Below are 70,312 nucleotides of genomic sequence, written 5' to 3'. Positions count from 1 at the left end.
TGATTGTCTCCTGGGAATATTCAACATTCTTCGTTTCTTAGAATCAAGGATTACCTTCAGTTCCTTCTTTGTTTGTTTTGTGTGGGTTTTTTGTTTGTTTGTTTGTTTTGGTTTGGTTGGTTGGTTTTTCTGGACGGGGGTTTCTCTGTGTATCCCTGGCTGTCCTGGAACTCAGACTGTAGACCAGGCTGTTCTGGAACTCAGAGATCTGCCTGCCTCTGCCTCCCAAGTGCTAAGATTAAAGTCGTGTGCTATCATTGCCACTGGGCTAAATTAATAGCTTTTAAAGGGGTTTTATTTATTATTATGAGCTGTTAGCCCAGGTTCAGAATAGGGCAATGAATGAATGTTTCAGAAAGCTAAGTCTAGCCCAAAATAAAGTAATTAGCCTCGAAACCTATAAAATTCCAATCTCTCTGCCGAACTGAAATTCTGAGCCTGCCATTCGGCTCTGGAGCCACAGAAACTCCTCTAGGGGTTTTTGTTTATAGCCAGACGCAGCTTCCTTTCGTAAATATTTGTTCACACAGGTCAGGCAGTTCACAACTACGTATAACTCCAGTTCTAGGGGATCTGATGCACACTGGCTCCCGTGAGCACAGGCACACCAGTGCACAGATATGTACATAATTAAACATAAAGATTTTAAAAAAAACAAATCTAAGTATTCTTTTAAAACAAAACAAAACAGGATTTATTGGGTCAGTGTGGTGAGCCTTCAATCCCAGCACTCAGGAGGAAGAAGCAAGTGGATCTTTGTGAGTTCGAGGCCAGCCTCATCTACAGAGCAAGTTCCAGGACAGCCAGAACTGTCACATGGAGAAACCAAAAAAAAATGTATTTCTCTTCTTTTTATTTTATGTGTTTGAGTGTTCTATCTGGATGTATGTCTGTGCACCAGGTGAACCTGGTCCCTGAAGAGGACATAAGAAGTGTGCTGGACCCCCTGGAACTAGAAATTAGGGATGGGATGGTTGTGAGCCTCCATGTGGGTGCTGGGAACTGAGCCAGGGTCCCACACAAGAGCACCAAGTCCTCCTTTTTAAGTATAAGAGTCAGTGCTGGTGCAGAGGATTAAATTAGACTGGGAGCAGGGATGAGGGGTCCCTTCTGGGACCACAGGCATTCTCCCACCAGACCACACCTCTTTTACATTGTTTCCATGTTAATGCCAGGCTTCATGAAGCTTCTCACAGGCAGGCTGCCACAGGCAGGTGGAGGAAACTGAGCAAGCCTTCAGCCTCTTTGTGCTCTTTCCTTCAACACAGCTTCAGAAAACAGTTTCTGATAACATGTGGTTCCTTCTAACATCCCTCTTCCTTGTACACACTACAGGAATAAAACCATGAGAAACTCCCTGGAAAAACCAAGGGGGGGGGGGAAAGCTACCATCTGAACTGCACCATAAGCTCTAGGCTGTTGACTTATGGAGTAAAATCCTGTCTCCAAAAAAACTTTTTTTTTTTTTTTTTTTTTTTTGGTTTTTTGAGACAGGGTTTCTCTGTGTAGCCCTGGCTGGCCTCGAACTCAGAAATCCACCTGCCTCTGCCTCCTAAGTGCTGGGATTAAAGGCGTGCACCACCACTGCCCAGCAAAAAACAATTTTTTAATGAATATTTACAATATACTACAACATCCTTGGCAACATTTTACTTTTGGAGGCCTGGGGAAACTTGACCCAGCAATGACTTGCATTTAAGATGAAACCCCCAACCCCCGAAAACAGCTCTGTAGACCAGGTTGGTCTTGAACTCAGAGATCTGCCTGCCTCTGTCTCCCAAGTGCTGGGATTAAAGGCGTGCACCACTACACAAAGCTTTATTTTTAAGATGAACATTTTTTAAAAATTTATCTATCTATTTATTTAATGTGTGTGAGTATACTGTAGCATCTTCAGACTTACCAGAAGGCCTCTGATCCCATTACAGATGGTTGTGAGCCACCATGTGGTTGCTGGGAATTGAACTCAGGACCTCTGAAAGAGAAGCCAGTGCTCTTAACCACTGAGCCATCTCTCCAGCCCCCAAAACATTTTTAATAATAGAATACATTTTAAAATGAACATTTTAGTTGTCCACTTAACTATGTGGCACGAGAGCCTGGGAGATGGCTCAGAGTAAAAGTAGTTTTTATTCTCCTGTAGAGAATTGTTGTCTCTGGGGCTTACTGCCTCAATCTGCTAACCCAGGCCTAGTCCTGGAAGCTTCTAGACTCCATACAATATTATCTAGGCCTTGACTGTTTTCAGCCTCTGAGATTTACTGCTAAATAAGCTCACCCCTTTTTTGTTCTTTCTGAGCTCTGGTTGGCTGGTTCAATTCAGCTCTTCTGGCTCAAACTCCTCTCCAAGCTGGCTGATTCAATCTGCCCTCTCTGTTTCGGCTTCATACTAACTTTTGGCAATCTGTTCTAATCTTCTGGCTCCTTCTCATTCTCTGGCTTGCTCTATCTTCACCTGTGTCTAGCTTGTTCTCCCTCTGCAACCAGCCTCTGTACAATTGTCCTGGTAAAACTGCCTCCTCTCCTTGCTCTGACTACCCCTTAAGTAGCTTCCCTTTCCTCTCTCTTCTGTGAGTGTTAGCCATCACTTTGATACATGGATTCCTTCTACACACTAACTTTATCTTCATTGTTTGGGATTAAAGGTGTGTAATAAGGGCATATTTGTATTCCAGCTAGAGGAATTAAAGGTGTGTCCTAAGGTCTGAGCCATACTACAAGTAGAAACAGTTTTTTTTTTTTTTCAGTAAATAACACAATCTCAGAGTTCACAGGGTGATCCATTATCCTACAACAGTTCGGTGGATAACATGTTTGTTGTCATCCATGTAAAAGCCAGGCACCATATTGTGTATCTGTAAATCCAGTTTTATATGTGTGTGTGTGGGGGGGGGGGTGTTAAGCAGATCTCTGGAACTCTCAGTGGCTTGAATTGGTGAGCTCTAGATTCAGTGGAGAGACCCAGTTTCCCCCAAAAAATAATTTGGAGAGAAATAGCTGAAGAGTGTCAACTTTGACTCCTCTGGCTTGCATGCAAACAAACACAGGTGCACCAGCACACACATGACCACACATGCACACATAAACACACAGTGTACCTGAAGCTGAGCAAGGTAGGTCCCCTTAGCTGTCTAGATTTGACTTGGGCTTGGCTAGTGGGAAGTCCTGGCAGGAGAATGGACAAAAGGAAGACAACAAAGTCAGGATCTGTCCTTTTGGTTGGTGCTTTGTGAAGTCTATGCAGGCTGGCCTTGTCAACTGACAGGAAGTTAGTACCCTCCGTAAGGCAAATGAATTGCACCTGCAGGCGGAGGGTGGCAACAGCTTGGCTGCTGCCAGCTTTAGCTTCCTGTACAGTCTCTTGTTATGGAGAGACCCCTCACCCTGACCACATAGTCAAGTTAGTCTCTTTGTGTATACAACCAGTACAAACTGTATTAATTGGACCAAGCCATTTGTTTTCTCTAGAAATCTCACTGGCAAAGGAGGTGGCTATAGACTTTTTAAAAATTCTTCAGGGTCCTGAAAGCAAAAGAAAATGTGAAGATCGCTTATTCAGACTATGGCAACCTTCCTTCATCTATCTAGTCACCCAATAAACATCAGCTACATCCTTCCTTGCTCAATGCTCTGTCCAGGTTGTTGGGTCTTACTCTATAGCCAGGCTGGCCTGTGAATTACAAACAGACCAGGCTGGCCTCCACCTCACAACAATCTTCTTGCACCAGCCTCTCAAGCAAGTGGGATCACAGGCATGGGCCACTATGCCTACTTTTAGATGCGGTCTCTCTTAAGTCATGTCAATCTAGTAAGATAGCCCAACAACCAGTAAATCTAGTAAGACAGAGAGTAAACAGAGAGTAAACAGTAAAACCAAGGGGAGTGGCCGAGAACACAATGCAGGTCAATAGAGACTTGGACCAGCTGTGCAAACACTATGGAAAGAACAACCAACCAAGTCTCCCTGAAAGCAGAGAGACACCTTCACAGAGAAGGTTTCCTCTTGTTTATGCCATTAAAGATAAATAGACACTTGTCTGGAAACAAAATAAAGAGGGACGCTGGGCATTTGAGACAAACAGGAAATGCAGACAAATATCATGAGAATGAATGGTCATTAGGGGATGACTAGTAACGGTGTTCAAAAAAACAAGCCAGACAGTGGTGGCGCACACTTTTAATCCCAGCACTCAGGAGGCAGAGGCAGGTGTGTTTCTACGAATTCAAGGCCAGCCTGGTCTACAGAGCTAGTTCCAGGACAGCCAAGGCTATACAGAGAAACCTTGTTTCAAAAACAAAACAATAAAACAACAACCACCACCACAACAAAAACCCTACAAAGAAAACAAATACAATGGAAAAAATACAAATGTAACTAATTTAAACTTTAAAGCCGACAAAAGAAGCTAGGCGTGTAGCTGCCGGGCAGAACACTTGCCCTGCATTTGCAAAGTCCTGAGTCAGATCTCTAGGACTGCAAAAAAAATAAATAAATAAATAAATAAATAAAATCAATACAGAGCTAATGAAATGACTCTGCAGGTAAATGCACTTGACAACAAGCCTAATGATCTGCTCTTCGTCCCCAGAACCCATGTGGTGGGAGGAGGGAGATGACTTCTGTAATGGTTTATATATGCTTGGCCCAGGGGGTGGCACTATTAGGAGGTAAAGCCTTGTTGGAGGATGTGTGTCACTGTGGGCGTGGGCTTTAAGACCCTCTTCCTAGCTGCCTGGAATCCAGTCTTCTCTAGGAGCCTTCAGATGAAGATGGAGAACTCTCAGCTCCTCCTGCACCATGTCTGTCTGGATGCTGCCATGCTCCCTCCTTGATGATCATGGACTGAACCTCTGAACCTGTAAGACAGCCCCAATTAACTGTTGTCCTTCTAAGAGTTGCCTTGGTCATGGTGTCTGCTCACAGCAGTAACACCCTAAGACACCTTCTAATAGTAGTTCTCTAGTCCGTGTATTTACCCATACATTCGGGGGGCACATACTGACACACACACAGTAAATAAATAAATCACCACAGTAAAACCAAAAAGTAAACACCTGACACACAGCACAGGACAGGAATAAACTGAAATTCAAAATGGCCAACTAAGAGAAGATAGTCGTGACTAATATGTAAATAACACCTCAAGTGCAGTAGGAATCAAAGGCAAGCAGATGAGTTTCCACACAGGCTAGAGACTACACAGGCAATGCCTATGAGAGGCTTGCCTTACAGCAAATATTACAAAATAGTCAACAGTGATCAAGGAAATAAGAATGAAAGAGATTAGATACTGCTTCCAATGACCGGTGCGTGGAAAGAGGAACATAGTAACTTTACAGTGCAGATGTGAGCTATCTCCATGTTAACAGATGAGCAAAGTAATACTGACCATGCTAAGGCATCAGGTGGCCTGTGACATGGTGTGATGAGAAAAGACACTGTATTTCTGTGGCCTTCTTTCTGATCTATAACTCATGTGGAGGAAAATGTCAGGGAAAAAATAAATTCAAGATGAATTCTAGAAAATACCTAACTAGTACTTTTAAAATTTTGGTGTGTGTGTGTGTTATTCAGGCTCTGCGGGGGTGGGGGGTGGGGTAGAGACCTCAGGTGACAAGTGAGCACAGGTGAGAACAGACTCTAGGTAGACAGGCTTCAGCGAGAAAGCTCATTTTAATAGGGGAACCTTAGTGGGATGAGTAGGGCCTATTGAGGTGAGTATACATCCTTGGCCAGGACCACGGTGCTGCGGATGCCTCATTTGCATAAGAAGACCAGGTGCTGCTAGGCATGACCTTATGAGGGGAGAGGAAGGGGCTACCAGCTATGTGACTTCCTCTGATGGGGCCAAGGATAGGGACATAGGACAACCTGCGCTGGGACAGGCTGCCCCAGGGCAGTGGAGCATTGATCTACTCTTGCTGATCTCAGAATGAAATTTCTGGGGTTTGGACACACCTCAACCCAGCTCTTGCTCCAGGCCTGCTGCCCTGCCCCCCTCCAAAGGGCTCCTCGGCCCCACATGGGTGTGTATATGGCACATATGCCATAGCCACAAGTGAAATTCAGAAGACAATATTCTGGTGACCCTGTCTTTTTATTATGTGGATTGTAGGGATCAAATTTAGATCATCAGGCTTGGTGGCAAGAGTGTTTCCCCACTGAGCCATCTTGCAGGTCCCTAACTTGTACTCTTGAAGACTGTTAATCATAGAAACTAGACAAGTCTGAGAAATAGAAACAGACCAGAGGGAACTAAGGAGACAGGAGAACGAAGTGTAAGGCAATGTCCTGATTGGAACAGAAATAGGGACCAGAGAATCCGAATACATTCCAGAGTTTCATTATTAATAATACGCTGCTGCCTTAGCTGCAGTCATTGCAAGCCTGCACTACTCTTCCAGGGGACCCGAATTTGATTCCCAGCACCCAGGCAAGGCTACTCATAATTACTTGTAACTCCATCTTCCTACCTTCCTCTCAAATGCTGGGATTACATGCATGAGCCACCATATCACATTTACTTTAAAAAAAAAGTAAGAAAATTATATCATCCAGGCAGTGGTGGCACATGCCTTTAATCCCAGCATCCGGGAGGTAGAGGCAGGTGGATCTCTGAGTTCGAGGACAGCCTGGTCTACAGAGCAATTTCCAGGATGGCCAGGTCTACATAGAGAAACCCTGTCTTGAAAAAGGAAAAAAAAAGTGTGTGTATACGTGTGTATCTGTGTGTAGGTGTGTGCATTAGAGTGTGAGAGCAGGTACCCTTGGAGTCTGAGAAAACACATTGACTCTTCTAGAGCTAGAACTACAGACAGTTGTGAGCAAACAGATACCGGTGCTGGGAATCAAACTGGGGTCCTACACAAGAGCAGCATTCACTCTTAATCACATAGCCACCCCTCCAGCCCTCTGTGTCCCTCCTTGATCTGCTTTGTGATATAGTGTATTACTATATGTTAACTAGGCTGGCTTCGAGCCAATGAAAATTCTTCTGCCTCAGATTCCTTTTAGTTTTTACAAGTATCCTACAAGGCTGATAATATGACTATGATGTTATCCACTTGATTGATACACACGCGCGCGCACACACACACACACACACACACACACGGAGACAGAGCAACATGACCTACCCAAGATGCACAGTGGTCGAGTGGATCTTTTGCTAGCACCATGCATTGTTATATAAGGCAATGCCACAGCTAGGAATTCCATAAAACTCAGTACTTTTAGGGAAAGGATTCAGTGAGTGGTTCAGGTAGCAGATGTGACCTGTTCTGGAAGAGATACACATAGAACCCACATGTCTATAGACATTTCTTCTGAGTCAAGAGCGATGCTATGATAACAAGTGAGTTTTTTTTTTTTTTTTTTAATATAGCAGTTTATATTATTGTGGTGCTAGGACTGAACCAAGAGTCTTGTGTAAGCCAGGTAGTCCTGCTGGGCAGTACATTCTAATGGATAATCTTTTTTTTTCTCTTTTCTCTTTTCTCTCTCTCTCTCTCTCTCTCTCTCTCTCTCTCTCTCTCTCTCTTTCTTTCCATTTTGAGACAAGGTTTCTCTGTGTAGACTTAGCTGTCATGGAACCAGGCTGGTTGGCGTTGAATTCAGAACTCAGAAATCCACCTGTCTCTGTCTTCCGAGTGCTGGAATTAAAGACACCAGCCACCACCACCCAGCTTAATGGATGATTTTTTAACAAGATGATGCTTATTTAGAAGGATTAGATTCAAAGCATGAGGCTGCTGTGGTGGAGCCAATCCGTGCAGTGCTCTTCTTCCTAGCCTGCCCAGCATCTCTGTGGCTGTGTGTGCAAATTCATAGGGCCCTTGCATCAAGGCTTCCCCTGCAATACGAACACTCAGAAGGCTGAGGCAGGAGGATCATGAGTTTGATATTAACTGGGTTACTTTAAAGAAATCCTAGCTCAAAAAAAAAAAAAAAAAAAAAAACCAACAAAAAAACCCCCCCAAAACCAAAAAAACAATTCAAAGTCAAACATGGTAGTGCATACATGTGAGCCCCGAATTTTGGGTTGTATGTGTGTGCATGCGGGTGCGTATGTGTATCGTGTGCGAGTGTGTACAATTACAATTTCAAGGTCATCTTCAGTTATTTAGTTTGAAAGCTTACATGCTGTCTCAGGATTATTTCCTGATACTGTTAAGTTTTTATAACCTTCGTCATGTTGTCGGGGATCTTGACCAGGGGTGGTATTTCCTGGTTCTCCCCAGATCTGTTCTCTCTTGAGCTGGCACCAAAGACTTACTGAAGGCTGAAGAGAGACAGGGTCGGAGAGCACCAGTGACTGTGGTTGCTTGGACTGGAAAGAACTGGCAAGTTTTAGGTTCTGGCCTCAAGGCATGGGAGTAAAGTGCCTTTGCTAGCTCCACCCTTCCTCTCAGTTCTTACTAATCCACACAGAGTCTGCGGTGTAGATTAAAGCCTGGCTTTAAATGTTAGCACTGCTTCCTCATAGCTACGTGATCTTAGGCAAACAGCTTCAAGAATCCAAGCCTTGGTGCTTTTATCTGTGTAGTGAGAATGGGAATAATCACTGCTGCAGACCAATTCTTTGTTATATGGCACCACATTGATCTTTGATTAACACGGGCAATTGGTTTTCAATTCTCAATGACTGCCCAAGGCATTGTTGAGTCTGATTCTCTGGATTTTTAGTACTAGGAATGGAATGCAGAGCAGTTTATATGCTAGACAAGCACTCCACCGCTGAGCTATGTCCCCATCATCAATATATTGTTACTACTACTACTGTTACTATTATAGAATTATTTATTTATTTTATGTATATGAGTTGCTGTCTTCAGACACACCAGAAGAGGTCATCAGATTCCATTACAGATGGTTGTGAGCCACCATAAGGTTGATGGGAATTGAACTCAGGACCTTTGGAAGAGCAGCCAGTGCCCTGAACTGCTAAGCCATCCCTCCAGTCCCCCATTATCTTTTATATCATTTTATTTTGAGACAAGCTCTCCAAAGTTGGTCAGGCTAGTCTTGAGCTCACTCTATAGGCCCAAGTCGGCCCTGAACTCATTCTGCAGGCCCAGGCCAGCCTTGAACTCACTCTGTAGACCTGGCAGGGTTTGAACTTTTCATCCACTTGACTCAATCTCCTGAGATGTGGAGACTTTAGACGTGAGCCAACACCAGATGGCAAGCCTGGCTTGTTCTGATCCTTGATCTAAAGGTTGTTCTTCTTTGTTTACCTCCATTGGAGCTAATGTTTGCCTTTCCTATTCTCAGTGTTGTCTTAAAGTGTTGGGGATTGAGCTCAGGGTGTTGCTCATACTACAGCTCCTCCATGATACTCCTTGAACCACATAACACTCCCCTCATGTGTGTGTGGGTATGGTATATGCATACATGTGGTGTGTTCATATGTGTGGGTATGGTATATGCATACATGTGGTATGTACAAGTGCATCAGTCTTGCACAGGCCGACGCCAAACTAGGACTCATGTTTCCTGTGACATCACTTTACCTCAGTCCCTCCGGATGGAGTCTCTCATGGAACCTGGAGCCAGGCTGGTGACCAGAAAGCCCCAGCAATCTTTTTTGTCTCCATTCTCTAAGGTACTAGGGTTAAAGGTGTGTGGGTGTACTTGGCTTTCTTTTTCTTTTAACTGTGAGAGCTGGGGATTTATCTGAATGCTGGTCCTTAGTCACTAAGGCATCTTTCCAGGTATGTTTCTGAATTTTCTTTTTCTTCTTTTTTTTTTTTTTTTGGGGGGGGTGTGTTTCACCTCCCAGTGTCTGAACCTATTCCTGGAAAATGTGAGGTTCAGAAAAGGCAGTGATGACTTACACTTAGTTGTCATATCACACTCTTGTTATTTGAAAACATCTTTTTCTGGAAGAATCTCATACTGGATGGAAAGTGCACAAACTCTGAAAGCATGGTGAATGCCCACAACAGAACTGCTTCTGGGCTCTGGGTAACGGGGTACGGACGGCACAGTGAAGGAACAGGACACTTCCAGAGCTCTGAAGCTCACTTTGAGCTCTTGAGCTGACCACTAACCACCATCCAAGGTCCCACACCATGTCCCATGCCAATGTTGCCAGTCCAGCACAAATCCTTGTCAAGAGGTACAGGAAAGACTTGTCAAACAAAAACAAACCTGTCTAACATCCCCTTGAGCAAGTCACCTTGGATTTCTTGGCTTTAATTAACCTTTCTATAAAACAGGATGGCATTTCAAATGATTTAAAAAAAAAATTCAGTCTGGGCTCAGTGGTGGTGCGTTTACCTATCGTACACGTGGTTCTGTGTTCAGATCCTACGGCTGAGGATAAAAAGATTTCCCATGATTGCACCATGAAGACACAAATTCTCAAGCTTTCTGAATTCCAGGCATTACCATTCATTCAAATTTCAGCTCCAGCTGTGTGTGGTGGTGCATACCAGTAGTCCCACTTGAGAGGGAGGGGTAGGAAGATTGCCAAAAATTAGAAGCCAGGCTGGGCTACATTGTAAGACCTTTTCTCACAAAACGGAACATGCCCTTTTTGGTAGCTGTGTTCTGCCTGCAGACAATAAAAATCCTTCTTTTCTCTTTAAATCAACCAACCAGACAGATAGACGGGCAAAAAAACAATGCCCAGCCTCTTACTTTTTGGTTGTTTCACTACTGTCATGAGTTAAATGTGCCCTTTCAGAAGTTGAAGTCTTACCCCTGCCCTGATCCTCGGTGCCTAAAAATGTGGCTTTATTTAGATGAGGGCTTTTTTTTTTTTAAATCTCTTTGAGACAAGGTCTGCCTACTGACCTCAGTCTGGTCTGGTACTCACTTTGTTATACAAGCTGACCTTGAGTTAAAAATTCTTCTTTCCCAAGTACTGGCATTACAGGTTCTCACTGCTCATGGCTTGGATTGGGCTTTTTAAGTTGATCAAGCTAAGGTAAAGTCATTAGGGCTGATTCCTAATTCAATTTGACTGGAGTCCTTTTAAAAGGGGAAATTTGGATCTAGAGATGGACACAGGGAGGTTGGGGTTATGCTGCCACAGTCAAGGGAAGCCAATACATTGCCAGCAAAGCACCTGCGGGTGGGATGCAGGAACGGATTTCGGCTCACATAGTCCTCAGCACAAGCTCATGCTTGGGAACATCTAGAGTTCAGATTTCTAGCCCATATTATTCATTCATTCATTCATTCATTCATTTAACTTTATTTTGTGGCGCTGGGCACAGAAACCAATGGTAGACATGCATTCTACTTCTGAACCACAGTCCCATCCCTTTCAATTTAAACATTTCACATAGATCACTTCATTTAGCTGTTATCCGTTCCATCTCCACCTTACAGTTGAGAAAGCTATGAAACAGGCTAAATAACTTACTTAAAGTCACATGCAAACAGGAGAACGCTTTATAGATAGTACAGTATGTCACTCGTGTTAGACAGTACTTTTTTTTTTTCTTCCCAATTTGGGTCTGGCCTCCTCTTCTTACGTGACACTTCCTCCCCTGAGCGACAGGGGCCGCTGCACCGCGCGGGCGCTGACAGGTCTCTCTAGCCTGCCGCGCCGGCTACTCGTTGGTGCCTATAAATGGCTGCGCTGTGCTCAGAGAGGCATCAGTCCGCTACCGCGGGACTCGGGGCTGTGTCAGTGCTGGAAGTGGAGCTGGAGCTGACCGAAGGAGCTGCCGCTGGGCCGGGGTGGAATACAGCTCTGCACCGGGGTCTCAAGGAGGGGTGTGTTGCTGCTGGCTCACTGCGAGCCGCCTCCAGCCTGTGCCGAGGCGCCTTCCCGCCAGGCCGTCTGCCTCTGTCTTCCGCCTCCCTCCATTTCCCCGGAATTTCAGCCCGGCGCGGCTGGACCCTGGCTCTCCTGTGGGTGGGAGAGCCCCAGCCTTTTTCCTGCTTTACTCCTTTCCCTCAGGCTGGCCTTCCAGCCTTCTCTCGCCTTTTCCTACGGAGTGGGTCTCACCCTTTTCGGTCTTTAGCACAGGCTCCTTACCCCTCCCCTTTAGCCGAGTTCCAGCACCCTGGTGATTTTCCTTAGCCAAAAGTCCTATCCTTCCTCCTTTCCTTTGCCTGTGGCCCAGCCTACCCTGGCCCTTCCCCTTTCTTCAGGGCGCAGTTTCCCCGATTTCCTTATCTCAGCCTGAAGTTCTAGGTTTTTTGGGTTTCTTCCTTAGTCCCTCCAAGGTACTTACCTCTTTTGCAGTTTGAACTTTTCAGATTGTGAATCTCTAGAAAACGAAAATACCTCTCTAAAACATGAACTTTTCCTAGAGACTGCCCCAGTCTCACCCCATCTGCAGACTCCTTGCTACCTATGTCCCAGGTCTTACACACACTTCGCTAAGGGGTGAGACCTCCTAGGCTGGGGGATCAGTATGATGCTTCGGTGGTCTGGCATCCGGGGACTTTACCCACCTCGGATCTTCCCCTCCTTGCTGGTGGTGATTGCCTTGGTGGGGCTGCTACCTGTTCTCAGGAGCCACGGCCTCCAGCACAGCCCTACTGCCAGCACCATCAGAGGTTCTGAACCACCCCGGGAACGCTCAATTGGGGATGTCACCACGGCTCCATCAGAGCCTCTCCACCACCCAGACGACCGCAATTTGACCAACTTAATCATTGAACATGGCGGTAAGCCATTTCGAAAAGCCTTTCCAGTCCTGGACATTGACTACTTACATGTGCGCACACCCTTCGAGATCTCCCTCTGGATCCTCCTGGCCTGCCTCATGAAGATAGGTAAGTTCATGATGGTGCTGTTGCTGACACCACAAGATAGGTGAGCTTCTTGCCCCACTTCTTACCAGATTCTGCTGCTCAGGATCTGAATGAACCACTTCTGCAACATGGGCCTCCTCTCCCTCCTTTTTGTTGGTCCTTAAACTCTAGCTCTGGCCTATGAGCTGGCATTATGTAGCATGAGGGAAGGATCAGGAGTGTGCACAGGATTTGAAGATGAGATGCTTCTGATACTAGGTAGTTTCAGTAAAGCTTCCAAGGCTTGGCAGGCCTCCTACAGCTTGGATCCGACCTAGAGAGGAGTCAGGTGCTTAGCTATGTGTAAGACAGGAATATCTTTTAGCAAGTGGCACTTTCTGTCCTGTCAACAGCAATCAGTGGAATTTATTACCTTCTTTGTGAAAGGGTGTTTTAGGACTTGGCCTGTCTAAGGATTTTGTGAGGAGTAAGGAACTGGATATAAGACACTTAGGAGTGCGGTAGAGCACAGGAATCACCTGAGTCTTTACTTTACTTTTCATCCCCAGAGGTACCTCTCAGCTTTGCCTGCCAAGGCCAGTCAGAAGAAGCCCCTGAGTCAGGTTCCAGTCCAGAAATGCCAACCGTTAATCCAGTTCATAGGAATGGCTGCAGCCATTTGGGGTGGCAAGAAAGTGGAGGAGGCTGAGGTTTGGTTCAGGTTTGTACCCGACTGACTAGAGACGGGGGCCACTCGTCAAAGGTGAAGAGATAAAGAAGAGCTGGGTCTAAAGAGATTTCAAACTATTCTTTTTGGAAAATGCTGTTCCTTCTCCAAGGGTCGAGGTTCCTGCCCAGCCTGAGCACCCTGTTCCTCTGGGGGATTGGTGGAGTTCTCCCGAGGCTGCATAACCCAGAAGTTCCTGGAGCTAGTGTCCAGGGGGCTTTTCGAGCTACCTTAAGTTTTTCAATCCATTTTCAGCTAACTGTGGAAGGCACTGGGACTCTGCTCCCCTCTTTCCTTGGGATTTGGGTTCTGAGGAGTTAGAGATTCCGGGCAGGAAGTCTTGCAGCTTCTTTCCCAAGGACACCATTGGCAAACTGGAGTGAGGCTGGCCCTGAGGCATGCTGCAGGAACTAACCAGTACCTCTGTTTTGATAGATCCAGGAGCTGGCTTCCTGGTACAGGGCTTTGGTGCTGAGGTGGTTACAGTGACAGAGTTGGGCCATCAGCACCTACACCCTGGTGGCAGCCAGCTTCCTGGAAAAAATCAAGGTCTGAGCAAGGGGAACCGTGTGTACGGATGGATTCTCACATAAATGAATGACCTTGAACAGCTGAGTGTTTTCCTGAAGGTCTTTCTTGTGAAGAATCCGAATTGCTATTTGACTATATTGATTGACTCGTGAAACCTTGTGTTTATATCTGTTGTAAGAACCTGAAGTGACCATAATATGTCATTTGTTTGTAGGAGACAAGGAAGAGACTTCATAAGTGCTGCCTGTAAATTAACACCTCCCCTCAGCCCCGTGGTGTCCCAGTCCTGAGAGCTGGCACACACACTGCCACACACTGCAGATCTGTGTCTGCTGGTAGTACACTAGCATGACCAAAAAGACCCCACTCTGGGAAGTCTGAACTTTTTTTCTGTAGACCTGATAGCTCTTGTCCTAATGGGTGCAGGCTGGGCCTGACCTGCTTTGTCATAGAGTGTGGTGCCTGGAGCCTGGGCTGGGTACCAGAGACAGGGTGCTGACAAGAATATCAGTCAGGAAACTGAGTCCTCCTCTCTCCCCCACCCTCCCCTTCCCCACCCTCTATGACCTTGACCAATCATGTCTCCTTAGCCAGCTGATCTTTGTGATCCTTTCCAGGTCTGGCATTTCTGTTGTTGCTCTGATTCTGGAAACCCTGGATAAGCTTCTGGAGCTTGGGCCTCAGTTTTCCTCCCGTAAAATGGGGAGGCTGGGTCTGATCCCCTGTGCAGTCCCAAAGGCCTGTGTATCTGGCTTGAAAAGGCATTTTTCTGCTTCTGAAAGCAGGGGCCTTGTCACCTGACTGTTCTGGCGCTAAAGGGTAGAGGGAATGCGGACGAAGGAGGTATGGGGTCAGGGTTGGATGTGAGGTTCTGTGTAGAATGCACCCACCACCCGCTGGTTCACATTCTCTGAGCCTCAGATTCTTTATCAGAAAATGAGAAGCTGGAGTGTAGTTCAGAGGTAGAGGACATATGAAAAGTCTGAGGTTCAAAAAGTGTGTGTGCAGAAGGGACTAGTGGCTAGCTAAGTGCTAGAACTGTGATGCAAATAGTGCATAAAGTTGGCTTGCTGCATATAGGAGGGAGAGCATGGTGAGGAGCCCCCATTATCATTAGTGTTTTAGCCACCTATGGCAGAAGCATTCCTACCTCCTATATCCTCTGAGATTGGAGCACTGCAGTATGCACTATCCCTTAGCCCTGACCACCATCTGGTCCTTCCCTAAGGTTTCCGATTTGTTCATCTAAGTTTATATTCTCTGTCTCTGTCTGTCTCTGTCTCTGTCTCTGTCTCTGTCTCTGTCTCTCTCTCTGTCTCTCTCTCTGTCTCTCTCTCTCTCTCTGTGTGTGTGTGTGTGTGTGTGTGTGTGTGTGTGTGTGTGGTGTTTCTCTGTGTGGTGCTGGCTAGCCTATTCTTTCTCTTGAGCTGCCTCCTTTTGGTGGTTGTGGGAAGATTTGGGGTGGTATCTTGATAACAGGCTAGAGGCCAGGGCAGTGATCTCTGCAATGTCTGCTATCGGAGAGCAGGGTCTTGACTGTTTTCTCGTTGTCTTAGAGAAGGAAGGGAGTTTGGTGGAGTCCCCATCCTGTCTGCTGTGGCAGCTTCTTGCCATGCAAGGTACTCCTCATCTGAGAACAGAGAGTGCAGCGTTCAGTCTTCTTTCCTACCCTAGTTGTGTGCCAGGATCCAAAGGAGAACCTTGTGGAGACTGACATGGGAGAGACAAAGCAAGAGTTAATGCTCTAGAGTAATTGCTGCCTCTGGAACTGGGGAGGTGACCTTCGCCAAATCACCTCCCTTCTCCAGACACTGTTTCTCTCTTTTTAGTCAAGGATTCTTTCTTTTTCTTGGTGGGAGGAGAATTAGTAGTTTAAGAGGAATTTAAATTATTGGGAACCAGAGCTGGGTATGTAGCTTAGTTGTTAGAGTGTTTGCCTACCATGTATGAGGCCCTGGGTTTGACTCCATACACCGCATAAAACAAGTGTGGTTGACGTCAGTAATCTCAGGACTTGGGAGGTAGAGGCAGGAAGATCAGAAGCTCAAGGCCAGCTGTCCTCAGTTCCAGAGTGAGTTTGAGGCCAGCCTGAGATACATGAGGCCTTGTCTCAAATAGTAAATAATAAATAAATGTATGAATAGATGAATAATTGAGAGCTGTCCTGAAGCCTTTGGGATTGGGCCGTTCTCCTCCTCCCTCATGCACTGTGGCTTGGCCCTCGCATGAATTCTGCTTTGTCCCCGTTCACCTGACTCCCAGGCAGTGCTTGTTCCCAGGGAGAGCTTCTGTAACCCAGCTCACCACTGGCAGCACCCCTGTTGTTTGTCCATATTCCTGACCTGGAATGCCTGGCAGAGGCCCAGAAGCCTATAAAGCAGGTATTCATCTTGTCTCCTGATTAGGAACAAAAAGGCTTCTTTTGTCCCTTTACATCTTATGACATTTGATTTTGGTATATGCTGCTATGTTCTCCCTAGAACAAGTTTATAGAGGGATAGGTTTTTATTGTTGTTGGTGGGGTTTGTTGTTGTTGGTTGGGTGGTGTGGTGTTTGTTTTGTTTTTTTTTTTTTTTTTTGGGGGTAGGGTTTCCCTGCATAGCTTTGGCTATACTAGCTCTGTAGACCAGGCTGGCCTGGAACTCAGAGATCCACCTGTCTCTGCCTCCCAAGTGCATTGCACACGTCAGGTAAGCAGATGTGAGCCTGCCTGGTGTTCTGTTAAAGAGACCCAGTCCTACCTTTTCTACTTCTCAAAAGGAAAGAAACAGCTTAAAGGTTACCTTGAAGCTGTCTTTATTCCAGATGCCACTCCAAAAAGAAGAGGATGATCTTCTTCTCCTGGGAAAAACAGCTGCCTGACTGGTGGGGTGGTATGGGGAAGTCAGCCAGCATGTGGGGAAAAGGCCTTAGGTAGGGTGTTTCCAGTTGTGCCCTGGCACTTGGAGGGCTCGGGCTGGTCATATGGCCTGCACTTGATCCAGCTCCTCACCTGAGGTTCACCTTTCCTCTCACCCCTGGCCAGCCCAGCCCAGCCCGACAGACACATGCAGCTCTGCTATAAGAAAAGCCCTAGTAGACACCTTGGTCTCTGCCCTTGATGCTTCCGTTTGGTACATTTCCCTGGACTTGCCTTATTAGTGAAGTGAGGACACTATCTCCACCTTCTGAATTTGAGGTAGAGATTGGTGTGTGTGTGTGTGTGTGTGTGTGTGTGTGTGTGTGTGTGTGTGCGTGCGCGTGTGTGTGCGCGCGCGCGTGCTCACACATCTGTCTGGCTCACTGTGGTGGCTTTTAGAATTTATTAGATTCCCCCACTCTGTTACTCATCTTTGCTACTATACCAGAAATATCACATACAATCACTGTATGAGGAGAAATATCACATATAATCACTGTATGAGGAGAAATATCACATACAATCACTGTATGAGGAGAAATATCACATATAATCACTGTATGAGGAGAAATATCATATAATCACTGTATGAGGAGAAATATCACATACAATCACTGTATGAGGAGAAATATCACATACAATCACTGTATGAGGAGAAATATCACATACAATCACTGAGGAGAAATATCACATACAATCACTGTATGAGGAGAAATATCACATACAGTCACTGAGGAGAAATATCACATACAATCACTGTATGAGGAGAAATATCACATACAATCACTGTATGAGGAGAAATGCTTATTTTGGTTCACAGTTTTAGGGGCTCTGGGCCATGATTACATGGTCTGTTGTTTGCCTACAGATGAGGTGACACCTGATGGCAGAAGTGTGTAGTGGAATAGAAGGTGAGGTACTGTCCTTCCTTCAAGGACATGCCATCAGACCTATCTATTAGGCCTCTTAAATTCCCACAACTTCCCAATAGTGCCACTCTGGACCGTTAGGGAATATTCCAGATCTAGGGTCGTTTTCTTAGCCCATTTCAGTCTGCAGCAGCTGCTCTCTCCTCTCCTGACCCTTCTCCCCATACTGTTTCTCCACAGCTTGGACATTCCACCTAGCCTGCCCTGTGCCATCGCTTCTGTTATTGCGGTGTGTGTTCTAATAATAATTACCATTTATCAAGTATCTACAGAGCAGTGTCAGGGGCTTATAAAAGTAATCTTATTTAATCCCCACCAAAGTCTTATGAGATAAAGGTTCCCTCTGTTCTGTAGATGAGGAAACAGCTCAGGGGTTCTCTTCAGAGATGCTGAATTGCTGTTTATCTTCTGTTGGTGGCTTGGCATAGCCTCCTGGAGGGGTGCAGCTGCATTGACTACCTCTCTCATTGCCCTGCTTGGAGTGGTGCCCAGCTCCCCTGTGTCTGCAGTCCACTAGGACTCCATCCGAGGGGCACGTCTACCTGAGAGAGCTATAGGTGCTTTGGGCCTGGCTGTGGGTCTGTCCTTAATAGTCTCAGCCTGTGTGAAAGCCCCCAGATCCTGTGGTAGACTGAGCTTGTTCCTTGTTCTCAGGTAGTTTCCCACCTGGCACCTCTCTTAGCAATCTGACACAGCTTTCTTCTCTCCTGTTGGTTAAGAGCATGACAGTTGAAAGGGGATTTTCTTTAGCCAGAGGGGGGTGGCTAGCTTTGTGACTGTGACCTCCTGCCCTTGAGGAAGAATATACCAGCTTGCTCTTGGTCCTCAGGGCCCTGTGGCACCCTCTGAGAGTCATTCTCGGCGATGGGAGCAGGTGGCACAGTTTTCTTTAGCTCTAGAAACAGCAGTAGTAGTTCTTATTAGTGCTGTGGTTTGTTTCCAAAGCACTTGCACATACAATACTTAACTGTATTTTCTTTTATAGCTTAAGGAAACTGACTAGGGTTGTGATCTGCCTGAGGTAGGGGGAAAGGACACAATATCTGGACTGCTAGCCAAGGTCCTGTCTGTCCTCCTTCCTGCCTGGCCAGCAAACTAGCATTTTTTTTTTCCTTTTAATTAGCAGGGGGTTTCACCATGTAGCCCTGGCTGGCCCCAGAGAGGTCTGTGACCTCTGCCTCCTGAGTACTGGGGCTAAAGTTGTATACCTCCACACCCAGCCGTACTGAATGTTAAGTGAAGTTCCAGCTGGGAGTGGTGGTGCAGGCCTTTAACTCCAGCACTCAGGAGGGAGGCAGAGAGGCCCGCCTACAGAGTGAGTTCCAGTACAGCCAGACCTTGTCTCAAAAAAGATTCAAAGTGGCGCTTTAAAAGTGAAAATGACTGGATGCATCCACGCCAGTAACCTGTATGGTTGTTAAGAGGGACAGTGTCTCTCCAGTGGGAAGGGAAGGCTGTAGGAGCTGGGCGTCCAGAGCTCTGGTCACTCTGCAGCAAGGTTTTCAGCATCCTCCCTTGCACCTGTGTTGCTGTGAAGTGTGACTCTGAAGTCAGAGGGAGGCTTGCCACCCCCACCTCCTAGTGTGTGGAGCAGCAAACCTTAGAAATGAAGTAGGGGTGTTCTTTTTGTCAGCGTGTGGGAGACTCTCCTCCACCTCCACCTGAGAGAGGAGAAGAAGAGAAGTGAATGTCAATGGGAGACTCAGAAGAAGGGGTGGTGGTTGGGGGAAGAGTGCAGGAGGTCTGACCTCAGAGCTCAGTTTTTCTTTTGTTGTGGGGATTGAACTTGGGCCTTGCCCACATCCCACCCCCAGCTCTGGCCTTTGCTGACCCTGTGACTGTAGGTGGGCAGACCTCTGGGAGCCCATTCCCTGGTGTGTGATATGTTAATTACATTAGCGGTTGCATTCCCTGGTGTGTGATATGTTAATTACATTAGCGGTTGCTTTTATTTTGATGTTTTAGTTGTTTGTTATTAAACTCCTAGTTGAGAGGTTGCTGGGTGCTTGCACAGTGGTAAAGAAGCCTAACTCAGGCCAGCTTTGGGGCTGGTGATTTTCTAGTGCGTGTCTTAAGTTCAAGGCCCTTTCAATTCAGAACTTCCATTTCCCATCATCATCCTGAACTGGAGCCCCGAGAGCCTTGACTACTCTTCTGTCTTGCTTAGTTTTTAAAAAGGGTTTAGGGAATACTGACCAAGTCCAAGGTCCACAGTGAAGAAATAGCCAATCCAAGAGGTCGTAGCATTTATACACACCCAGGAATGACTGGAACCTAGGGCTAAGGGGCCCCAGATGCCCTCCAGGGAGAGCCTGTACACAACCTGCAGTCGGGCTCCTCCCTCCTGTCAGCCCCCCACCTGCTTTTCTTCTGATCCAGGCAGAGAAGTCTCGCTCAGCACAGGCAGGGCCTGGGTTATTCCTGAGTCATCCATCGCCCTCCCGCCCGCCTGCCCGCCCATGTGGGCTCCTCCTGCTGCTCTAGCTCCCTCTGCAAATGTCTGAGTCAGACGAGTCTCCCCAAGGTTGTCTGCACACACCGCACTGGGCCAAACCGTCTCTTTAGATGCCAATAAACATCAACTGATACTTTAGTCAGCCTGTGATTATATGTGGGTATTTTTAATCTTATGGGCTAATCTAATTTTAACTGAACTAAGTTTTAGGTTGGCCTGGATCAGTGGGCTGCCCCTTTTCTCTGGAATCATGCTGATTTCACTTCCTTTCCCCAAAAGCTCATTCAACATGTAGAACTGGTTTTGGTGTATATGGGGCTAGACTGAGCTCTGAATTCTAATACTGCTTGCCAGTGATCAGGAGTTCCCTGGATTATCCCAGCAAGTTCTTATAAATCCATGTCCTGTGGTGCTCCGACTGAGGGCTAGGATGGGGAGTTCTGTTCCTTCCCAGGCCTGTGGGGGCCACTTACCTCTCAAACCAGAGTGGAGGAGAGGAGTCTGTCTGAGATCAGCTCACTGAAGGAGGGATGACATCATAGCTTTGTGTGCCACAGAACCCAGAAGTCGACCCCAAGCAGTTACTAGCCAGCTCCACCTGGATAGCCCTTGCTGCATGCAGGGTAAAGCTTGAGAAGGCTGTGTCTTTTGTGCTTGCTAGCCTGAAGAAAGAGGCAAAATGAGACACAGCAGTGGTAGTCCGTCTGCCAGCTTTTAGCTTGTGCTTCTCCAGGCACTAGGAACTAGGAAAAGTAAAACTGGGCCCTACTCAGTAGGCGCTTGCAGTCTGCTCAGGACTGGACGAGATGAGACAAGACATAACAGGTGTAGATGTCTGAGGGCTGGGCAAGTTGAGAGGGAGTAGGCAATCCCTGTGGTAGCGGACGCTTTGCAAAGAGATGAGGTGGGACCTGAGTGGAGTCCTGGAGGGAATGAACTCGGAGCTCTACTAGAACTTGATCCCATGGGGGCTAGCGTGGGAGCCCCTGGAAGACAGGACCTGTGTGCTAGTCTTCCTTCTCCCACGCCTTCCACCCCTCCCCTCTCTTTCTACCTCCCTTCTTTGGTCTCTCTATTCTCCCTCTTCTTTCCCTCCCTTCCTCCCTCCCTCCCTTCTTTCTTTCTTTCTTTCTTTCTTTCTTTCTTTCTTTCTTTCTTTCTTTCTTTCTTTCTGGATATGGTGCCAGTAAAAGCCAGGAACCCTGCTGGACAGATTTTAAATAAGCTGTAAAACTGTGTATTTCCTTTCTTATCTGTTTGCTTCTGGCACAAGGAAAGGCCTCTGTAAATATTGGGGAATGAATGAAGGAAAGAGCACATGGCTGACTTCCATATGGAAATAGGGTCCATACAGAGATTGGGGTGGACCAGAAACTAGGCTGTCCAAAGAGGAGGGGGAAAGGGAATCCCCGGCTCTGTCGTGGCCGGCTAAATGGTCAGCTAGACTTTAATGGAAAGTGACACTCATGGCCTGATGCTTTAGTGTCCGTCAGCATCTGAATGACACTGTGGGCACAGCCTTCTCTGTGTGGCCATGATGCTGGTCTGCAAGGGCATCTGCTCTGGGCTGGGTGGGGTGTCTCTGGGACGATCTGTGTCTGTTTGGTCTGCCCTCTGTGTGTGTGAGTAAAAGTGAGATACCATAACTTCCACAGGGAGCTGAGAGCTCTAATTGAATTAGGCTTTTCCTGAGAAGATTCCTCAAGCCATAAACTGCACTGTGACTGAATTAATGAGACTAGTGGCCATAAACCACATAAGACAGCATCTTGTTAATTTATAGTCACACCTGAGCAGGCTTAGTTATGGCTTCTCTTTGTTTATATGTGGACATCTTGTTAATTTATAGTCATACCTGAACACGCTTAGTTATGGCTTCTCTTTGTTTATATGTGGATTGGGTGTGGACTGGGACCAGATTCTTCCTTCTGTGACAGATTTATTTTTATATAAATAAATAAAATAAGAACAGCACAATAAAATCCAGCAACAGTCTAGGAGGGAGTTAAAGTAAACAATAAAGTCCCCCTGCGTAGCTTCTGGCCACTCTCAATCAATCCCCCGACATTACTGATGTTGACTGTATTGAGCATCTTTTCTGGAAATTTGGAGTGCTATGTGGGTTTGTGTGTAATTGAGGGCAAATTTAGTTTCCACGAAGCTACTCTGTGGCTCTAGGCTGTGAACTGGGACTTGATTTCTAGTACCAGCTCTGCCTCTTTTCTACCTAAGTCATTTTGCTTTCTTGGGTCTTCACTTTCAGTTTCACTGTAAAAGGTTCTGTTGGGGCGTTCCAATTGGAAAGGACCCCTGCTCAGTTGAGGCCTTGGCAGACTGAAACACTTGGTGGGTAATGTCTACAAGGTTCATCCTTTGTGGGTGGTCAGGGTTCCCATGGATCTCAGGCTTCAGAGCACACAATTCTCATGTAAGGGAGGAGATACAGCAGGGGATTGTGTGGTGTTGGTTGATGCTTGAACCCAAGCAGAGATGAGAGAAAGAAGGGAACACACTCAAACTATGGGTTGAGAACCTGAATATGTTCATAAAACTTGATACATTTGATAACAGTAGGTTTATAAACATAACACCAAAAAGTACCTCAAAAGTGAGTGTGTAATGAGCGCAGGGTGTTCTCCAGAGCTCTCAGTGTTACACTGTGCGTCCCCCACAGAGAACCCTGGTCTGGTTCTGCATGTGCCTGCCACAGAGCTCATTACACTGCTTGAAACATCTGGGCTCCAATGCTAGGCTACTGTGCCATCAACTGTAGTGCTGGTGGCTTTCTCATTGTTTTGAGACGGGATCAATGACCTTGAACTCCTAATCCTCCCATCTCTCCCGCCCATAAGTGAAGGGTTATAGGCATGTGCTGCCACAGCTAGTGTCTGAGAAGATGACACCCAGGGCTTTCCTGCAAGGCAGATGTGTCTGTCAGTTACTTCCTATTGCTGTGATAAAACACCATGGTCAAAAATGACATCTAGAGGAGGCTGGAGTCCAATTCTCAGCACCCACGTGGTGGCTCACTACCATTTATAACTGTATCCCGTGTGGTCCAATGCCCTCTTCATATACATAAAAGCACACAAGTAAATAAATCGTTAAAAAATGACTTATAGGGAGCTGGAGAGATGGCTCAGCGGTTAAGAGCACTGACTGCTCTTCCAGAGGTCCTGAGTTCAATTCCCAGCAACCACATGGTAGCTCACAACCATCTGTAATAGGATCTGATGCCCTCTTCTGGTGTGTCTGAAAACAGTGACAGTGTACTCACATACATAAAATAAATAAGTAAATCTTAAAAAAAAAAAAATGACTTAGAGAAGAAAGTTTATTTTGGCTTCTTGTTCCAAAGGTAAGAATGGCAGCAGGCAGGCAGCTGAAAGATCACATGCTCAACCACACACAGGGAGGCAGGGAAAGCAAACTGGTAGTGGGGTGAGGCTATGAACTCTTTGTTTTGCTTGGCTTTGAGGCAGGGCTTCTCTGTGTAGCCCTGGCTGTCCTGCAACTCGTTCTGTAGACCAGGCTGGCCTCGAACTTCACAGAGGTCCATCTGCCTGTTTCTGCCTCCAGAGTTCTGAGATTAAAGATGTGAATTTTTTTAAAAAAATTTATTTATTTTATGTATATGAGTACGCTGTTGCTCTCTTCAGAGACACCAGAAGAGGGCATCAGATCCCATTACAGATGGTTGTGAGCCACCATGTGATTGCTGGGAATTGAACTCAGGACCTCTGGAAGAGCAGTCAGTGTTCTTAACAGCTGAGCCATCTCTCCAGCCCAAGTCTACAAACTCTTAAAGCCTTCCTCAAATGACATATTTTTTGTCCAAGGCTCGATGTCCTAATGGTTCTAAAAGCTTCCCTAACTTAGTGTCTGCTGGGAGCTAGTGTGCAGATTTGTGATCTTGTGGGAACATTTCTCATTCACACTTTTGGATCAAGCAAGCACTTTTTCAACTGAGCTGTGTCCTGTCTCCCTCACTTATTTTAAAAGGAAAAATTTATTTTTATGTTGTTATTTATGTGTTTGTGTATGTATGAGTCTTTGCCACATATATGTGGGTGGGTGGGTGTCTGCAGAGGCCAGAAATGGGGTCAAGTCCCTTGGTCCTGGAGTTCTAGGCCGTTGTGAGTTTCTAATGTGGGTGCTGAGCGCCAAATTCTGGTTCTTTGAAAGAACAATTCTAACCTCTAAGCCAATTCTCTGGCTCCATTCCCTGCTGTGTGTGTGTGTGTGTGTGTGTGTGTGTGTGTGTATGTATGTATGTATGCATTTATGTATGCATTGAATATTGTCTGGCTGTATATTCCTGGATGACCTGACACTTACCCTGTGGTCCAGGCTAGCTTTGGATTGATAGCAATCTCCCTGCCTCAGCCTCCTTAGTGTTGAGATTACAGGCATACACCATACTCAGCTAATTGCAGCGTTTCTACTATATAAAAACGTTTCTGTTCTTATAGAAACATAATAGTTTAATCATAGAAAACAAAGACTTAATATTTCCCTACTGTCATTCCACAGCATATAAAGTTAGTACAAGTTAGTACATCCTTGGATCATATTGTGGTAAACTATTTGAGTTTGAAATTGCTGTTTGAGTTGTTGATTTGAATTTCATTTAAAAAAAAAATAGGCATTTGGGAGGCAGAGGCAGGCGGATTTTTGAGTTTGAGGCCAGCTTGGTCTACAGAGTGAGTTCCAGGACAGCCAGGGCTATACAGAGAAACCCTGTCTCAAAAAACAAAAACAAAACAAAACAACAACCAAAAAAAAAAAAAAAAAAAAAAAAAAAAATTACTGTAATGATTTTTAGCCAGGGATTAGGACAGAATTTACAACAGTTTCTGAAATGGCCCTGAACAACAGGTTATTCTGCCATTTCATACTACAGTTAAACTTATTTATTTAAAAAAACAATTTAAAAATCATATTTATTTATCTGTGTGTGTGTATGCACGCGCATGTGCACGCGCATTTACGGTTGCACATACGGAGGTCAAAGGGCAACTCACAAGAATCTGCTTTCTTCATCTGTCATGTGGCTCCCAGGGATTGAACTCTGTTATGATGTGTGGAGGCAGGTGCTTTCTTGTTTACCCCAAGATATACCGAAAGCTGGACTTGAACTCATGCCTCTGCCTCTTGAGCATAGTCTGCTGGCATGTGCCACCACAGCTTGTTGTATCTATTTGTGCATAGCAACATTCTTAGCATTGATGACTATAAAGTTAAAGTAGTAATCAACTCAGAAAACACTGAAGATGCTCTCTGTTCTGCCGGATCAAATACTCAGTGAGAATTTAATTCTTTATGTACAGATAAGCAAGTGCTAGGTATCTTGATAATTTGTACAGTTTGCTTTTATCTTTATTTATTTATTTATTTATTTGGTTTTTTGAGACAGGGTTTCTCTGTATAGCCCTGGCTGTCCTGGAACTCACTCTGTAGACCAGGCTGGCCTCGAACTCAGAAATCGCCTGCCTCTGCCTCCCAAGTGCTGGGATTAAAGGTGTGCACCACCACCGCCCGGCAACTGTCCATATTGTTGAGGCCTTTCTCATTACGAAGGTAAGATTATTAGAACTGCAGTCTTGCTGCTGAGAGCATCATTTCCAGATCAGAAGTAGAGAAAACCTTTTCTATACTGGGCATCAGAGTGATACAACAGGGTTCCCTTGCACTGTGCCTCTTGGGTCGGCCAGGTTGCCATGGAGAGCCCAGCTCACACCTGAGGTGCGACTCAGTCCTTTCATTCTCTTCCCTGAAATGCCAGGGACCCAAGCACAGCTCTCAGAAGCAGGCAGAGGCAGTAGCCACCATGGAGATGGCAGATAGAAGGGATAGCCTCAGAAGGTGGGCAGTCTGGAGGTTACATGCTGTTTCTTACACCAGGACTCCTGCTCCCTGTTCTCATCTCACTCTCGGAAGGCAGAAAGAATCTTCTCATAGTCTGTTGCTCTCAGCCCCAAAGGGGAAGGAGACATTTTGATGTAGTCCCTTCATCATCCACTTGAGGCCAGGGAGGACTGGCCTTGGAGCACGTGTGAATGGATTAAGGCAGAGACAAGGCTCCTTCCTACTCTTAGCTAACACAGGGCTCTCTAGACAGTGCATCAGAAGAAATAACTGTGGTTTATACCTGGATGCAATAAACATTGTCAAACTTATTTTTCCAGTGGGATATGTCACGCCTAAGGAAAGGCAGTGAGTTGCTGTGGTGGTCATTGTCAGGGACCAGGAAACTTGGGTATTGGCCACACTGGTCCTTACAGTAGGACTTTTCTGTGTTGACCCAAGGCCTTTGTCCCATTTCGTCCTTTAGATCTTGTAGTCACTCTCAAGCCAGTGTTGTGAGCTAACAGATTCTGGGTTTGAGGCCAGCCTGGGTTACACCAGAGAGTACAGAACAGGTTGTTCTGTCCAGCCCTCTACCTTTTTACAGCACCTTTACCAACAAACAAGATCCTATCTCCTGGGCTCTGGGTCAGGCCCAGAAGAATCCAGATGTTGTACTAGGTAGGCAGGGTGCCCACATGGGGTAAGAGCCAGGTTATATATCCAAGCAAATCCAAGACGGAGCTTACAGCTAGAGGTGGAAAGGGAAAAGGAGCAGGTGTCCATCCGCCCTTCCTGAGCCTGCCCACCTGGCTATACAGAGTTGCAGAACCACGTCGAGGGTCAAGAGACTTTGTGAGCAATGGAGGATAGCTAGGGTGGTTGTGCGTGCTTGTCAGGCTTACTGGGTGTCACTGGAAGCATCTACCTGAGGCAGAACCTTGAGGTTGATGAAGCAGTTCCCCGTGCTTGTGGCACTCTTCCACCACAAATACACTTGTGGTGATGAGGAACACAGGCTGTGCCACCCAGCCTCACATCTCAGCTCTACTGGATAGCTGTGCCACGGCCTTGAATGAGTGAGTCTCCCTCTCTGAGTCTCAGTAATCATCTGTAACAGTGTGACATTTAACTGCCAGGGGTATCGGAGGATACTGGGAAAGGACCTGGTTGTACAGTTTGACACATTTAGAAGAGAGTAAACAGTGACTTCTAGATTAGGAGAAAGGAATGCTGGCTGATATATCCCTTGTCCCTGAGCAGCCACAGCAAGAGTCTTGGTGTCCTGCTGTGTGTCAAGTGAGCCAAGCACTTGGATGGAGACACAGGTCCTTTCGATGAATGCACATATTCCTAAGGCATACACTTGCCACAGAGCAGGAAGCCTTATGTGTGAGTGTGTGTGTATGTTGGGGATTGAACCCAGAGCTTCTTCTAAAATAATCATGAGTTCTTCTACCCAGTGGAAGTTAACAAGAAGTGTTTCCCAAGACATTTAATGAAGAAAACTTGATGTTAGCTGGCAAATGAATCTGTAGCTATAAAAACACTCAATTTTATAGAGCAGTTATTTTTGTTTGTGTGTTTTGTTTTTCTCAGACAGGATTTTGCTCTGTATTTCTTGCTAGTCTGGAACTCACTGTGCTTCCCAGGCTAGCCTGGGACTTGTTATCCTCGCAAGTGCTGAAATTAGAGGTCTGAATCACCATATTCAGTTCAGATAATGTGTGTCTATGCTGTGTGTGTGCATGTGTGTGTGTGTGTGTGTGTGTGTGTGTGTGTGTGTGAAGGTAAGGGACCAATGTTCAGTGTCTTCTTCAGTTGCTCTGTACCTTATTTTTTGAGGCAAGATCCTTCCAGAGTTGGTATTACAGACATGGACCATTATGCCTGCTTTTTACATGGGTGTTGGGGACTCAAAGTCAGGTCTTTAGGATTATCCAGCAAGCATGGCTTACTGACTAAGCCATCCTTCCTACACATTCCCCTTCTTCTATTTCCCTTCCCTCCCCTCTCTTCCCTTCCTCTCCCCTCCCTTCCCCTTCCTCTCCCCTCCCTTCCTCTCCCCTCCCCTTCCTCTCCCCTCCCTTCCCCTTCCTCTCCCCTCCCTTCCCCTTCCTCTCCCCTCCCTTCCCCTTCCCTCCTCTCCCCTCCCTTCCCCTTCCCTTCCCTCCCCTTCCTCTTCCCTCCCCTTCCCCTCCTCTCCCCTCCCCTCTTCTTTCCTTCCCTTCTTTCCCTGTGAGTTCTAGGCCAGATTGGGCTACATAGTGAATTGCAAGACAGCATCAAACACTCTATGGTCAAGAAAGACCTCCAGTTGCCTCCCTCTCCTGCCTCCACCTCCTAGGTTCTGAGATTATAGGTACGCCCCACCACACCTAGTTTTTATGGTGCTAGAGACTGAACCTAGGGCCATATACTTATCAGGCAAGCATTCTGTCAACTGAGTTATATCCTTAGCCCATGAGGTAATAGTTTTGAACAGCCCACCTATGAGTGTAAGGTATGTGGTGCCAGTGTTAAGGGCTGAAAGTTTTGCCTCTTTTCAGCATAATCGCCACACCTAAACTTTAGCTTCCTAGGCTAAATAGGGTGGTGTCTGTAAGGCCCTGAGCATACTGGGCATACTGGGAGCTGCTACTAGTCCTGTCACATTAAGTGCCATTAGGTATATGACCTTAGAGCATTGGGGCAGGCCTGAGTGGGATCACTTCTCAGGGTAGACTTGCAAATGAGAAATGAACTGAATTTGGTTTTGAGTTAGGAGTGGGGAGATGGCAAGAGTTGATCTCTGCTGAGAACTGCTTACTGAAGATGGAAAGTTGAGTAAGTATCCCTTCCAGGGAGAAGCAGAATGTAACAGGCTGGTGAGATCTGCTGTGAGTGCTGCTGTGGCAGGGCCCATAGGGGCTTGAGGTGGGGTGTGTGTGTGAGTGTGTATGTGTGTAAGTGTGTGTGTGAGAGAGAGAGTGTGTGTATGTGTGCGTGTGCGAGTGTGTGAGTGTGTGTGTGTGAGTGTATGTGCGTATGTGTGAGTGTATGTATGTGTATGTGAGTGTGTGTGTTTTGTGTGTGTGCATGTGTGAGTGAGTGTGTGTGTGTGTAAGTGTAGGTGTTGGAGGGGGTGGCTTACTTTTGAGAGCACTGACCTAAGTCCTGAAGGTGAAGTGTCGGTTTGCTTAGCTTACCTGGAGGGAGACTGGGAGGAAAGCACAGCTGTGAGGTGACGCATTGCTGGAAGTGATGCTGATTGCCATTTGCTTCAATACCACTGACACTGGAACAGGCTCTAGCACTATAGCCCAGTCTGTCCTTGAACTCACGGCAGCCTCCTGCCTTACCCTATTGACTGCTGAGTTTATGAGTGAGCCACCAGTCCAGATTGCCCTTTGCTTTTGAAAGCCATTGGGACAATGCCAACCCTTCCAAACAGCCTCGTTTCCCTGCTTAGCCAGAAAGGAAAGCAGAAGTACTCAGCCATTGTTGGGGTTGGTGAGAGCCTATGATATGTGTGACCCTTGGACCAGGCTAGGAAGCTGCCTTGACTGATCTTGCCAGTTCCTGGTCTTGTGCCAAGGATTCTACTTAGTGCATGGTTGTCCATTTTCATGACAGCCCTAAGCAAAGCAAGTTGCAGTGTTTGCCTTTAGCCAGCTTATAACTATTTCCAAAAACCGACACTGGATAACTTAGCACTTTAGGATTGCGGTGCTACTGCCCAATGAGTGGGAAGCCTCTAGACAGGGAAGAGATGTGGCTGGGAAGCCCAGTGAGCAGACCCCATAGCAAAGAGGCATCAATTCAGAAGGCCTGGGACACTGTCCAAGACTGAGCAGTTGGCATGACTAGCCACCCAAAAGGACACCCTGCTAGCTGAAAGAATCTGTGTTGGCATAGTGGGAAGAGGCATTATGAGGTAGGTTGGGTTACACTGGGCTGCTGAGCGCTGGAACTCTAGGCAGAGAGGGCTGTAGCCTAGGTCACGGCTGCTCTTCACTGCTTCGGTACCTATTCTCTCTGTCCCTGCCTGAGCATCCTGTGGTGACTCTGGCCCCAGTGCTGGCTGTGATGAGGTGACCATAGAGCAGTGAGGAGCTTGTAGAATGTAAACCAGCACATGGTGTTCCCAGCCGAAGCGCTTTTGATGCTTCCTTTTGAACTTGAGACAAGATCGCAGCACTCTAGCCTATTCTAGCCATTCTCAGTGTCACGCCCTGCTCCCCTTGCCACCCCATTTCCCATAAGACTGTAGTGTCTGCTTGTCCCCTAACCTGGAATACTGTCTGTATACTGCCTCAAACTAGCACTTTCCTTCAGGCCTCAAGTCACATGTCTCCAGGGTGGCTTTTCTGACCACCCAGGCTAGTTACTGTCAGTCCATACCTTGCCCTACTAGCTTCATCTTCTCTGTGTCAAACATCTCACATCTCGTGAGCACACAGCCAGGATACAGACAGGGGAGAGTATTTGGTGTCAAAGGGCTCACATGCAAGTGTGGAACATTAAAAAGTAAATCCCACAATGTCGGACAGGAATATGTGTCTAAAGGAAATAAACATAGGTCAGGAAGGCTCTTGAAAAGGTAGCTGAGTGACAGGAAAGAGGCAGTCCGCTTTCAAAGACCAGGGTCCCGTGGAGGGTGTGTTTAGAGAAGTGTGAGGAGAGAACGAGGAGGCAGGGCTGGACCCCTGCTGGGCCTTGGGTTGGCTGCTAAGTTAGTGCTAAGTGTTGTGTGGTCCCATCAGGAGTGGGGTGACATGGTCTGACCTGCACTGGGGTGGATAGATAACTAGGGAGTCAGTGTTAGGGAGATGTTTAAGACTGAGCTAGCTACAGAGGGAAGTGTGCAAAGCAGATCTCTGCTCATCTGTCCCTTAGCCTAGGACTGACAGACAGTAGAGCAGATCTTTCCAACAAAGCAGCCCTTGCCAGGTCATTGCTGTTGGAGTGCCAGCCTAGGCGAGCCACCAAGGGGGAGGGGCTGAGTGAGAGGCCTGTACTCAGCTTCAGGCCAGTCAGCAGACATGTCCTGAAGGAGGGCATGGTATCTCAGAGCTCTAGGTCCTGACCATCCCTCTTCCTACGTCAGCTCTGTGCTCATAGCCTGTTGTCAGACTGTGTAAGGATCAAATCAGATTTCAAAGCTTTGGGAGAGCCTAGACTAAGTCTAGAGCCCTGTGGGGCGATGTGAGAGAAGTCTGGGGACGTGGAACAACCAAGCTCCTGCATCTCAGCTATGTGGAGCTCGTGTGCAGAGCTGAGGAGGTGAAATGAGCAGGCTAAGAGCACCCTGCAAGAAGGGCTCTGGGAAACTGGACAGAACCTGTCCTCTTCTCCCATCTTACACAGGAGGAAGCACAAGGCCAGAGCGGAAGTGACTTGCTCAAGGGCAGCAGGGGATGGTGGCAAAACTGGGGTTGGGTTTAACTCTTTTAACCCTAGCTAAGCCTTTCTGTGATAAATGACCGTCTTCCCTCCATTCCTGTGTCTTCTACAGGGGGAGCTAGGGTTCCTTGGAGCTCTACCTTTTCAGCTTGCACAGAGCACCTACTGTGCTTGGGCAGATGTGGGAGGGAGATAGAGCTATGACAGCCAACACTTGAAGTGCTTGTTGTGATGCAGGGTCCTGGTACATGGGTCCTGGTGGCACATGGGTCTCTGGTGCTGCCACTTAGAGTGTGCTGGCAACAGGTCTGAACTGGGGTTAGAACTAATTCAGAGTGGCCTCAGAGTCAGTGTAGAAGACAGATCTGCTGTGGACGGGAAGCAGCAGGCATTTTAGGGGAGGGTGAGCACGTGGGTCAGCGTGCACCAAGGCTGTCCTGGAAGGTGAAGAATGGAGATGAAGTTTCCGCTCTGTTCTTGGCTCTGAGAGAATCCCGCCTCCTCCCTCTGTGGATAATTAGCTTCCTAAGAAATTGATCAGATGGGAAGCTGCAGGAAACGGTTTGGGACAGGGATTGTGTAGGAGTTGTGGGAAGAGTAGAGAGGAAATAGCTGCCTCCAAGCAGCAGGAGGTGGCTCCCTTCAGAGAAAGGGCCTAGGAGAGAGAAGGAGGGAGGCATGGTCTGGGCTGAGAATGCCAAGCAGGATGGAAGCTGTTGTAAACAGCTGAGTCCTCCATAACTCTTGCAGTACCAGGAGTTGGGCAAGACTGGATGGTAGGAGGTAGCCTTTCTGGGTTAACAGGAGCTGAGGTCCTAATGGGAATACCAGGTCTTGTAGCCCCGAGGCCAGTATGATGGACCCGCTGTACTGCTTATGTCTTGTGTGGCCTGGCTCTTCCCATTGTAGACCAGGGTCTGTTATGAGTGCTGGGTGTGGCTGGGCATCCTGTCCTGCACCAGCCAGCTTTCACCCTGCCATAGTGCCCAGCAGATCCCAGCTTTAGTATGGGCCTGACTTTTGACCCTGTTTGATCTCACTAACAAAACAGCAGCTGCTAATGTCTGGCAGGAGGAGCAAATGGGTCCCACTTTAGAACTGGGGAATAAGCTGCCCATAGAGAGCTGGGCTGGTTCTGCATGTGGGGTTTCAAGGCATCTTTCTCTGCAGACGGTCTCGGGTCAGCCCTGAAGACCTAATTTGAATACCAGCTCTACTGTGTGCCAGCTCTGACTGTAGGGAGATGACCTGACTTCAGGGGTGTCTTTTTAGCACCCTCCCATACCTATATACTGTAACAAATATGTACAATCTTTGTGTGTGTGTGTGTGTGTGTGTGTGTGTGTGTGTGTATGTGTTATGTACTCAATCCTTAAATGTGCCATTTGCAATGTGTGCATTCACATGAACTGCCCAGATGAAGATACAGGACATCTTTGTGTACCCTGGATTCCTGTGGGCTGAGTATCCACTATTCTAACATCTATCATCTTGGTTAGTTATATATGTTTTTTATTTGTTTCTTTTTTTTTTTTTTTTTTGAGATGGTCACATGTAACCCAGGCTGACCTCCCAACTAGCTGGGGATGATCTTGGACTCCTGATCTCCTGCCTCTTCCTCCCATGTGCTGTGATTATGGGCATCCACTACCACACCCGCTGTTTTACCTGTCTTTGAATGTCAGATAAAAAGAATAGTGTAGTCCCAGCACTTGGGAGGCAGGGGCAGGTGGATCTCTGAGTTCGAGGCCAGCCTGGTCTACACAGAGAAACCAGTCTCAAAAAAAGAATAGTCTAATAGGTACTCTTGTGTTTGATGCCCTCTGCTGAGCATATATGTGAGATCCCTGTTTGTTGTCACATCTACCCGAGGTTTGTTCTTTTCTACTGCTGACCGTACTGTATGGACAGTCGGACATCTACCCGAGGTTTGTTTGCTGACCGTACCTTATGGACGGTCGGACTGCAGTTGGCTCATTCTGTTGGTAAGCATTTTGAGGCTTTCCGGTTTTTTGACAATTATGAAGAAAGTTGCTTTGAGTATTCTTATACTCCATGGGGTTTTGTGGGATTTAAATGAGATAATCTATTACAGTAGAGTGTTTAATATTAAATTATGACTCAGAAAAAACTGCCCCCTGGTCCCAGGGTCATGGATTTTTATTCTGTTTAAATTTTTTTTTTTAGAAAAATTAAAACACAGTTGTTTCCTACTGGGTTTTTCTCTATAGCGATGTGAACTGCTACTTAATAAAAAAGTTGGCATTAAAACCACGCTCAGTGTTGCTGTTTACATTCTGCTTGCTTGTTTTAGACAGGGTCTTTTTGTATAGTTTTGGCTGGCCTAGAACTCACTATGTAGACAAGGCTGACCTTGAACTCACAGGGACATGTCTTCCTCTGCCTCTGAGATGCTGAAATTAAAGGCATGTGCTATGTATATAATATATACTAATCAGATCAGGGTTGTTGGCATATTACCTTGGATGGTTACCATTTCTTGCAGAATTCTCTATTTTGGAATATTGGATTAGTTATTAGCAACTTTGGGGATGTGGCTCAGTGGCAATAAATCTCATATGCAAGGACCACAATCCCTAGCACTTCAGAAAAATTGTCACCAACCACAGTTAAACAGAGTACTGGGAAACATTCCTCCCATCCCATGCCTGCTGTCCAGCTGTACCCTGAGCACAGTCAGCCTCTGCACCCAGGAAGGCCCCAAACCAGCAAATGATGGGGCCAGAGCCAGCCAACGATTTCTGATATGTGGGAGCCTACTAGGCTACTTCCGGGCCGAGAGGACTCCCTAAGAGGGTCTCCTTGGTGAGCCTGGGCTTTGCTCTGACCCGCTCACTCCTATGTGTATGACTCTAGGAAATGGCCACTGCTTCAGTTGCCTCCCCAAGCCCTCCGCCCTGGTTGAGGCACTGAATGTGCTCATCAGCCTGTTGTTTTAGAAGGCAGAGCAGAGGGGCAGGGTTTGCATGAGAGACAGACGTCCTAGTCAGTGACAGCAATGTGGGCTTCTGCTTGTCTTCCAAACCAAAGAAGTTAAACTGGGCCTTCTGTTCCCCTCCTCTTAGGCAAACCCCCACAGGCCTGGCTTTGAATATTCTATCAGAGTCTGCCTTAGGGATTGGTCTGCACAGACTCTACCCTTATAGCTCCAATCAAACAGGGAAGCAGGCACCTCCAGATCTGTGTAGACTATAGCCTAGGCTGAGACCAAGAACCTGGGGGGCACACCTGACTGGAGCAAATCACTGGGGCCTTAGCCTCACTCTCCTGGCCCTATGCCAACAAGCATTTGGCACGATAAGGTTTACACAGTGCCAGACCAGGTGGGCCCTACTCTCTTACCTGTTTAGCCACCACATTTGGTACCAGGTACATAGCTCGGAAACGACTTTTTGTACCCTGGCTTCTGTCCACTCTCATGGCCACAGCCTTTTATAAGAAAGGCTTTGGTGATGATAATCAAAGAGCCAAGTGAGCCTATCTGGGAGTGCCCTGTTGGCCCAGGGCGGGGGCTGAGGAGAGCCCTGGTATCTGCCTTCAGGGTGAGGTCTTAAAATGACACTTGTCCTGGTGGCAGTGGGTGGTGATAGGAAATAGGCAGTAGGCACCAGCAGCTCATGGTCCAGCCTCAGCTCACATGGCTCTCTGTTAGGTTCTGCCTGGTCATCTCAGGTGCTGCTCCCCTCACCCTGTGAGGTAGAGAGAGAGAGAGCCTCAGTTTGTAAATGAGGACCCCCCCCCCAATTCAGAGAGAATAGCTAACCTACTTAGAAAGGTGATAAAACTGAATTACCTTGAGTCCTTGTGGGGGGTGGGTGGGAAGGGACTGAGCAGAGCCAGGGCCAGCTTCACTTCTGAAATAGGGAGTTGTGGCAACCTGGGTTCAGGATCTGGGGCTTCCCTTACATGGCCCTCATCAGGCTGAAGCCTCACTTGTTCTTGTGGACACTCTGAGGCAGCCTAGGTTATGACAGGTGTTTGGATCATTGAGAAACTTGTCACCCGGATCATTTTCTTGTTGGTGAAAATGGGGAACTGTTGAGAAACATGTTTGTGGGTGAGTGCCAGCCCACCCTGGGATCACTTCTGGGTCTTAATCAAGCTTGGCTCTACCAGCTGGATAGTCTTAAGTCTCTGTAAGCCTCAGTTTTCTTCAGAATGTGATAAAGCCTCAGTCAGTGGGCAGCTGTGAAGGCTCAAGCCTTCAATGAGTGCCCCCCATTCCCACCAGCATCTCCATCCTTCGAGGAAACCAGGGGACTGAGCTGATTAGAAAGGCTCCCTTCCCCCCCCCCCAAGTTTTTGACTCTTTGTGTCATGCCCCATGGTGGCTGCTTCTCCAGGCTGGATACTACAAGCATCTTCTTTGCCCTGCCTCAGGGAGGCATAAGTACCCTTCCTCTGTAGACTGTAGTCCTTACAGTTAATGCAGCACCAGGCGGAAGCCAGTACTGACAAAGGCTTCCTTATCTCTTTCCTGAGCCCGTGCACACACTTATGACTTGGCTGGCTGGCAAGCGGGGGTGGGGGGGTGGTGGTGGGGGCAGCAGCTCTCATCCTGGCTGGGACCCTTGAGCCTCTAGCCTGATTCTCATTCCAGAAGATGGGGGGGGTGTGTCTCAGCAGGAAACAGTGACCAAGCCTAGGATGATGGCAGAGCTTAGTCCTGAGTTTGCTTCCTGCCTATGTCATTTGAGCAAATTCTTAAAACTCTCAACCTGCTGGTGGGTCTGCTGGAAAATGGAAATAGTAGTGCCTATTTCTTGGCCCTGCTGAGGCTAAATGCCTGAGGCTTGCTGGTAGTTTGGCCTTTTGGTGGTAGTCTATAAAACTAGAGGGTACACTATCATGTCCCCACTCCCTTCACACGTCAGTGCATGCTGGAATTAAGCAGAGACCTTTAGGTCAGACCCTGCAGGGCCCGATTCCTTGATTCCTCTGTGTCAGGGTGGCAGGCAGCTCCTGCCTCACCCTGGGGTTTGTCTGTATTGCTGTGGGTCTTAGAGGGGCTGGAGGTTTAGAGTGGGCCAGTGGTCTTCCTGAGAGCACACAGACAAGTGAGAAGCTGCAGCAAACTCCAGCTCTTGCTTCTCACACTTCCTGTTTGTTTCCCAGCAGGACAAAAACCCGAACCCAGCTTTTCGGGCAGCATGGCTGGAGACCGGTGGTGGCTCTGGAGTCAAAAAGACCAAGCAGAAGGGCCAGGTTGAAACTGCACCCTACAGCTAGGAGTGGTGCTGCAAGCCTTTAATCCCAGCAGAAGTCAGAGGATCTCTGAGTTTGAGGCCAGACTGGTTTACATACTTAGTTCCAGGACAGCCAGGGCTACGTAGAGGACTTTGTCTCTGAAAAACAAAACAAACCTCCTAACCTTTTTCTGCCTCTGAGTTTCCTCAGTTGCAGCATGAGGAGAGTATACGTCAATGGGCTCAGGAGAAGACAGTTAAATAAAACAAAACAGAAGTGGTTTGTGGGGTTGCTGCCATGTTCTGCATGAGGACCAGTTTCAATCCAATGAGTGTTTGTCCAGTTTTGCTCCACTTTGCTTCATGACCTTGGTGTAGCCTCTGCCCCTTTTGGGCTTAATTTGTATTATTTAAACAGCGGTTAGATTGGCTGCCTCTTCCTCATTTCCTGTAGCATCTTTCTGCTTCTCTCCTCTAAGGAAGATCTCAGGTCCTGGACACTTCTGGCCTTGGGACCAAAGCCTGCTGTTTCTTCATTTCTCTGCAGTGCCCTCTATAGTGCAGGCTTCTCTGGTCATGCTCAAGCCTCCTATCCGCTCAATCTGATTATTGCCCCTAGAGGCCTGAGTGACAAACTTCCCCCATTGTCCCTGGGGGTGGGGATGGGGGTAGGGACAGGGAAAGGTCCTCAAGCATGCTTCTCACCCTGTCTGCCACCATTCTGGAGCTTAGTGTGTGGAAGGTTTCAGAACATGGCCTGTGGTACATGCTCCCACCACACCCCCTGCAGGACTCTGCTCCCCAGGGCCCAGGCATCCTACGTCTGTCCAGGAGAGTAGAGCTTCTTTGAAGCGTAGCACATCTACAACTCTTGTGACCTATAGGTTTGGTCCCCATAAGGTCGTTTTGTGATTTTACAGGTTACAAGGAGCTTGTTCCTTGGGGCTTCTCGAAGGTTTGTGCTTCCTGTAACTTCCCTCCATGCCCTCTGTGGCTCTTGCCGGCAGGCTTAGCCTGAAAAACTAGCAGGAACTGTTGTGCCGCCTGTGAGTGGGGCCCAGGTCTCCTGGCCTCTGGCTTCTTCTCTGTAGCTATATCCTGATGCTGGCAGTCTATTTTGGGTTAGAGGTGAGGTGTGCAGAGATAGGATGGCGCCCTTAGCTGACTATTTTGAGCTCTTTGGCTGCTTAGAACAGCCCTTCCAGATGGAGATGGCTGTGAGTCCACTTCCCAGATGAGGTGCTGAGTGAGAGGTTAGGTACCTGGCATACAGATGTGGCTAGTCAGTGGCGGGAGAGCATCCTCTTAGCCATGGAGCCTCCCTGATATATCAGTGAGTTGGCGTTGAAAGTCTGACTGTCTCACTGTTTGTCCTCATGATTTCTCCCTACTGAGCCAACTTCATCAGCCCCTGTACCGTGTTCATGGGTCTGGTCTCCAGGCCCCAGAGTGCTGACTGCCCTGCTCTAGAGAGCTGCTCCTGGGGTAAAGCTGCTTTACTGACCCTTGAGTCCTTGCCTCTCTTAGGGCCTGGCCATGGAGCTGGCCTTAGTTTTCAGAGGTGCCAGGCAATACTTGACCCCTGTTACAGCCGGAGGCCGGCCCCTCTGCTTCTGTACCCATGTTGTCCTTCTGTTGAGCCCAAGTCAGAGCTAGGAAGAGTCATGGCTGCAGAGAAGGTCAACTGTTCAGAGTGGACATCAGTCTCCCTTATGTTTCAGAACACTCAAGCCTGTTGGCTTCCTGGCTTCATTTTGAATCCTGGTTTCTACCCCTGAAAGTAGAACATTTGTCAATGTGCAGGTCATGTTCTTCTTCCAGCTTCCCTGAGCCACAGACATTCTTATACCAGCAGAAGAGGAAGAACAGAGGCTTAGAAAGGCAAGGGTTTGCTAAGAGCCGTCCAGTGTGTAGATAATGCAGGAACTGCAACCCAGGTTTCTGCTCACCCGTGTGGGTCTGGCTCTGGCCCTCTCTCCCTCTGAATGTAGCCTTCTAGTCTCTCAAGGATTTGATTGGCAGGATAGGGTCTCCTTGCTCTGCTCTGGTATAATGCAGGGGCCATTGCTGGTTGCCCTGGAGACTAGACTTCATGACCACGTAGCCAGACATCTCTCTGAGATTCCAAGGTGCTAAGCCTGGGTAGTTGGATCCCTACAGGCTGTCTTACCTCTGTGGATTGATCGAGACTGTGCTCACAAAATGATGTTAGATCATCAATCCCCGGGTGAGCACTGGACAGGGAGTCAACATGCCTGGTTCATTTTCTTCATCTGCCTAGGCTTCTTGTGAGAACCAGAGGAAGTGGTGCTTGATGATCATCTAACAACGTCCTCTCTAGCCTGTGCAGTCTATGATCCCAACAGAGACATTCTACCTGTACCAGCACACTGCTCCTCTCCATTCTGCCTATCAGGTGTCTCTACTCTCACTGGTCAGTTCAGCTAGAGTTCAGTACATGGGGCCACTTGCTAGGACAGATAGGAGTCTGGTCCTTATGTGACCAGACAGGCTCAGCAGCCAAGCTGGGTCCTTACCATCACTGAGCTTGGTGCTGCAGAGTCAAAGGTAAAAGGACATGGTCCCTCCTCTCCTCACCTGGGGTAAGGAACGTTTGTGGCCTCAAGAGGGAAACAAATCAGGCTTCCATTCAGTGTGATCAGACTCAGTACAGGGCTGTATGTCTGTCTCTGTAGTGCTTCCTGGGGACAAGGTGACCCACCCTGACAGTGCATTCATATCCGTAGTCTCATGTGATCTTGAGAATCACCTGGAACAGTGATAAAGCGAGAGATAATCATTCACACATCAGTAACAGTCGGAGACGAAGTGTGCACCATGCACTAGTCTAGGTGCCAGGAACTTGAAATCGAGAGTAGACAAGAGCCTGCCTTGATGCTGGGAAGGGAAGGGCTGGTAAGCACATAGACTGTCAGGAAGTGACACGTGCCACAGACATAGTTGAGAGCTCAAGATGAGAGGAGGACCTTCCAGAGGAGGTGGCTTTGGGGACCTGAAGGAAAGGAGAGAAAATGTTATCCCTCATGCAGATACAGAGGGAATAGGGCAAAGGCCCTGAGATGCAATCAGCCAGGAGAGCTGGGGTGTGTGTGTGTGTGTGTGTGTGTGTGTGTGTGTGTGCGCGCAGATTTAATGTGGGGCAAAGTGTCCTGAAGGTTTTGTCTCTGCCCCACCCCCCACCCCCCAATCCTGACAAGGTTTCTCTGTGTAGCCCTGGCTGTCCTGAAACTCACTGTGTTGACCAGGCTGGTGTTGAACTTTGAGATCCACCTGCTCTGTCTTCCTTCCTAGCCGGGCGGTGGTGGCGCACGCCTTTAATCCCAGAACTTGGGAGGCAGAGGCAGGTGGATTTCTGAGTTTGAGGCCAGCCTAGTCTACAGAGTGAGTTCCAGGTCAGCCAAGGCTACACAGAGAAACCTTGTCTCAAAAAACCAAAAAAAAAAAAAAAAAAAAAAAAAAGTATGCACCACCACTGCCCAGCAGGAGTCTCTCCCTTTCAAAAGCCTGTCATTCTTTTGTTGTTTGGTTGGTTTGATTTGTTGAGACATGGTCTTACTGTGTAGTCCTGGCTGGCCTGGAAATGACTCTGTAGACTGTGTGCCATGTCTCCCCTTGTGAAGGCGGGCTCTCTTGCTAGCATAGGAGGAGTGCAGTGGATGAAGGAGACAGAAGGATCCTGCTGCAGCATCCTGCTCCCGCAGCAGTCACAGTGGCTTGGGTTACTTGTTAGTCACAGGTCTAAAAGGAAGAGCCAGCTGCCCCTGACTGATGGGAGGTGGGGCGTGGAAAGGTGGAACGCACAGAGGAGTCAGGATGATTCCACAGAGGGCATGAGCTACTGTAGGAGAAGCAGGAGAGGGAGTTGCCAGTCAGGAGCTGCAGCTCCTGCCTCCTGGCCACTCCACGCCCTCCTGTGTGTCTGAGCACCTTCCTCTAGAGCCTCCCCACACCAGCTCTGCTGCTCAGTCATTTTCTCACCGCTGCCTCCTCCTCCTGCTTCTTCTTTTCCCTCCTCTTCCTCTTCCTTCTCTCCCTCCCCCCTCTTTTTAGAGTCCTAGAGATTAAACCCAAGGACCTGTATAAGGGCGGGAAATGTTTCCTGCTTTGCCCTCAGGACATTTTCTATTGTTTGTTTCACTAGTGTCTTCTTGAGTTGCCCCGAGTAGCCTTGGATTTTGCTCTGTAGCCCAGGTCAGGCCCAGCTTGCTTCAGCTTGTCAAATGCAAGCCTGCCCCACGTGGCTGTCACCGATATCTTTATGGCCTTCTGAGAGGTCGCCAAAGTGCTCAAGTTGTAAGATGGCTAGCACTCCTTCCCAGTCACAGACGATACATGGCAGGCACATAACAAATCCTGTTTGCAGACGGATTCTTGAGGCCCTGTCTCTTCCTGAATGAGCCAATACCACCCTAGTCTGGTTACTTGCAAACCCCCCCCCCCATCCTGTCTGACAGTGAGGCATTGTGACTCACTCTCTGCAGGGGGTTTCCTGGGAATGGTAGGGTTGTGCTGTGTCCTTTTTGCCACTCCTATGCCACCTTGTCATATGTGCACAAGTGCAAGTGCTATGGGGCAGGCGCAGTGCCTGGAACTCATTGTGATGCTTCTGAATTAGACAGGCCTCAGGCTGAGAGGGGTACTTAAGAACTACAGGAATTTGGGATGATCAACTTCCGTTCTGTCTTGTGTCACATTTTCAGACTATAGCTTATCCTACCAGAAAGAAAAGAAAATCTAGCATTTCATGGCTCTTAAAATTTCTAGCAACAAGCATTGAAGGGCTTCGAAACTTGAGAGCATTGTTTCTCCATAGCCCCTGCCATGCCTCAGATATAAGGCCAAAGCAGCATGTGTCACTCCCACTACAGCCCCGAGACAGGCCGGGCTGGCACTGCAGTGACTGTGGGAGCGAGAGCCCAGCTGGGCAGCCACACTGCGGGCCATCGGGAATTAGAGGACGGCACAGTGACTTGACACTAGATCACTTCCAAGTTTTGTTAGGCTCCAGCATTCTGCTTTCCTTCCTTTTCACCTCAAGGTTGAAAGCTGGGGAGCCAAGAAGAGCCTCCACTGCCAGGAGTGTCATTTAGATGTTTCCAGTGCCAGTGGTGCCATGGGGTGAAGGTGCATTGAAACAGACACCCAGGCTGTCTGGTGACACTGCCAGTGGCACAGACAGGCCTGTGTGGGACTTTAGGTAGAGGATGTGAGAACACCAGCAACCACCCTTCACTTTTCACTAATGCTGCTGTAAGGAATTGCTCTGTTATGGTCCAGGCATGGCTGTACTACTGTAAGGTGTCTCCATAGGTCGGAGTATGAACGAGGACTAGGGTCCTCCAGCGTCAGTTACCCCAAACACTCTGTAGCCTTGGCTGTGTGTCCTTGGGGCAGGGAAGTGGCCATATTCTAGTTTGTTTGCTATAGGATCTTGCTTTGCATCCTAGGCTTGGTATGATGCCCAGACTGGCCTCAAACTCATGCCTGCAAATGGATTACAGGCAGGCACCATCACACCCAGTCTCTTTATGATCCTTAAAAAAATTTTAAAATTACATTTTTTTTTTTTTCGTGAGGGAGCCACGAGTGCCATGGTGCATGTGTAGGGTCAAAGGACTGCTTTTGGGAGTTGGATCTCACCTCCCACTTTGTAGGAGCCAGGGATAGAGCTTGGGTAGTTGGGCCTCCCAGCAAGTGAACCATGTTGACAGTGGCCTGTTCTGGGTCTCTAACTGAGGATACTAACCACACTGCTGCATGAGTATTCTGGAGACAGAAGAGTGCTTAGTGTCTGCTCCAGGGGAGTAGTTAACTATCTGTGCAGAGTTTTGTTTTAAAACTTTTGGTTTTATTTATGTGTACATGAGTGCAGTACCTGAGGAGGCCAGAAGGTGTGGGATTTCCCCCAGCTGCAATCAAAGGGGGTTGTGAGCCACCTGATGAGAGTCCTAGACGCTCAAATTGGGATCCTCTGACAGAGCAGAGCAGCAAGCCTGGTTGGTTGTTTTTTTTAAAAAAAATATTTCTCTTATGTCTCTATGAACGAGTGTGGTATATGTGTGTACACTGCATGCATGCAAATGCCTGCAGCTGCCAGCAGAGGGTATTGAATCCTTGGAGCTGGAGTTAGGAGTGATTATGAGCCACCTGACATGGGTGCTGGAAACAAAACCCAAGTCCTCTGCAAGGGCAGCAAGTCTTCTTAATGGCTGAGCCATCTCTCCAGCCCCTTTTACATAATTTTAAAACTTAAACTAATGCATGAAAAACTGGAACTCTGTGGTGGAGAGTTTGCATAGCATGCTAGAAGGTGCCGGACTCTAGTCTCACACTTGAAAATTAAAAAAAAAAAAAAGCAGAGTAAGAAGCAGAAAGGTTTGAAGGTCTCCAAGTAAACTCAGTGCTGTGGCTGGGCTGCTGTATCAGCAGAGACTGACTGGGAGATAGCACACACAGGTTTAAATTATCATGGGCCTGCTTAAAACCACCACAGCTGTCCATGGAAAGAAATCAGTGTGTACCACAAGGTCCCCTAGCAGCCCTGAGACTCAGGAGCTTACTGACCATCCACACAACCCCTGCTCTCTGAGCCTGCTAGCTGCTGAAGCCCTCACCTGCAGTCCTGCACTGCCACCTCTGCCTCTTGTCAACAAGCAGTGTTTACTGCTCTCCTGGTCCCTTGTCCTTCCCTTTTCCCAGTGAGTCATCCTCAGCCTGCCTCACTGCAGGGGAACTCACTGCCTGTAGCTTTAGGGAGAACTCTGTTGACTGGAGGTCCCAGGACAGCAGAACACACACACACACACACACACACACACACACACACACACACACTTTTTTTTTTTTTTTTTTTTGTTTTGTTTTGTTTTGTTTTTCGAGACAGGGTTTCTCTGTATAGCTCTGGCTGTCCTGGAACTCACTCTGTAGACCAGGCTGGCCTCGAACTCAGAAATCCGCCTGCCTCTGCCTCCCAAGTGCTGGGATTAAAGGCGTGCGCCACCACCGCCCGGCCACACTTACTTCTTGAACAGTTCTCTGCATCTAAAACAGCCTCTCCCTCCAGGCCTCCCAGAGACTACTCCTGGCCTCACTGTAGGTTCCTCCAGGCTGCTGGCCCTTTCCCACTTGCTGTGACATCTATTTGTCCTTAGGTTTGATCAGCAGCCTCTGCCACATCACAGTGAAAGGTGCATCTGTGTCCATCCCACTGATTCTCATTGACGAGACACAGAAACAGGCCCATCTGTAGTGCGCTCAGAGCAGGAAACCTGAAGACAGTGGGGCCTGTGGTTGTTAAAGGGCAGAGCCAGGCCTGGAACTGCCCTTGGCTCCCTGGCTCAGCCTTCTTCCTGCTGGCCCAGAGAGGCCGGCATCACTAGCATGTTTTCAGGAAGATCTGCAGCTGTTTTATTATGTAGACTGTCTTCCTGGAGCTGGGGCCCCATGTGTCCTTCCCCCACAACCTAGAAAGACTCTCTGATGTATGGATAGAAACAAGAGACAGCTGCTGTGTGGAAATGCTGGAGAGAGGCACAGAGACTGGCTTTTCTGGGCACAGTGGTGGTTCCTGCCCAGGTACTGGGAGCAGATTTATTTCTGACTGTTTCTGTGGGGGAGGCATACAGGAGACTTGAATTCTTGTTCTGTTGATCCTGCCAGGCTTAGATTTCGTGGTGCTCAAGAAACTGGCAACTAGGAGACCCGGACTGTAATGATGGCAACCCTTCTGGGTTATGCAGCCCTGTCAGGTCACTTTGCCTCTCTGATCCTTTTCTTAGCCATCAAGCGAGGGCCAGGTGAAGATCACAGCTGCTCCTCACATCACTGAGAGCATCACTACCACTGCCCTTTCTCCGTGCCAGGCATGACTTGTAAAATGCCTGTGTGGAGCCAACTGAGTGAGGAGCATTATCAGTTCCTGTCTTGTTTCCTTTGTTTTGTTTTTATATCCCTTGGTACTAGAGATCAACTCAACGATTGGTACACACTGGACAAGCACTCTAGCACTGAGCTAGACCTTCCAGCCCTTAGTTAACAAATTTTTTATTTGCTTTTGTTTTTCAAGACAGGGTTTCTCTGTGTAGCCCTGGCTATCCTGAAACTCACTCTGTAGACCAGGCTGACCTTGAATTCAGAAATCCACCTGCCACAGCCTCCTGAGTGCTGGGATTAAAGGCATGGATCACCATGCCCGACTCTGTTCCTTTTCTTATGTATTTTAGTGTGTGTGTGTGTGTCTGTGTGTGTGAGTGCATGCTGAGAACAGAACTCAAGTCCTCTGCAGAAGTCTACATTCTTAACCGATGTGTCATCTGGCCAGGCCCAATTATTTATCTGTTTGTTTATTCGGTTGTTGTGGTGTTTGGGACTGATTCCATCAGCCTCCCACATGCTAGGCAAACACTTCAACCCTCAACTATACTCTGAGCCTTTGTATTTTATTTTTTATTCTCTGACAGGCTCTCATTAGTTGCTAAGGAGGGACTAGAACTTGTCCTGTAGCTCAGACAGTCCTTCAACCTGGATCCTTCTGCCTTAGCTTCTAGGGTAGCTGCAGTTACAGGCCAATCCAACCAGGCCCATATTATGAGGCTCTTTAGAGGATACAGGCCCTGACCCTTAGGCATTTTGTTGTTGTTGAGCTTTTAAAGCCCAGCTCAGTTACCCTGCTGTATCTGGGAAAGCCACCTGCTTTTTTCCCCTTAGCACTGCTTTGTCTCAAGAGCTCAGAGTCCTCCTGCTCTCTTTCCTACACTCATACCTGACCAGTCAGTCATATCTCAGTCACGAGGAGTTAACGTTTGTTCTGGGCTAGAAACCATGGACTCGGATGGCTCTGAGGAGTTCCCACCCTCAGGAGCTTTCAATCCAGAGGTGGGCAGATGCGCACAGTAGGCCGTGATGGTCTATTTCTATTACCCTCAGCTGAAGAAAGTTATACTTTAAGTTTATTTACTATTATTGTATGTGTGTGTATTGATACAGGGCCCACTGCACCTGTGCATGTGTGGGGTCAGAAGACAGCTCTGTGACAGCTCCTCTCCATTCACATTTAGTAGGGTTCCAGGAAGCAAGCTCAGGTCACCACCAGGCTTGCACCACAACTACTCCACCCACGGGACTGTCTTGTGGGCCTGGGTGAAAACTTTAATATAGAATAGCTGTGTTTTACCTTGAGTGTCAGCTTTATTTGGTGATTTCCCCCCTGCTCTTTTTGAGATTAATTCCCACTGAGTTGCTCAGGCAGGTCTCAAACTTGTGATCCTCCTGCCTCAGTTTCTCAAGTGGGTAGGATTATAGGAAGGCACTGCCACAACTCATTCATGGCTGGCATTCCTTACCTCTGTCATCTTCTACTGTGTCTCCTTTTACCCACTGCTGTGCTACATGTCGGCAGACTGAGGACAGGGGCCATAAAGTAGCTTGGCAAGGCCACCCTGCTGGTCAGTGACGGTACCCTGATTGGGACCCAGTTTGCTGGCTGTGGAACACAGTCTGGGTAGCTGCTGCTACACTGTCTTGTCTCCTGCAGGTCTGTCTGCGAACGTGCTGAGGCAGTGGCTGAATCTAAACTACTTATGCTCTATGCGTCCCACAGCTAAGGTGCTAGTAAGAAATTGTGTCTGATGAACTCTGACCTATTGCCCTAACAGCTGGCAGCAGAGACCCTGAGCTCACTGCATAGTTCTTAGGAGGATGCCTTCAAAAGCAGATGGTCTTCAAGAGGGCCATGAGAGAGGACAGGAACTGTGCATCCCTGGGGAAGAAGGGCTCATGGAAAAAAAAAAAAATGGCTGCTTTTGTTCTTCAGGGAAATGCTTTGGGCCTCTTTAGCCCTGGACAGGTCCTCTGGGAAAGCAGCTAGGAATGAAACTAGAGGTAATGGTGCAAGTGACTAAAAACAGGCTTCACATATTGGCTGTGAGAACTTGAACTGAATTGCTTAACCTTTCCATGGCTCAGTTTCCTTGTCTGTAAACCTGGGTCCCCTTACAGCCATGGTGAGGGGCAAATGAGGTCCAAGGGTCATTGCAGACTGCTATACACGGTGTCGTTGTAGCTCCCTGTGAGATGTCGCCTCTCAGTGCTGTGCTTGAGGCTGCTCGGTTGCTGGGGCTGTTGAAGAGGGAGATAAAGAAACAGAATCACTGCAGTGAACAAAGATCCCCTGGGCACCTCTGAACTGCAGCCTGAGAGCAGCTCTTGGGCCTGGAAGTATCATGTCAGAGTCCCCAGCCGCCACTTGGACCCTGGTGACCTAACACTGGTAGGCCTCTGAGGCCTCTCTACCAAGCATTCCTCCCTAACTTCCCAGGCCAGATAGGCCTGTGGGAAGTGGAACCAGGAACTCTTGCAACGATGGGTAATATGGGACAGCCTTGCCAGTTCCACTATGCCCGCCCAAGCAGATGGGGACAGCTTGAGAAATGTGAATAAAATGTTTTCATGGCGAAGGGTAGAGCAGCTGGGGAGAGCCTTGAGAATTCCCAGTCAATCCAAAATCTGGTGACATTTCTGTCAGCGTGCATTTGTGCACACACGTGTTCAGACGACTGCTTACACAGGAAAGAGTGAGTACTCCACCTCTCCCCCAGCTACTTCCCACAAGGAGGCCAGCTGGGAGTTGTTTTCAAGGGTTTGTGCAAGGCCAGGGATGGACAGGATGCCTGGAAGGACAGTGTTGGGGGTTGAGGGGCTCACTGGACCTAGAGCACACACTCCTATGGAACTGGTTCTGTGGCCATTAACAAGTCACTTGCTCTCTCTGACCGTCCACATTATGGAGAATTAAATGCTGTCTGAGGTCCATTCTGGCTTCCTTGTCTCTAGATCTGATTCTAACTGTGTCTGCCCTACCCGAATTCCATCGTAGCTAAGTCACTGCCGCCGCAGTCTGCACCCTGGAGGGGCCTGTTTCTTGGGATCTTGCCTCAGTGCTGGTTTTTGTCACTACACCAGGCACCCCATCTGTCATTTCTGCCCCTTGATTACAGGTGTCAGCTAGTTTCCTGTGTTTCCGGACTCTTGAGGGATACAGGGTGGGGATAACTGGAATCAAGGCCTTGGGAGGGGACATGCTAGGACAGATCCCAGGCAGGCCTTGGGAGGGGATATGCTAGGACAGATCTCAGGAAGGCCTTGGGAGGGGACACGCTAGGACAGATCTCAGGAAGGCATACTCTTTTTCCCTTAGGAGGCTCTCTCCTGATAGTGTCCCTCTCCCAAGCACTTTCCATTAATGTGCTGCCACTGCAGGCAACAAGCTAAGAGTGAACAGATCCGGCCCTTCCCTGCAGCCTGTGCTCAGCCCTGCACTCAGCCTAGAGGCCCCTCAGGCCTGGAAGCTCCCCCGCACCCCCAGACACGGAAAACTAGGAAGCAGGGCCATACAGGAGACCAGGTAGAAGTGAGAAGGAAGGGATCCAGGGACACGCCTGCAGCAGGTGCCCTGGGAGCAGTCTTAAGTCGAAGGAAGCATGCTGTCCCCTGGTCAGAAGACCCCAAGTCCATCCTGCCTCTCAGAGCTCCAACTTGCCATCTGTCCTATAGGAACAGCAGCTGTCCACCTGCCATGGAGGACTCGTAGTCTAGAAAAGCATGGCCATCCCCGTGAGCTTCTCACAAAGGTCCCCACATGTGTTTGTGTGTGTACATGTGCTTACATGTGTGCCGCAGCCTGCTTGTGGGGGTCAGAAGACAACCTGTAAGAGTTGGTTCTCTCTGTTGTGTGGCCCCAGAAATCCAGCTCAGGTCATCAGGCTTGGTAACAGGCACCTTTACTCCCGGAGCCACCTTACCAGTCCCTCGAGCTGCATTCCTGACCATGGACAGCTGCTTTCCGGCCCATTAAAAGGATTGTACTCCCTTAAACTTGGTTGGTCCACTTTCCTATGACTAAGTACACATTTAAAGAGAGTTTTAAAACTAGTTAACTCAGCTTTAGAGGGTTTCATTTTTTTTGTTTTGTGTGTGTATGTGTTTACATTGTATGTGAGTGTCCGTGAATATGTTTACATTGTGTGTGGATGTGGTTTATGTGTTTCATTGTGTGTGTGTGTGTGAGAGAGAGAGAGAGAGAGTATTTGCATTGTGTGTGTATGTATATATGAGTGTGTGTTTACATTGTATGTGTTTATATTGTGTGTATGTATATGTATATGTATATGTGTGTATGTGTGTCCTGGGATCTGAACTACAGCCCTCCTGCTGGATCAGCACACACTTTTACCCACCAATCATCCTCCCCACCCCATTGTGAGAGTAGTGGGTCTGTGTGAGGCAGCATATTGTTGGGGCAGCACATGGTAGAACAAAATGCTTAAAGCATGAGCCAAAGAGCAAAGACAGCAAGGAGAGAACTGTGGGGGGCCTATCTTTTTCCCCTGAGGGACACATGCCCAGTGACCTAAAAACCGCTCCTAGATCCCACCTCATAAAGGCTTTGTCATCCTCCAGGTGTTATTAACCCTTTAAAACTCAAGCTATTGAAGAATTCAAGATGTACAGTGTAGCAGACCCTATACTCTCCCCTTCAGGGTAGTGCGGCTCTCTGGGCAAGGTGCTGTGGCCCTGTCCCCACTCTTTAGCTGGTTACCTGATCTCTCAGGGTACCAGGGGAAAGGCAATGACTGTGGCTGTAAGATTGTAAGAGAAGAGGGCACAAGAGAGGAATTCCTGTCCTGCCCTAGGCAGACAGGATGGTCAGGAAAGATTTCCTGGAAGAGGAGGCAGAAGCACACTTGACCAGCTGCACAGTTGGAGGCCTATCTGCTGGAACAAGGGAGGGGCTCATTTGGGGCAATTGCAAAGAATATGAATATTAGGAGCTGGGAAGGAGAGTGGGACAAAGATGTACCTGCTGGCTGAACACTGGTGTTACTGGGAGACTCTGTAACCTGGGCAGCTTTCTAGCATAAGAGGTGACTTTTGAAATAGGACCATGTACAGGGTTGCTTTGAGATTTCTTTCTACCCTTAGACCCATGTTTTTCCCTAATACATTGTCGGTGTCTCTGGGAGTTTGCGTTGTATGGGGACTGTGATGCTATCCTAGTGTTGCCTGGGTCAGTACCTGAACAGAGGAGAGGCTTTGCCATAGGGAAAAATGTCCTTCCTTACCACAGGTCTAGGGGACAATGATGGCAGAGATCTGGCCAGGCAGGTCCTGAAGATTGTGGTCTGTGTCCCATCCCTGTGTATCAAGTCAGCAGGTGTATGCTAGCTCCTAAGGTAGCCTCAGCCCTCCATATAGACTATAAGATTCACCAGCTCAGAGCTTGCTTGGCAGGGAAGAGGAGAGAGCATCGGTCTTGAGCAATGGCCTCACTATCTTTTGACCAAGTTGGCTTTGGGAACTGAGTAGCCAGCATGCATTTGGGTGCTCAGGTCTTCACACACCTTCCTACTCCAAAAGCAAACCAAAGAGCTCATAGGGAATGTGGGGTTCTGGCCAAACCTGGCATCCTCAGAACCCTGGGTCTGAAGCCTTACTATAGGCCACAACAGAGGATGGCCAACACTATTTGGGGAAATGGTTGGCAGATTGTCACAGTGCCTTGATGTGGAGGGAGGCAAGGAAAATTAGAATTTCACAACTATGGCGTTTGCTGGGAGCTGGGCTTCAGACCTGGACTCCCTCCTAGTTCTGTTAATTTGTTCTGACTTTGGGCAAATCCCTTCACCTTTTCAGCCCCAGTTGCCCCATTTGTAGAGTGGATGGGATTGGGCTAAAGGCAGAGTGGCAAAGAGATTTGGTTTTACTTGCCAAGACTGACGGATGGCCTTTGACTTCTTGGGATCTTCTGGAGCAGCTGCCTGGTGTCCTCAGTTATGTACAGCTGCCTACTGCCTGCAAGTCTGGGGCTGGAGGTCGCTGAGTGCGCTCTGCTGGTGTGCAGACCCAGGCCTGTTGTCCCCACATTTCTCCTGACACTGATGCTCTTTGATTCTCCTGTCTCTCTGATGTCCCCACTTTAACACCATCCATTGTCAGCCTGCGGCTTATACGCCTCCCCAAGACAGGACTGTTAGGTTGTCTCTGTGTGGGATGTAAGTCAGCTCCCTGAGCAAGTGCCGTGGGCTCAGGGCAGCTTGATCATCAGTTTGATTTCTGTCTGTTAGAGGCATGCAGAGCTGCTGCTTTGTAAGAGTTTACCACAGTAACAGACAGTTGATGATTGTTCTATGAAAACATCAGGCCCAAGATGGCTCAGCAGGTAAAGGTGCTTGCCGCCAAGCCTGAGGACCTGAGTTCAGCCCCTAGGACCTGGTTGAAGGAAAGACCCAACTCCCACAAGTTGTCCTCTGACGTCCACCCATGTGTCATGGTGCATGCACACATGTGCAAATGCACATACACACATACAAACTATAAATTTTTACAATGATTGTTTTATACCACAGCCCTGTGAAGCTAGTATTATCCCTTCCATTTTACAGGCAAGGAACCCGAGGCTCAGAGAGTTAACAGAGCGGCCTTCTGAGACCAAGCCTGTGCACCTCTCGCCAACTGCTCTCCTGGTCCCCAGTACTGTCCCCAACCTTCTGTTCTTCTGGCTCCCCTGAAAAGCCCACGGCCTCCCGTTCTCTCGCCCTTCACAGGTTTCCATGTGATCCCCACCATCTCGAGCATCGTCCCGGAGAGCTGCCTGCTGATCGTAGTGGGGCTGCTGGTGGGGGGCCTGATCAAGGGCGTCGGAGAGACGCCCCCCTTCCTGCAATCAGACGTCTTCTTCCTCTTCCTGCTGCCGCCCATCATCCTGGATGCAGGCTACTTTCTGCCTCTGCGGCAGTTCACGGAGAACCTGGGCACCATCCTGATCTTTGCTGTGGTGGGCACACTGTGGAATGCTTTCTTCCTGGGTGGCCTCTTGTACGCCGTGTGCCTGGTGGGCGGCGAGCAGATCAACAACATCGGCCTGCTGGACACCCTGCTCTTCGGCAGCATCATCTCCGCTGTGGACCCGGTAGCCGTGCTGGCTGTCTTCGAGGAGATCCACATCAATGAACTGCTACACATCCTTGTCTTCGGGGAGTCCCTGCTCAATGATGCCGTCACTGTGGTGAGGGGTCAGGGGCCACACCACACGCACATGGGGCATGGGCAGTGCCTTATCCTTCCACTAATGATAATAAAGATTGCCAGTGTCCCTCCATGCTTGCTGTGTGTCAGGCACTGCTCTGAGCACTGGTACATGGATTTTCTCTTTTAATCTAAAGGACAACCTGAGGAGAGACATACTTTCTTACCTTATAGAACTAGAAACAGTCCACAGAAGTTAGACAGCTTCCTAGAATGTGGCGGAGCTGAGATTTGAGGCAGTGTCCTAAGTCCAGTCTATTGCCTGCCAGGACTTGAGCTGCTGGCCTAGTAGGTCATTAGATTCTTGGCCAGCTTGCATTTGATACTGTGTTGCCCAGTTACCGGGCTTCTTCGTGCCTCAGTTCATAGCCCATTTAATCTCTGAGGAGGCTTTTAGCTCTTGTGTTGGCTGTTTAAGAGTTTGGTATGTGCAGGGTTCTGGGCAAAGGAAATGAAAAGGTCTCTGTTCCCCCAAACCTCTTGGGTGTGGTGAGTGAAATTAGTAGGTCTGGGCTGACTGCGTGGTTTTGTTATTGTTTGTTCATTCATTCGTTTGGTTGGTTGGTTGGTTGGTTGGCTTTTGTTTTTGTTTTGAGACAGTAGACCAAGCTGGCCTCCAACTCAGACTGCCCGACTCTGCCTCCTGAGTGCTGGGACTGATGGTGTGCAGCAGTGCCACCTGACTGCCCGGCTGACTACTTGCTTTCCTGTGACTTTAAGTGAGAAATTCTTCCTCTTCTAGGCCTCTCCTTTGACAGGTTTCAAGTGACAGAGTGATAGTGTTGTTGTCCAAAGGCCAGGTGGGGTTTCCTGGGATTCCTATAGGAATCCAGCTTGTTCATATGCACCTGAAGTCTGGGTGCCTATTTTGAACCACCTCCCAGCTGAGTCTAGATATGCATTCAGGTTGACACTACAGCAAGCAACCGTGTGCTTGCATCAAGTTGATAATTCCATCTGTGTGCAGGATCTGACAGTGATTGCAGTGCCGGTCACGTGGCTGCTGCTCTGGCGCTCCCAGTCTGAATGCCTTACCTGCTTTGCACAGTGACTCTAGCTTTGTTATGGTTTCTGTTGCTGTGGTAGAACACCAAGACCAGAAGCAGCCTGAGGAAGGCTTTCAGTCAGGGTCGTGTGCTGACACTGAGGGAAGTCAGTGCAGGAACTCAAGGCAGGAATCCTGAAGTAGGAGCTGAAGCAGAGATCCTGGAGGGGTGCTGCTTACTGGCATGCTCAGCCTGCTTTCTTGTACAACCCAGGGCCACCTGCCCAGAGGTGAGCTGGGTCCTCCCTCACCAAGAAAATGCCCCATTGCATTGGCTACAGGCAGTCTGAAGAAGGCGTTTTCTCAGTTGAGAGTCTTCTCCCCAAGTAACCCTAACTTGTGTAAAGATGACCCCTGCAAACCAAACCAAAACAAAGACCAAACAGGATGATGGCACTCTTATCTGAAATGGAAGCATCAGGAGGCTCTTAGCTGAAGAGGTCACGTGCCTGCTGGGGTCACATGACCCCCCACAAGCCTACACCATATTACTTTTCGTTTTGGCTTGTCACACCACTGACAATAGCTCTAAGCTAGAAAAGAGGACCTACCTCAGTACTGTTCCAGTGACTCGTGTGACAGACTGTGGTCACTAGTGAGCAGCTCCAAGCCTGGAGTGAGGTTAGCCTGTAGCAGAGCACAGTGCTGCTGAGGCCCAGCCTGCCTTCCAGAAAGCTGTGATCCACTGGTGCCCAGTCAGTGCTCAGCATCTACCCTTTCTGCCAGCCCAAATTGGGCCTTTTCTTTTTTTCTTTTTCTTTTTCTTTTTTTTTTTTTTTTTTTTTTTTTTTTTTTTTTTTGTCCAAGACAAGGTTTGTCTGTGTAGCCCTTCTGACTGTCCTGGAATTCACTCTGTAGACCAGGCTACCCTCACAGAGATCCGCTGCCTCTGCCTTCTAAATTCCTAAATGCTGGCCTTAGAAGTGTGTGCCACCACTGCCCAGCTCGCTTGTGTTCTCGTTCTCTCTCTCTCTCCCCTCTTTTCTTTCTTTCTTTCCTTCCTTCCATCTTTCTGTTTTTGTTTGGTTTTCTGAGATGTGTGTGTGTATGCGTATGCATAGCCCTGATTCTCCTGACTCTCCTGGAACTAGCTTTGTAGACCAGGCTAGCTTCAAGCTCAGAGATCTGCCTTCAAGTCCTAGGATTAAAGGTGTGTGCCAGCCACCATTGCCTGACAAGTTGGGCCTTTTCTAGAGCTTGGTTCAGGTGTGAATGCCCCAGACAGTTTCCCAGACAGTGAGGCTGCACCTGAGCTGCCTGGCATTCTTAATGTCCTCTCACTCTCTCCTGCCTGCTACCCCTTCCTCCCAGGCCTGGAAACATGGCAGAGCTCTCTGGGGCTGTACCTGATTAGACAGAGCAGCTGTACCAGTCAGTCCCTCGGAGACTAGGGAACAGGTTGTGGACCTGTCTGAGCCTCCCTCTACCAAGGGGATAGGCACCTCGGCTTGCATACCAGTGGAGATCAAGACCACTATGTACAGACAGTGTCCCATCCCAGGGCTGGGAGGCAGCAGGGGGCTTCCAGCTCCACAGCATCTGAGCCTGGCCGCCCATGGTGACTATTCAGGCAGCTTCTTTAAATGGAGATTTCTCAGTCCTACTTGGTGGACCCCAGATCACATGTGACCTGGCCCCGTGTATTTTCAGAGGTTAACAGGTCATGTCCTGGTTTACTGTCTGAACTTGTGCTGAAGGAGAGACAATCCAGAGAAGCCATGGTTTATATCAGGTCGAACCATGAGACAGAGTTGGTAGTACCACAAGGAGTCCCAGTCATGCTGAGAGCTTTACTTAGATCTTATGACAGCCATGTGACGTGGGCACTCCATTTGTCCCCCACCTTTCAGAGAACTGAAGCACAGGAAAATGAGGTCATTGACCATGTGTGCAAAGGATTGCAGCTTTAAGAGTTTGAGTTCTTTACCAGCAGGGTGTGCTGTAGGTCTCCAGTGTGCGCCTCCAGCAAGCTCCCTCGGCCTGAGGCCATGTTCTGCACACTTAGCAGTAGGCTTCTCTGCAGTAGGTGTTTCTCTGCTGCCGTGTGGTCTATATCCATGGCTGTGGCTCATGGAAGGATGGGATAAACAGGGGCCAGTCCCAGGGAGCTGTGGGGCCAGCACCCTGCCCTCCTGCCTACCAGTCTGCATGCCCTCTCCAGGTCCTTTATCACCTCTTTGAGGAGTTTGCCAGCTATGAGTCTGTGGGCATCTCGGACATCTTCCTCGGCTTCCTGAGCTTCTTCGTCGTGGCCCTCGGCGGGGTGTTTGTGGGCGTGGTCTACGGGGTCATCGCAGCTTTCACCTCACGATTTACCTCCCACATCCGGGTCATCGAGCCGCTCTTCGTCTTCCTCTACAGCTACATGGCTTACCTATCAGCTGAGCTCTTCCACCTGTCTGGAATCATGGCGTGAGTCGGCGTGGCATCTGACGGGCTTGGTGGGGTAGCTACTTACCATGGAGTCCCCAGATCTCTGTGGTCAAGGAGAAGCTCCAGGCTTGCATGGTACACACTGGAGTGGCCCAGGTCATTAGAGGCCTTCCATAAGACACCATTTCCATTGGACTCCTGGGCTTCAGGAATCTGAAGATTATGGGCAAAAGCAATGTGTGTTAGGGTCAGCCTCAGGAATAGGAGACAGAATCCAGTACTGCCCTAGGAAACTGAGCTGGGGTCTTAGATCTCAGTTCTGCTACTTCCTGCCATTTTCTTAAAGAAAATCCCGAGATGGAAGCCATAAGGCTCCCAGGAGGGCTTACCAGGCGTTGTCCATGCCTGAATCTTAGAGGCCCCAAGGTCTCTGTTGAGTTTGAATTGGGCCCTGAGAAGAGTCAGTGAGGCACAAGGAAAGTAGATGTACACAGGCCAACCTAAACTGGGGACTCAGGTAGTGGGGAACGAGCCGGCAAAGCTCCCTAGAGGGACCCTGTGTGTTGGGAACTTCGTACTGGGAGGAGATGAACCCGAGACCAGAACGTGGCACTGGTTGTCTTTGGGTAGATGCAGGTGCACTGGGGAAGAGACAAAGCTTAGAGCTGCACAGACTGAGTCTGTTGCATTGCCACTTGCCTCTGGAGGACAACAGAGGTAACTTTATTCTTTTAAAGCTCCCGTCTCTTGTCTGAATTTGCTAGCCCTGTGTGCTTGGTGTGAGGATCAAGGAAAAATAGTGGGCATTTGGCCCTTACAAGTTGTCCAGTAAGCAAGCGCTTGGTCAGCCTGGTGCTGTCAGCCTGTAACCCCTGAACCCTGTTCTTCTCCCCAAGCCTCATCGCCTCAGGAGTAGTAATGCGCCCTTACGTGGAAGCCAACATCTCCCACAAATCGCACACCACCATCAAGTACTTCCTGAAGATGTGGAGCAGCGTCAGCGAAACCCTCATCTTCATCTTCCTCGGTGTCTCCACCGTGGCCGGCTCTCACCAGTGGAACTGGACCTTTGTCATCAGCACCCTGCTCTTCTGCCTCATCGCCCGGGTGCTGGGTAAGGGCCAGGCCCAGGCCAGAGAGGAGAGTGTGTACATAAAGTATACACGTGAGACTGTATGGAGAAGCCAGGCTGTGGAATAGCTATGTGCAATATAGTGTGTGGCTAGGTTGTGGGTGTGTGTGTTAATGTTTCTAAGAGCTGGACTGTGTATGTGTGTGGTGCTGTTTGTGTATGTGAGGTAATATGTATTATATGGTACCATATACAGAGGGGATAGGCTGAGTGCCCATTACAGTGTATTGAGGGGGCTGGCCTATGGGTGTCTGTAGTACAGTGTGTGGAGGGCTGAGTTGTGGGGTGTCTGTAGTACAGTGTGTGGAGGGGCTGAGCTGTGGGGTGTCTGTAGTACAGTGTGTGGAGGGGCTAGTAAGATGTGTATAGTACATTGTCCCTGTCCCTGTCCCTGTCCCTGTCCCTGTCCCTGTCCCTGTCTGAATGGTTCCTGGCTGCTCCCATTTCTTCTCTGCAATGCGACACCGTTTGAGACCATTCAGGGAGAGAGGCCCATGCCTCATGCTCATATGGAGACACTGTAGACAATGTCACAATGACTTATGGTGAAGCCTAGTGGCTTTCTCAGGTCCATAAGCCAGCCTGTAACCCTGAGCCAAGTGTTCTGTTGTCATGGCACAGATGCCTGAAGCTGCCAGGCTAGTGTCACCCGTGGAATCGAGTCTGTGGGCTCCACCCCATTGCTAGATTGTCCTCACCTTTGTGGCCAGGCCACTGCTACGTTCTGCATCTTACTCCCTTTTCTGCACGTGTGCATGTGTGTATGTGTGTGCATGTGTGCATGTGTGTACGTGTGTGCATGTGCACTTGGAAGCCAGAGCTCCACAGTGTGCTTTCCCCTGTCACTGTCTATGGCTTTTAGGTTTTTTGTTTGTTTAGGGTTGTTTGTTTGTGACAGGATCTTACTATACAGACCAGGCTGGTCTAGAATTCTTGATACTTCTTCTGCCTCAGCCTCCCGAGTGCTAGGATTACCAGTGTAAGCTGCCCGGAGATTTTGTGGGACTCTTACTGTTGGCGAACAGGTTTTGTTTGTATGTTTTACAATGCTGGAGGTCGAACCAGGCCTCATGCATGCAGAGCAAGCGCTCTTCTGTGTCCCTCTTCTCGCAGCCTGCACTTCGAAACAATGTTTCACTATGAACAATTTCCAGTCTATAGAAAAGTAGAAACAGTAGGATAATTATTTCTCGCCTGTTTTAATAAGTCCAACTCAGTACCAAGACGGTTTCCTCCGTCTCTTAGCTGTAGCCGGTGAAGACCTCTGTGATATCTTCAGAACAAATGCAGATTGAGGGACCCTTAAAGACCTACCAAGGTCTTGGGTTGAGTGGTCTGGAGCTCCTGAGCTGACCTCCCCTCTGCCTGCTCCCTGGCAGGCGTTCTGGTCCTGACCTGGTTCATCAACAAGTTCCGCATTGTCAAGCTGACCCCCAAGGACCAGTTCATCATCGCCTATGGCGGCCTGCGAGGGGCCATCGCCTTCTCGCTGGGCTACCTCCTGGACAAGAAGCACTTCCCCATGTGTGACCTGTTCCTTACGGCCATCATCACCGTCATCTTCTTCACAGTCTTTGTGCAGGTACTGGGCCTTGGGGAGGGGTGGCAGGGCTGAGTGCTGCCATGGTTGGGCATCTGTAGCAGCTCAGAGTAGGCAGCCTGGACAGTCTCCTGAGTCAGGGAGCCTGAGGCCTGGACTCAGCCTACGTTCCACTAGCTGTTTCTTGGGAAGGTGTGCCTGTCTGTGACTCAGTAACCCATTTGTGGAGTGAGGAGCCTGAGCCAGATGACTGCAGTCCTGGCAGCCTGTGGGCCAATGACTTCTGGGTGTTTAAATGACCCAGGCTTAGCAGGGTCTCACCCCTGTCTCTACCCATCCCCAAGAGAGGCCCGCTCTCCCTGAGCGACTGGCCTGGAGCAAGTGAAAAACTGTTGGGCCTCCGTTTCTCTCCCATCCTCTGCCTCTCCTGGGCACCAGTGCTCATGGTGTGAGGTGGGCCACACCTTTGCCTTCTCATGGGAAAAAGATATGGGGAAACCTCTTGGAATGGGGTGCAGTTTCTGTCTGTTTCCAGGAGAGTGTCCACCTGCTCTGTCCTCAGAAACACTGCTCTAGCCCAGCTTTGCTCGTGTGTGTACTCGATGGGTTTCCAAGCCACTTTCATGGTGTGACCCTCTCCAGCTAGCCTGACTCTGGGTCTGCTGCTTCTGTGGGGCCACAGGGAATCACTCAGCCCCGCTGCCACTCAGTTTCCACAGCTGTAAAATGGGAGCATTTTAAAGATCCATCTTTCAAGGATAGTGCAGATACTGAAGCACGGATGCTAGTCAACCTTGTAGAGCCTGTGATGGAGGCAGGACAGAGGGGTTCTGTCTACAGGGCCTGACTCCCTAAGCTCAGAGCAAATCCAGGGTAGAGCTCACCCTGGCCTAGCAGTGAGGCTTGTTCCACTGGCTGACCTATCAGGAAGAAGTGGCCTTAAAGGCCTGCCTTGATTGACATGCTGAGGTAGAGAGTATAACACCCCCAGGCCTGAGAGATTGAGGCCCTCAAGGAGAAGGTAGGTTCCTCAGCCTCTCTGCCAGGATAGCCCAACCAGAATGTCTGACACTCACCCATCCTCCAGGGCATGACCATCCGGCCTCTGGTAGACCTGTTGGCTGTGAAGAAGAAGCAAGAGACAAAGCGTTCCATCAACGAGGAGATCCACACACAGGTACTGAGGCTGGCTGGGCCTGGGCTTGCCAGAGAAGGTTTCCGGAGCTGAGGCAGAGCTGGGCCATAAGCCCGCCTTCCCTTAGCCCAGTGCCGGGTTGTCTTAGACCCTTGGGACCCCCTGCCTGGCTCCAGCTGAAGGGGCAGTGGTGTGAGCTCTTGGGAGCCCAGGAGGGTGTTATACCAGCCTCTGCCACTAGGTTCAAGTGGGTTCAGAGAAGGGGGCTCACCAGAGTGTGACTTTGGAATGAGTAATGGTATGGAGCCACCTGCTGGCTAACTCTGGAACTGTGGGGCCGGCTAAGCAGACCCATAGTTGGGGTAAAGGTGGATTGGGTGGGGAAGAGCCCAGCAGTAAGGCTTGACCTGGCCCTGGGCCCATTTCAGTTCCTGGACCACCTTCTGACAGGCATCGAGGACATCTGTGGTCATTATGGCCACCATCACTGGAAGGACAAGTAGGTGAAGGTCTGATGGGCAGGAGGGGGGAAGACAATTAAGGGTCCTTGAGGGCCTGGGCATCTTCTCGTGCCTAGGAGCTAGCCCCTTCATCTCCCTCCTCCCACAGGCTCAACCGTTTTAATAAGAAGTATGTGAAGAAATGTCTGATAGCTGGAGAACGCTCCAAAGAGCCCCAGCTCATTGCGTTCTACCACAAGATGGAGATGAAGCAGGCCATTGAGCTGGTGGAGAGTGGCGGCATGGGCAAGATCCCGTCTGCTGTCTCAACCGTCTCTATGCAGTGAGTGCCATGAGCCAATCTGGGCAGCATCTGTACCCCAGGCTAGCTCCCCCAACCCTAGCCTGAGATGGCCACCGGGGCTATACTGTTGTCTAGCTAGTCAAGCCGTACTAAAGACTTGGGACTTGGGCCACCCAGCCCTGGGTTGTCCCCCAGCATGGCCTTGTGCTGTCAAATGGAGACCTAATCTGTGTTCTGTGGTTCAGGAACATCCACCCCAAGTCTGTGACTTCAGACCGCATCTTGCCAGCACTATCCAAGGACAAAGAGGAAGAGATCCGCAAAATCCTGAGGAGCAACCTGCAGAAAACTCGGCAGCGGGTGAGGTCCTGCCTCAGCCTGGCCCTTCTTAGCTTCTCCCCTTCGTGCGCCCTCAGCACCTCCTCTGCCATCCCCCTGCCTCCCACTCCACCGGAGCATCTCTGGCTCTGGCCTTCCAGCCCAGATTCTGAGTCTTCTCCTGCCCTGACGGCCCTTCCTCCCTCAGCTGCGGTCCTATAACAGACACACGCTGGTGGCCGACCCCTACGAGGAAGCCTGGAACCAGATGCTGCTCCGGAGACAGAAGGCTCGGCAGCTAGAGCAGAAGGTGCGTGTCAGGCTCTGCCCGGATCCTCTTCGGGCACACATGGAGCTGTTTTAGAGATGGACAGGGAGGTTTGTTAACGGTGTAAAGTTTTGGGCTTTATCCCAGAGGATTGACAGGGAAAGGGTGGGAATGTGGAGATGTCAGGGAAAGAGAAAGGAGTGAGCTCAAGGGACACAGGGAAGTGGCACTAGTCTGAAGTGGGGCCACTGGGGTGACAGAGGTCCAGAGTGCCCAAGAAAGGAGCACGGTGTGATGAAAGGTGAGGCACTGAGCTTGGTTGTGGTGTGCTGGGTTTGTGACACCCTGGGTGGACAGGACTTAGGGATGATGCCCGAGTTGGGTTTTATTGTTATTCTTCTATTTTTGTTTTAATCTAGAATCTTGGGGTCAGGTGTGGGTTGGAGGCAAGGCTAGACCAAGGCTAGAGAAGAGTAGATCTGTTTGAGACTGCCCAGAAAGGTAGCACAGCTTTCTGAGAGCCTGGGACAAGTCCCTGGAAGGCCCTGGAGTTGCCACCACAGACAGAGGAAGAGCTCACTGAGAACTGATACCTGGGCATCTGCAGAGGACTTCTGCCAGCCCACTGGCCACACTCACCCTGTCCACTCTCTGTTAGATCACCAACTACCTGACGGTACCAGCCCACAAGCTGGACTCGCCCACCATGTCTCGGGCCCGCATAGGCTCAGGTAAGGGCTAAAGAAGGACCCTTGGGCTGGGCATTTGGGTCAAGGACAGGCCTCAGAGAGTCAGAGAGGAAGCTGGCTTTTCCCATGAGCCGTGCTTGCATTAAGAGGGCTGGGTGTTAACAAAGAGGGCAGCATAGCCCTGCTGTCAAACACGAAGGGACTGTCCGTCGGGCTCAGCATGAGGACTGTAACACAGAGCACCTGCAGGTCTATGAAGAGGAATGTGGGCAAGCCTCCTTATAGGCTGAGGCAGTGGGAATCCCTGTCCAAGGAGAAGGCCAGTTGCTAACTGCAGTCCTTCAGGAAACCGTGGAGCCCAGAGACACAGTTGCATTCATGGGAAGGTCTGAGGGCTGCTAGTACAGGTGGAAAGGGCCCCTGAGGTGTGGCTATACTGTCAGGACTCAGGAGCAGAACCTGTCTGTGCTCTCAATCCACAGACCCACTGGCCTATGAACCCAAGGCAGACTTGCCTGTCATCACCATCGACCCAGCCTCCCCACAGTCCCCTGAGTCTGTGGACCTAGTGAACGAGGAGTTGAAGGGCAAGGTCCTTGGGCTAAACCGGGGTCCCAGGGTGACTCCAGAGGAGGAAGAGGAAGATGAGGATGGCATCATCATGATTCGGAGCAAGGAGCCCTCCTCCCCAGGCACCGACGATGTCTTTACCCCTGGACCAAGTGACAGCCCCAGCTCCCAGAGAATACAACGCTGCCTCAGTGACCCAGGCCCCCACCCTGAGCCTGGGGAGGGAGAGCCTTTCATCCCCAAAGGGCAGTAGAGCCAGGCTAGTGGGTGTCCCATAGACTCTCCCACAAGAGTGGGGGCTGGGCGCTCCTCTTGTCTCCTGACCTGGATTGGCTCTGCCCTCTTTCTACGCATGGCAGCTGGGTCCACAGCCCCCACTGCAGCACGGCTTGCCCTGCCTCCTGGGAAGTGTCCTCTCCTACCAGAACTGCCTTCCCAATTCATCCATTTGGCAGAACAACTGGGCTGGTGGGGCAGGCCCTGCCCCATCTCTAGATCCAGGCTCGCCCATAGTGGAGCCAGGGCTCCTCAAGGCCCTCCCTTCCCTCCAGCCCCTCCCCATCCAGACCAACTTTTGTCCTTGATCATCATTTCTAACCAAAGAGCCACTGGCTCCACTGTGGTCCTACCAGGAAAGGAGGGAACTGAACCTTCCTTGGCCGTGACTGGGCCCTCCTATATCAGAGGACAGCAGGCTTCTGGCTGGGAAACAGACGGGTGAGCATGGCAGAGCCACGCTCCCGCTAGCCTCGGTGCTCTGGCCAGCCACCTGAGCTGTCCTTACTCGGAGCTGCAGGCTGAGGGCATCTCTGAGCTTCTCTGCTGGGAACTGGGGCACATTCAACAGTGAAGTGACTTGGGTGATGAGGACCACTGGGCCTTTCTGGGGTTTACACGGGAGGGGCTGACGAGGCTCCGGAAAGTGTCGTCTTCTTACATTTGGTTTATTTGCACCTCCATGTAAGTATGATTCTGTTTGCACAGAGGCACTCCTGTTTTCAGACCCTTGGAATCCTCCGTGCCAGTCAGAGTTCCACCCTTCCCCCTCGTCCATCCTCACGTCTAACAGCCTCCCTTAAATGGGACCTCTGCTTCCTGGGCCCTTGCCCACAGCACTGGTTCACACGTGGCCCAAACTGTCATGACTCAAGCTCACAGCAAGGGGCCTCCTGCTACCTCCCTTGCTCTTGGGCCTGCTTTTACTTCTGTTGGCCAGTTCTACCACCACCCCTTATCTGGACCACTCTCTTTCCTGCATCCTGTAGAGTAGACAGTACTGGACCACTCTCTCCTGCATCCTGAAGAGTAGACAGTACTGGACGCCCTAGAGGCCTTTGCTCACAGGCACACACTCCCCACCCATCATGGCTGGGGCCAAGCCCACGGGTGTCTGTCCAACCCCTGAGCACTCCCTCCCTAGGATCGTGCAATAGTCAGAGGGGTCCCTCCCAGGGGATGGGACCATGGGTGCTCAGTCCAGCTGTCTCCTCTCCATGCAAGTGCTGTTCTGGGCAGGAGTTGCCATGCAAGGTGACATCGACAACCATGTAGAAAGCCACCGCAGCTGCTGCCGCTCTGCCGCCTGTACAAAGGAAACTGAACCTTTTTCATATTCTAATAAATCAATGTGAGTTTTTGATAAGAGTCCAGGGCTGCTTCCTGCGAATGAGGGACTTCAGGAGCCAGAGGAGCTAGGCTCCCAGACTGACACAGAAACATTGTTACCATCAACTGCTGTGTGGTCTGTACTGTGTCCAGATGCTGGAGATACACTGTGATGGAGTTGAGTGCGCTTGGCGCTAAGAAGCCTCTGTTCACACAGTAGTTTGTAAAACCCCTAGTTTGTAAAAGGCGAGCATAGTTGCTGGGGTGCTGTCTGGAAGACTCCTGACTGTGGTATGCCGAACTGCCACCTGCAGAAGCCAGTCAGAGAAGGGCTCAGAGCTATCCAAATGTAATAGTCCTAGCTCATGCAGGCCTGAGAGTCCACTGTGGGACATCCTCCTTTGGAATTCCTTCTCCCTTTTCCTTAGTAAGTCAATGTTTAATAAGCCAGTGTGTCTGGCTCAGTATCAGGAGGGAAGGACAAACCTTGTAGTTTGGTTGGGGTCTAACTAAGGGTAATACAAAGTCTCTTAACTTGTGTTCTCACCTAGGAATTAGAGACGGGACCCTGTATAAAGCTGAGGTGGGAAATGAGGTGCAGTTTCAGTATCTGACCACCAGAGGGCAGTGAGGTCTCTACTGTCCAAGAGGCTCTGCCCAGCCTGGGACCTGGCCTCAGAGCTGACTTAGGATATCTGAAGTGTGCCATGACAAAAGAACTGTAAGAGAGGACCACATAGTGCATTCCTGTACTGATATCTCAGCAGGAAACCGCTGCAACACTCAAGGGTATGGGCAGTGTTGGATGAGAGCCAGTGACCCCTACTCCTGCGCAAGAACACAAGACCTACTCCCCCTTGGAGGCAGAAGTAGCAGAGTTCTTTGGGGCCAACCTGGGGTTCACAGGCACACTATCTCAAGGATAGCACCAACAATAAAGTTAAAGAGCTGAACGGTGAGAACTGTGCTTCTGGGAGGTGTTGACCCGCCATGGCTATCTGCATTAGAATTTTCATTCACATTTTCCCGACTGGGATGGCTCAGTGGTTAGCCACTGCATATACATAAACACAGGCATATACATATACATAAAATAAAAAAAAATAAATCTTGCCTGATTCCAACCAGTCTTTCTGCCTATCCCCATTGTATAGTAAAGTTTAGTTTCCTTCTGATAACCCAAACAAATTATCCTATAGCTATGTCCTTGACCCTCTTCCTGCCTTTTGGGTAAAACCACCTACAGAATTCAGTGCGACCACACGTCAAGGGGATAAAGGCAGGGCTAAGAGCCTTACACTTTCAACAGCAAGCACGTCACCCTCGGAGCCCTCCATTGCTAATGCCTCCTGAATAGCATGCACACGTGGGTTCAGATGCCCAGCATTCGGTGAGAGCTGCCTAAGAGGAGTCTGCGGTGGTCTCAGTGCTGCAAAGGTGGAGACAGCAGATCCCAGGGCCTTTCGAGCCAGTCATTTTAGCTGAGTCAGCAAACTCTGCTCAGCTAGTGTCCCTGTCCCAAAAAATGGACATGGTGGAGCAGCATATGGTGGCGCTTGCCTTTAACCCCAGCACTTGGGAGGCAGAGGCAGGTGGATCGGAGTTTGAGGCTAGCCTGGTCTACAGAGTGAGTTCTAGAAGAGCCATAGTGAAGCCCTAATAATGAAGCATAGTGAGAGTCTAATAACGAAAAGCAGAGAGCTGGTGACAGCTCAGGGGTAAGGGCATTTGTCACCAAGCCTGATGGCTTGAGTTTGATCCATGAGGCTTACATGATGGAAGAAGAGTATTGGTTCTCTTTATTTATTCACTTTACATCCTGCTCACTGTCACCCCCTTGCACAATCCTACCCCTATACTCCCTCCCTCACTTAGCAGGTGGGAGCCCCTGAGTATCCCCCCACCCTGGCACATCAAGTCTCTGTGAGGCTAGGCACTTCCTCTCCCACTGAGGCCAGACCAGGCAGCCCAGCTAGAAGAACATATCCACGTGCAAGCAACAGCTTTTGGGATAGCCCCCTGTTCTAGTTGTTCAGGACCCACATGAAGACCAAGCTGCACATCTGCTACATATGACCAGGGAGGCGTAGGTCCAGCCTGTGTGTGTGTTTGGGTTGATGGTTCAGTCTCTAAGAGTCCCAAGGGTCCAGGTTAGTTGACTCTGTCAGTCTTCCTGTGGAATTTCTATCCCCTTAGGGGATACAATTCTTCCTCCTATTCTTCATAAGATTTCCCAAGCTCCATCCAGTGTTTGGCTGTGGGTGTTTGCGTCCCTTTGAGTCAGCTGCTGGGTGGAGGCTCTCAGAGAACAGCCATGCTAGACTCTTGCCTACAAGCATAACAGAGTGTGCTTGTAGTCCTCTGTTGTGTTCCAAAGCCCAGTGTCCACACAAAGAGCTGGCCCAGAAGTGTGCTGCTGTAATCTCACTTGAAGGGAGGTCAAGACAGGAAGGTCAGGAACAGTGTCTTGTGGCATGTGTCTCGTGGCACGCACATGCGTGCACACACAGGACATACTAACTATAGTCTTTAAAATCTGAATAAATATCAATAGGAAAATAAGCTTTAAGGGGCTGTAGAGATGGCTCAGCAGTTAAGAGCACTGGCTGCTCTTCAAGAGAACCAGGGTTCAATTCCCAGAGCCCACATAGCAGCTCACAACTGTCTGTCATTCCAGTTCCAGGGGTTGCATCAGACATACATGCAGGCAAAACATCAATGCACATAAAATAAAGATAAATCATTTTTAAAACTAAAAGAAAAAGAAGCTTAAATTTTTAAGGTGATAGAAAATAAAGTGATAAAGACAACTAACTACCCAGTGTCAGCCTCTGGCCTCACATACATGCATGTTCACATATGCACACATACATACACACACATACCCACATATTTAAAAAAAAAAAAAAAGGCAGATTGGCCTGAATATTGTCTGAAATATTCTTGTGATTAATATAATCACCAAGGTTTTAAGTGTGTGTGTGTGTGTGTGTGTGTGTCCCACACTGGGGTGGGATGGACGTTGGAGATATGGCTCAGTTAAGTGTTCTTCCTGTTCTTGCAGAGGACCAGAGAGGTTGGCTCACAGCACCCATACCGGTACCCCCAATCCCAGGGAATCTGACATCATTTTCTAGTCTCGGCACTTGAGTGCATGTGCACATACATAGTGCAGGCAACGCACACAGGCACTTACGAACTCATGTACACGCATGTAATAAGCTATCCTATCTGCACGCACAAACATGTCCCCCCACACATACCGAATTAATGGAGCAGCAGCTCAGGGGTGAGCGGGAGAGAGTTGCTGTAGCCGCAGGTGTGGCACCAGGGGAATTCGAACCATCTGCTTACGCTGTTTCCTGCGCTTTCTGGACTTGTCCAGACCCGACTTCGTAGCTGTCGTTTACTCAGAATGCCAGCATGTGTGTCCGGTTTAATGAGATGGGCCCGATACTCTGCAGTTCTGGCTGCTGGGGTCTTGGTGTCCCACAGTCAGGCATTGTCCCCATCATGTCCAGTGTGAGCCAGGAGCTACTTTTCAAATGGAGAATAGTTACTGGCCCAAGTCACTGCCGTGGTTTAATACAGAACCCTGAGGGTCTGTAGTACCAGGAGCGTAGTATTAGAGCTTGTCCACCCAACACCTCTCTCTGCCACGGCCTCTTCTCACTCAGACTACTTATCCTCTGCTGCCCTGGACCACTGGATCCCCTAGAAGCCTCACTGACATGGCTGTCCTTGAATTTTTTTGTGAAACTTGTTCTCCTTTTATTGATTTAAAAAAAAAAAGTTACACTAGGTTTTTATTTGCGTTGCACGAATGGGTGTGTGTGCTTGTGGAGGTCAGAGGGCAACTTATGGGAGTCAGTTCTCTCCTTCCGCCATGTATGTCCTTAGGATCGAACTCAAATGGTCAGCCATTTCACTGGCCCACTCCCTTTAGCAAACGCTCCTAGTATAGTTAGACCAGTTACAACGTCCAACTCACTGGGCCCTGAAGTGGAAACCTCTGGTTTCTTAGGAAAGTCAGTTATGTCAAGTGATGGTTTGCTGGGGCACACAGGTGAAAGGATGTCTTGGTAAAGAAGACACATGAAAGACTGTTTTCCTGAAGCAGACACAGGTGGAAGGATGTTTTGCTAAAGCAGACATGTAAAAGGATACATGGTGTTAAGAAGGAATATAAAGATAACCCAACAGACAGTGGGCAACACTGGATGGTATTGGTGTGCTTTGCCATTCCTTACTGGTCATTGTTTGTCATGACTTCATAGAAAGAAATGCACCAAAAACCTTCAGGTCGTGTTCTGGTGGCTTCTTGCTGCTTCTTCGGACTTGGGCCGATTAGCAGAGCGAACTGGAAGTTTCTGGATATGTCAGCTGATACAGACTCGTGTGGAGTTTTGCTGAGGCAAGACCCGTGAGAGGACATGTGATGTTTGGAGGGAGTATAAATAAAACTCAAGGGACAGTGACTGCTAGCTTTGCGACACTTCATTGGCCTCATGTCTTCACTGATCACTCCTGCTGACTCGTGACAATTTGGCAGAGGCCTGGCTGTTTCTGCTGGATCGTGCCACCACTGCTGACTCGTGTTTGCTATCCTGACGCTACTGAACTGGACTGCTGGTATCCTGACAATTGGAGATTGAAATCGCCCCAAGGAACTACTTCTAAACAGCAGAGCCTCTTGGCCTCTTCTGGATTGAGCTGCCGCTGCTGATTCGTGCTCAACTGCTGATAGCCTGGCAATTCAGACTGGATTTGCTCCAAAGAACTATTTCTAAACAGGTCCACTTCCCCCATATCTTAATAACTTTTCCTTCCCACTATCTCTGGTGGACGGTGGGCTAGAAGGGAGGTTAAAGTATTTAAGAACCATTATTAACAGTAGGTTTTGAAAAATCTGAGGCTACAGGGCCCAGTTGCCATCATGTCAGTAAGGTGATGGGCTAGCCTGATGCTTAGAACTTTGTCATGATGACTGATGATGTGATAGGAGGAGTGTGGGCAGAGCCCAGAGGTGCAGTGAGATAAACATTTGGGGACTGCCTCAGTCACTGCTCAATTGCTCTGAAGAGACACCATGACCAAGGCAACTTATGAAAAAAATGCATTTCACTGAGAATTTTCGGAGGGATAGTTCATTATCGTTATGGTGAGAAGCATGGCAGCAGGCAGGCTGACGTGTGCTGGAACAGTAGCTGAGAGCTTGCATCTTATCCAGGGTAGAAAGAGAGCAGGGCTGGGTCTGCTGTAGGCTTTTGAAACCTCCATCTCCCATCCCAAGGCACACCTCCCCCAACAAAGCCACATCTCCTAATCCTTGCTAAACCATTCACTAACTGGGACCCAAACACTCATGTGAGCCCATGGGGGCCGTTTTCATTTAAGACTCTGCAGGGATCAAAGCTGTTCCTCAGTTCCTTTCTTGTTGCTATGACAGAATACTCTGACAAAAGCAGCTTGAGGGAGGAGGGCTTATTTTGGCTCACAGTTTAAAGGTAAGAACATCATGGCTGGGAAATCAAGGCGGATGGTCTTAATGTGTCTACAAGAAGCAGAAAGTAATTGTCTTAGTTAGGGTTTCGTTACTGTGAAGAGACACCATGACCAAGGCAACTCATATAAAGGAAAATGTTTAATTGGGGCTGGCTTATGGGTTCAGAGGTTCAGTCCATTATCATCAAGGTGGGAGCACGGCAGCGTCCAGGCAGGTATGGTGCAAGAGGAGCTGAGAGTTCTTCATCTAGATCTGCAGGCAGTAGAAGGGGATTGTGTTTCACATTGGGTGTAGTTTGAGCATAGGAGACATCAAAGCCCACCCCCACAGTGACACACTTCCTCCAACAAGGCCACACCTCCTAATAGTGCCAATCCATATGGCTAGGTATCCATATGCAAGAGTCTATGGGGCCATTCCTGTGCAAACCACCACAGTAACGAATGCTTATGTTCAATTCACTCTTTTCCTCTGTGTGTGTGTGTGTGTGTGTGTGTGTACATGTGTGTCTCTATCTGTGTGCCATGTGTGTGTTTTCAGTCTGCAGAGGACAGAAGAGGACATCAGATCCTTGAGAGCTGGAGGTTATGAGCCACCTGAGGAAGGCGTGGGAACCAAATTGGATCCTCCCGGAGCAGCCAGCACTCGTAAGCACAGAGCTGTCTCTCCAGGCCACCCCACTTAGCACTTGTCTTTGTCTTAGCATGAAAAGCTTAATGCAGCTGAGCATATAATTGGCATTCCTTGATTCTTGGCGTTCCTCTGGAACCGCCCTCAGCCACATCTGCCCTGTCACTTACAGAGACTCAGGAGCAACCACACCCAGTTTTAGTCAATGTTGTCACCATAGTTACCAAATGCTACAGTGACCTGATCTGCCATCATCTTACCAGTCATGGCATGCCACTCTGGTCAGATAGTAACTGTGGTGACACAGCATGTCACAGATAACCATTGTCCATCAGCCCCAACAAGGATGTCATCAGAGCATTAGTCAAGACGTGTGGGCAGCCTGTGTTTGTTTTGTTTTGTTTTTTGTTTTTGAGACAAGGTTTCTCTGTAACAACCCTAGCTATCCTGGAAGTCACAAGGTAGACTAGGCTGGCCTCAAAGTCACGGAAATCAGCCTGCCTCTGCCCCCGCCTCCGCCTCCGCCTCTCTGCCTCTCTGCCTCTCTGCCTCTCTGCCTCTCTGCCTCTCTGCCTCTCTGCCTCTCTGCCTCTCCGCCTCTCCGCCTCTCTGCCTCTCCGCCTCTCCGCCTCTCCGCCTCTCTGCCTCTCTGCCTCTCTGCCTCTCTGCCTCTCTGCCTCTCTGCCTCTCTGCCTCTCTGCCTCTCTGCCTCTCTGCCTCTCTGCCTCTGCCTCCCGAGTGCAGAGATTAAAATCATTTGCTACCATGGATGACATCAAAGATCACGTGCTCGAGAAGTCAAAAGAACATCCTCTAGTCCAGACTAGAACCTACAGAACCTACAAGAGCGGGAGATTTGGGAAAGATCAGTTTCTGGGACTCAGCAGAGCATGTGAGACCCATTTTATAGGCAAGGAAAATAAGACTGATGCCGCATGCCTTTTGGCAAACAGGCCCAGAGCAGCTGCTGTGTGT

General features: G+C 49.0%; 1 protein-coding gene and 2 long non-coding RNA genes across 3 annotated transcripts in view; 2 read left to right on the top strand and 1 right to left on the bottom strand.

Moving 5' to 3' along the window:
• Positions 1–11,572: 11,572 nt before the first annotated feature.
• On the top strand, positions 11,573–63,240 carry Slc9a1 (solute carrier family 9 member A1). Its single transcript, XM_034502200.2, has 12 exons — positions 11,573–12,742; positions 51,302–51,762; positions 54,989–55,239; positions 56,097–56,314; positions 57,712–57,914; positions 58,960–59,049; positions 59,436–59,506; positions 59,617–59,790; positions 59,997–60,111; positions 60,278–60,379; positions 60,996–61,068; positions 61,509–63,240. Exons 1-12 carry the CDS (start codon positions 12,379–12,381, stop codon positions 61,847–61,849), a joined length of 2,463 nt encoding a protein of 820 aa, XP_034358091.1. The 5' UTR covers positions 11,573–12,378; the 3' UTR covers positions 61,850–63,240.
• Positions 63,241–68,849: 5,609 nt separating this feature from the next.
• Positions 68,850–70,312, bottom strand: part of LOC143442328 (uncharacterized) — a 3,938-nt gene continuing 2,475 nt past the window's right edge. The window contains exon 3 of the long non-coding RNA XR_013110402.1: positions 68,850–68,959. This is a non-coding gene — a long non-coding RNA (uncharacterized LOC143442328). The remainder of the gene's footprint in view (positions 68,960–70,312) is intronic.
• LOC143442327 (uncharacterized) overlaps positions 69,181–70,312 on the top strand; it is a 5,923-nt gene continuing 4,791 nt past the window's right edge. Inside the window, exon 1 of the long non-coding RNA XR_013110401.1 lies at positions 69,181–70,312. This exon is cut by the window's right edge and continues 2,920 nt beyond it. This is a non-coding gene — a long non-coding RNA (uncharacterized LOC143442327).

Source organism: Arvicanthis niloticus, chromosome 5 (assembly GCF_011762505.2).
Source record: "Arvicanthis niloticus isolate mArvNil1 chromosome 5, mArvNil1.pat.X, whole genome shotgun sequence".
Classification (NCBI taxonomy): Eukaryota; Metazoa; Chordata; class Mammalia; order Rodentia; family Muridae; genus Arvicanthis; species Arvicanthis niloticus.
The sequence above is the reverse complement of the archived record's forward strand: the minus strand, read 5'-3'. Positions and strand labels throughout refer to the sequence as shown.

What these genes read in the sequence shown, in the direction of transcription:
- Slc9a1 (XM_034502200.2), top strand. Translation starts at nt 12,379, where the DNA reads ATGATGCTTCGGTGGTCTGGCATCCGGGGACTTTACCCACCTCGGATC. An exon ending in GGCCTGCCTCATGAAGATAG is followed by an intron (nt 12,743 to 51,301) that starts GTAAGTTCATGA and finishes CGCCCTTCACAG; the next exon opens with GTTTCCATGTGATCCCCACC. An exon ending in CCTCATCGCCCGGGTGCTGG is followed by an intron (nt 56,315 to 57,711) that starts GTAAGGGCCAGG and finishes GCTCCCTGGCAG; the next exon opens with GCGTTCTGGTCCTGACCTGG.